This window comes from Hyperolius riggenbachi, chromosome 6, assembly GCF_040937935.1.
Source record: "Hyperolius riggenbachi isolate aHypRig1 chromosome 6, aHypRig1.pri, whole genome shotgun sequence".
Taxonomy (NCBI): Eukaryota; Metazoa; Chordata; class Amphibia; order Anura; family Hyperoliidae; genus Hyperolius; species Hyperolius riggenbachi.
Genome location: NC_090651.1, coordinates 282,644,934 through 282,705,881, shown reverse-complemented (window position 1 = coordinate 282,705,881; position 60,948 = coordinate 282,644,934). Strand labels below are relative to the sequence as shown.

At 43.6% G+C, this 60,948-nt stretch overlaps 1 protein-coding gene across 2 annotated transcripts; it reads right to left on the bottom strand.

Moving 5' to 3' along the window:
• Nucleotides 1-905: 905 nt before the first annotated feature.
• HOATZ (HOATZ cilia and flagella associated protein) lies at nucleotides 906-54,917 on the bottom strand. Of its 2 annotated transcripts, XM_068242844.1 has the most exons (6): nucleotides 54,692-54,912; nucleotides 47,923-47,961; nucleotides 44,674-44,744; nucleotides 23,648-23,707; nucleotides 12,633-12,685; nucleotides 906-998 (listed from the first exon to the last, which is right to left on the bottom strand). In XM_068242844.1, exons 1-6 carry the CDS (start codon nucleotides 54,867-54,869, stop codon nucleotides 938-940), a joined length of 462 nt encoding a protein of 153 aa, XP_068098945.1. In that variant the 5' UTR covers nucleotides 54,870-54,912; the 3' UTR covers nucleotides 906-937. The 2 variants fall into 2 exon arrangements, with proteins under 2 accessions (XP_068098945.1, XP_068098946.1); XM_068242845.1 differs by lacking the exon at nucleotides 23,648-23,707 and having other exon boundaries at nucleotides 54,692-54,917.
• Nucleotides 54,918-60,948: the final 6,031 nt, after the last annotated feature.

The following is a 60,948-nucleotide window of genomic DNA, read 5'->3' as shown; positions in this document are numbered from 1 at the left end:
GTGCCCGGCAACAGAAGTGCGATCTAGGACGCGAACAGCCAGGCCAGCGCAGCCGTACTACTCCGGGTCATAGCGACCCGGAAGTAGTACAAGTGAGGAGTTCGCCGACATCTCTACTGGCCAACCTATACTGGGGGCGACTCTATCTAGCTACCAATACTGGGGGCACCTATACCTAGCTACCTACCTATGCTGAGGGTGTTTTTTTGGGCGCTCACTGCAGCTATAACTTGAGGTGCAAATTGTTGGGTGTTGTGCGATCATTCCAATTCGGGGGGGGGGGGGGGGGGGTGCATCCTCTCAAGTTTGCCCCATGCAGCAAAAAGTCTAGAACCGGCCCTGATTCACATGTAAGAGTAATAACTTTACGTTTCGGTGGCAGCCACTTTGTCACGTCTTTTAATGAACCAATACACTATTAGAGATGCTTTTCTTCATTCACCAGTCTGTATAACAGCCCCATATATTGTTTTTGGACTTTGTGGAATTGTTTAATTACGCTTTTCTGTGAATGTAATTCCAAGACAGAAGCACTGAAGTCTGATATTGGAAATGTCCTACTGTCTTCCTGAAAGGTTGCACCAACCAAGTAGAAAATCAGTCAAGAGCATTGGGAGTGATTACAGCACCACAGATGTTGTGAACCCAGGAGCAGGTAAGTAGTACCTCCCAAAACATGAGCAACAAGAGCAGAAACCAGGAATTTCTGCTAGACTTCTTGGCTATCTCCAGGAGGTGGAAAGCCTCAGGATTGTATTATTTTTTATTGTGAAATGAAATTATCAAGTCACATACTTACTAAACGTTCAAAAATTCAAGAGGAAAAGTTTATGCTTACAGAACAAAGGCTAAAATATGCACAGTAACACTCTTAACATCTTAAATCAAAATGAAATGCCATCATGTGTCAGAGAAGTTTTATTTAGGCATACTCCAATTAGTCAAGGCGTCTCACAGTTTGTATATCCTCCAAATCATCTGTCACAGGAGTAGACAACCTAGGGAAAAATGAAAAACATTATATGTATAGGGAGTAATAGCAGCTTTGTTCCCACCAAGCACTTTTCCCACATCTTTTTGTAGAGTAGAACAAAATGCAAAGCAAGTTCTGGACTGGTATGTCTGTTGGTGGCTTCAATCAGGACAATGCAAAATGAGTTACTTAACCCTCCTGGCAGTATGAAAAATTCCGCCAGGAGGCAGCGCGGCAGTTTTTAAATTTTTTTTTTTAAATCATGTAGCGAGCCCAGGGCTCGCTACATGATAGCCGCTGCTCAGCGGCATCCCCCCGCCCTCTTCGATCGCCTTCGGCGATCTCCGATCAGGAAATCCCGTTCAAAGAACGGGATTTCCTGGAGGGCTTCCCCCGTCGCCATGGCGACGGAGCGGGATGACGATGACGACAGCGACGTCATTGGGAGTCCCGATCCACCCCTCGGCGCTGCCTGGCACTGATTGGCCAGGCAGCGCACGGGGTCTGGGGGGGCCGCGCGCCGCAACGGATAGTGGCGATCGGGCGCGGGGCTGCGGCGATCAGTGTGCTGGCGCAGCTAGCAAAGTGCTAGCTGCGTCCAGCAAAAAAAAAAATTAAGAAAATCGGCAGAGCAGGGCCGGAGAAAACCTCCTGCGCGGCTTACCCCGAACTAAGTTCGGGGTTACCGCCAGGAAGGTTAAAGAAACCTGAACTGAAAATTAAAAGTCAAAATAAGCATACACAAGTCTGCAGGTACGAGAATCGGCTCCTGTCACTGACATAATCAGAGCCAGCTACATCGGAGAAGTGCGCCCTCTAGGTATCTCTCCAGCGGCTGCTGGAGAGATACGCAAACAGAGCACTTCACTTACGCCTAGACTGGCTCCAACTGACGACAGTGCGGGGACCCGGTTCTTGTAGCTGCAGACATCAGAGGACAGCGGCGTAAGAGTGATCCAGGCGCATGGGGCTGGAGGAAGGCTGGAGGAAGCCCCAGGTATGTATAAATCTTTTCATTATCCTGTCTCTGGTTCACTTTAAGTGGAAGCCAAGGTAAAATACATTATGTGGGGGCATATCCTTAAAAACTGGCCTGTAAGCAATGCATTAGAGACTCCTGCCCTCATCAGAACATGCACTACACACTACAGTATTTTTGCTTAAAGGAAAACTTAAGTCAAATAAAAAAAATGACATTTACTCACCTGGGGCATCCCTCAGCACCCCGAAGCTGGATGGTGCCCTCGCAGCCCCGCTCCGATCGTCCTGTCCCCGCCGGCGGCTACTTCCGGTTCGGCGACAGCCGCCGACAGGCTGGGAACGCGGCTGATTTTCCGCGTTCCCAGCCGCTGCTATCACCCTCTATGCTGCTATAGCGTATATATAGACGCTATAGCAGCATAGAGGGTGATGGCAGCGGCTGGGAACGCGGAAAATCAGCCGCGTTCCCAGCCTGTCGGCGGCTGTCGCCGAACCGGAAGTAGCCGCCGGCGGGGACAGGACGATCGGAGCGGGGCTGCGAGGGCACCATCCAGCTTCGGGGTGCTGAGGGATGCCCCAGGTGAGTAAATGTCATTTTTTTTTTTGACTTAAGTTTTCCTTTAACGATCTTAATTCTGAATAGGAAAAAAAAATCATTTTTCATAAAATATACTAAAGTGCACAATAAATTTTAAAGTGGAAGATCAAAACTACACGCAATGAAACGGACTGAATCTCCCTATTGCTTAAATGCGGTTTGTATTCCTGCTGGGGCCACCCCTTCAAAATCTCTCTGAGAGACAGAGCAGGAAGCCTACTCAAAGAACAGAACATAGTTTCTTACAGTTTGTCACAGAAAGAGTTGTTTCCATTGCAATATTTTCCCCAACTCTTGTTCTAGTGTCAGTTGTAAAATTTAGAGATTTACTTTCTTTTGGGTTCCATTGCCCATGGTCACAAAATCAATTTAGGCTGGTTTCACAGTGGGACGTTACAGGCGCATGTTAGAGCAGCCTGTAACACAGCCCACCGCACAGTAATGAAAAATCAATGGGGCTGTTCACAGTGCGGACGTTGCGTTACATTGTAACGCTGCGTCACAAGACAACGTACTACATGCAGTACTTTGGACGCGGCTGAGCCGCGTTAGACTGCTTGCACATGCTCAGTAATGTTGGGGAGGAGCGGAGAGCGGCCAGGCACATGGCTAATTAATATGCACTGCACGTTATGACGTGCAGTGTTTACTTCCTGGAGCAGCCGCTCTGTGCGGCGATTGGCCGGCGGGACCACCTGATGCCGCATGCGCACAAGAGTGCGCATCACGGCATCACTGACGCCAGAGTGAGCTGCACAACGCAGCTCACTCTGACGTCCAGATCTAGCACCACCAGGCGTTCCGTTAGGGGGACGATATGCGACCTTAACGCCCCCTCTAACGCAACGTCCTGGTGTGAAATTAGCCTAAGTATTAAACAGGACCTAAACTCTTGCACAGGAGAGATGGAAAAGACAGAGTCCACCCTGTGTGTGTTTATAGAGAACAGCCCGTCTAATTCTCCTTTCGCAGCAAGTAATAAACTAGTGAAATTTGAATTAAAAGCTGTCTGCCAAGTTATGAGATAATATGTAAACACAGGATTTTACCCCTTTCTGTGCTCCCAGCAAACCAAGAAATAACCACACTGCAGCATCTCTGAGGAGCTCTATATGCTGTAACTAGGAAATGTTTTTCTTCAAAGGTTATTATACTGTTGTTTATATTTTAGAGCACAGAGGAAGTTCTGAGTTCAGGTCCGCGTTAATTATCACATACCTGCCATCACATGACTGTGAGGCAATTCCTAACACACACCTTTCTGGAGGTGGGGTAACGCATTCTCCGTCAATGTTGTAGTGGCTTGTAAGGCCTAATGGGTGGAGGAGTAGACTGCCACTCATCTGTCAGTGGGACCTCAAAGGCTGCAAAACGCAAGTAAATCTTAAATATATTCAAAATTGCAGGAACACTTTAATACTAGTTAAATTAGTTAATTGCGATTTTCTCCTGTCGACAGAGCTGCAGCCACTAGGACGCGGTCTATAGGAAGTAGCAGTGTTAGGGATACTTGCCCAAGGTCTCCTACTGAATAGGTGCTGGCTTACTGAACAGGAAAAGCTGAGATTTGAACCCAGGTCTTTTGTGTCAGCACACTACCTCCCCTAGGGCTTGATTCACTAAATGTAACGCGCTCGCATAGCGCGGATTAATTTTAGCGTGCACACGCTACTAATGGTCCTGTCAGTGTAGCACGCACTCTTAAGTTACGCGTGACCCTTCTAACTGCCACGCGATGTGCTTGGAGCGTGACTGTGATACCTTGGTAGGGCGCCCGATACTATGTTAATTAATGTAGTAGCGACCACGCTAGTGAAGTATTGCGGTCGTGTTACAAACATATTGCGCAGCAGTAAGAAGGATCTTGTATAATTTAAGAGCACATGCTGCACCGACAGGACCGCGCATAATGTGCAAGCGCTAAAGTTAACCTGTGCTGTGTGAGAGCATTACAATTAGTCAGTAGATTTCCGGGCACCAGATGATTCTGCAAGTCACCTTAATTGGCTCCCGACACCTTCAAACAATACATACAATGTATCTTGGCCTTACAGCCGTTTCGCAGGATAAACCTGCTTCTTCAGAGTATCTGCTGCCTCTGAAGAAGCAGGTTTATCCTGCGAAACGGCTGTAAGGCCAAGATATATTGTATGTATTGTTTGAAGGTGTCGGGAGCCAATTAAAGGTGACTTGCAGAATCATCTGGTGCCGGGAAATCTACTTGCTTTTTGTTTTGATATAATTATCTACCGGTGGCACATTTGGTTTTTGCTCCTGCAGCTCCTGACCTGTCCAGTCAGCATCTAGTGACGATTTATTTTTGCTTTTTCACTGAGCATTACAATTAGTGAATCAAGCCCTATGGGAGGTGGTGTGCTAGGCAGTCTGCTTCCTATGGAGGCACCCGAGCTCCAAGGGAGTGCAGGATGTAGTCTTGAGGTCCAGACAGAGGAGGAGATCCCAGCAGCTGTCCCATAAATGCTTGGTGGAGAAAAAAAATTATATATAGAGAGCTTTTTCTCTTTTAGGCTATGGTGGCATTATAATGCAGAAAGTCAATGCAAAATCTATGTGATGTTCACATTGCATCCCATGCGGTGCGATCTAACGGTGCGTGGCAAACCAATGCACTGCATGCAGTGCGTTTCTGCATAACGCATCGGTTGACAGTGAAACATACGTTTCATTGACTATATGCTTCACTGCATGATGCAATGCGTGCATAACATCCAGTGCGACTTTTCCATTGCCATCTAGCTTTTAAAGGGAGCACTATGCAACACCCACTGTGAACATAGCCCTAAAGCGGACTTGAACTCAGAACTTCCTCTCTGTTCCAAAAGATATGCAACAGCATAATAAACGTTGAAGAAAAAACATTTCTTTGTTACAGCTGATACAATTCCTGTAATAAATCTTCAGTGGGTCTACTTCCTGCTTTCATGGAAGCAGACATGGGGTTAACATCCTGTGTTTACAAATTAGCTTTTCTTCCATGGCAGAGGAGTTTTCTGAGCTGACACAGCTGAGATATCAAATTACAGTGGTGATTAGTCACAGATGAGGGGGAATTAGGCTAAACTCTCTAAATATATACATGGTGCATTTCTCTGTGTTTTCCTTCTGTCCTGTGCAATAATTCAGGTCCAAATGACTATTACTACTGCACATTCTTTTTTCCTAGATTCTATTTCAACCATCATATCATAGACTAGAGGTGTAAATAATATATCATGCCTCGTGGCCTGTAACCGTTGTTATTATTTGATGTTAACATTATCAGAAACACCTGCAGACGCAGCCCTGTTGGTAAACCCTTGTCTCAGAGCTGATTAAATTGCTGGAGAATCAATACAGATGTCTTGTACTGCTCATAACCACAGTCAGGGCTGCAGCAAGACACTGCAGCAAAAAATCTAAACCTCAGACACTTCAAAATGTTAATTAAATAACTGCACCAAAATGGATTAAAAGGAAGCTGCTTAGTGAGGTGCTAATTAAAAATTGTGAATGTAGCTTAATGAGGTAGAGTACTACAAAAATAATAATGTACATATGGACAGCAGAATCTCTGTGCGGTTCTATAAAAATAAACAGAGGCTTATTTATAAAGCTGCTGAAGGGTTCTTTGGCAGAAAAGTCCAATTAGAACAGTAGAAATACAGACACTTCTCAGATTCCTATTTTATAAAGTTACAATTATTTTTTATTTATAAAGCACCAACATCTTCCATAATGTGGTAGAGAGTACGAAGCAGACAATAATGGGGTGCATAGATGCATGCGTATGAAGCGAGGGAGGAGGTGCCACAGAAAATATAACATTGATAAAATCTGTTTATAATGGTAAGAATGGAGCTTACCTCTATCTATTAGTAGATACACTTAGATGATGCGTTTTGTGGGCCAAACCCGCTTCCTCAGGTCAATGCAGCATCAATAAGGCTAGCTGATATGGCTAGGAGTCTGTACAGTATATCATTATAGTATATGTTGCATAATCAGCAACGTGTGCAAGGTCTCTCCAATGCATTTTATTGATAAAGAATGATTATTGTACTTTACAGCAGGACAATTTCTGGGCTCCTTTTTCTTTACCCTCCCACCTATGGGGATGACAGTATTTATCCACTGTGTGGCCAGGAAGTTTACATGAACCCTCCTATTTTCCTGTGTGTGCCACTTAGGGAAGAGCCTGATAAGGTGTTACAGTATGGCCTGCACAAGCAGGCAGGACCCACAACATGAGTAAGATGCTGAGGTGGTGGTGGTTCAGCAGCTGCTCATACAACCTACTAGAACTTTCTATATTCTATATTCCCCGAAGTAGTGGACTCTTCAGTGGGATTACAGATGTTTACTTTTCCCTCTATGTGCCATCTCTTGCTTTCAGACACATACAGGGGAAGTCATTTCTTGACACTCTCTAATCACTTTCTTGCATCATTTGCACTTAGTGTACATTTAACTATTTTATTTATTTATTGCACAGAGCACTATTATTCATATACTGTAGATTGTACTCCATATACTATGTGACTATTATGAATTGATCTATAAGCAGATATTTATTTATAGTTCTTAACGCTATGTTATTACAGTGTATCATACATTGTCACTCATTAGCAATTGATAAGCAGTTTTTTTTTATTGTACCTTACCCATCTCCCCCATCATAAAGGTTTATATTCTCATTTTATATATTTTTTGATCTAATAAAAATGTTTTTCAACATTGTACTGAGTCATAGACTGTTTCTTTGTTCAAGTATGAGGTTTTCCATGTGCACGTGATGTCATTTATAGTGGGGTGATGCTCTGATTTTTCTTGCTGCATATTGTAACAAGGTAGTCAGTGTTATTCACTTTACCTTTCAGTGGTAGAGAGGAGAGTGTGGAAGTAATGGTGGAGAAAGAGAGCCTTTGCTGCCAGGGTGTGTGGGGACTGTTAGAAGTATCAACAGGATTATGACCTAAACTGCAATACAGTAAAACAACTACAGGATGTCACTATATGTAAAATGCAATGGTGATCTTTATGGGATTGTTTCTTTCCTGTACTTTATGTGTGTTCCTCTCTGTTCTAAGTAAACTGCATTTCCAGATGACGGTGTACGCAGGGCTGTGGAGTCGGAGTCGTGGAGTCGGGCAATTTTGGGTGCCTGGAGTCGGAGTCGGGAAAAAATGCACCGACTCCGACTCCTAATGAATTTGTAACTGTAATTAAAATAGAAAATATGATAAAATGTTCTATTTCTCAGATAATAGTCATTAAAAATAATGTATATATACAGTATATACAGTATATATACAGTAATAGCTCTGCTTAGTCCACAAAAATGAAATAAACCAATCAAAATTAGTTACTTGTGCTGCCTCAATAAAGCAGTCCCCGTATTTTTAAGGTCAGATATACATATACATATCATGGGCAGCACGGTGGCGTAGTGGTTAGCTCTCTCGCCTTGCAGCGCTGGGTCCCTGGTTCGAATCCCAGCTAGGGCACTATCTGCAAAGAGTTTGTATGTTCTCTCCGTGTCTGCGTGAGTTTCCTCCGGTCACTCCGGTTTCCTCCCACATTCCAAAAACATACGGATAAGTTAATTGGCTCCCCCTAAAATTGGCCCTAGACTACAGTACCTACACTACATAATATAAACATATGGCAATGGTAAGGATTAGATTGTGAGCTCCTTTGAGGGACAGTTAGTGACAAGATATATATATACATTGTACAGCGCTGCGTAATATGTCGGCGCTATATAAATACTAAATAATAATAATAATAAATATCTGATTGTGACTGTACAGTATATATGATGTGTACACAGGAATCTCTTATATATACTAAATAACATCTATGCTGTAAGAATAAAGCCTGATGTGTAGCTGTGTCACTAATAGAGATGGTCAATGAGATGGAAATAATTCTGCATTGATGCTGATTTATGCAAATGTATGCACTCCCTTTGCTGATGAAATCAAATAATTTGTTATGTTGTTAAAATTTGGTTTGGTGACTACAAATTAAAGGGTACCTGAGATGGATGAAAAGTAAAGTTTTATACACACCTGGGGCTTCCTCCATCCCCCTTTAGGCTAATCAGTCCCTCGCTGTCCTCCACCACCCGGATCTTCTGATATGAGTCCTGGTAATTCAGCCAGTCAGCGCTGTCCGGCCGCATGCCGCTCCCACAGCCAGGAACATTCTGCACCTGCGCAATAGTGCTGCACAGGTGTAGTATGCTCCTGGCGGCGGAGTGTGTGCATGCGCACTACGCCCGACTGGCTCAAGTACCTGGACTCATAGCAGAAGATCCAGGTGGTGGAGGAGGACAACGAGGGAATGATTATCCTGAAGGCGGCTGGAGGAAGCCCCAGGTATGTATAAAACTTTAATTTCATCTGTCTCAGGTTTACTTTGTTACACAGTAGTACCATACTCTACATATGCACTCTCCACAGAGCTGCAGGGAATCCACTGAGAATGCTGTGCACATTGAACACAGAGGTGTTGTCTGTTTACAATCTCCTCATTCCCCTGCAGAGTACCTGCACATCATTCTTACATGTACCCACACTTACATTGCCTAGGGCCTGATAGATGTTCTTTTTTCCGGTTTGTACCTTTTACAAGTACTCTTACCAAGAACTAGTTTTAGTCTAAAGGGAATAAATATAGTAGTCTACATATCCTTCTCACTTCAGTTGTCTTGTAAAATTCCTAAGCGTTGGCAGTTAAGAGACGAATTTCATGTTACATACTTTTAATCAACAAAATTGTAATATGCAAATTAGAGGAGTCGGAGTCGAGGAGTCGGAGTCGGTGGAATCCTAAACTGAGGAGTCGGAGTCGGTGGATTTTTGAACCGACTCCACAGCCCTGGGTGTACGATATATCACTGTATATTTTTCTGCAGTAAAGAGTTCTAACTTGTTATACTGTGTGCCTATCTGCGTGTACAGACCCCTCTGCTCCAACAGGACCCACATGGAATGAAAGTCATTGGCCAATCATTAGACTGCAGTCATAGGAGAGTGGAGTTTAAATCTGCCTTCTAACAGGGCAGTAAGGCAGCCATGATCAGATACCCAGTAAATCTTTGCATACAGTGGTGTAGCAACAGGGGAAGAAAAGGCTGCGACCGTACCGGGTCCTTAGCCCAGAGAGGCCCACTAGGGGGCCCTCTTTTATCCATCTTATTAGCTTTTCAATGGTGCTATGCTGGTAATGAACCCCTCTATACAGTATATGCATTGAATAGTGGTAATTCCTTACTCTGATTACATCTCTCGGACACTGCAACTGTCCTTGGTAGGATTTGAGGACCCACATCAATTGAGTGCTTGGGGCCCCATGTAAAATTTGCACTGGGGCCCCAAGCTCCTTAGCTACGCCACAGTTTGCATAGGCAAACATTTGGTCCATGCAGCCACTATGTCCAGAAGACACACCTGTATATATTAACTTCTGCCTATCTCTCAATGGAAAGGATGCAAGGAATGCATAGCAGCCGATACTCAAAATATATTCTGTTGCCCCTGTGCTGCCAAGCATGTGCATAAAATTACTAACTGTCAATGGCTAGAATGCAAGGAACAGGGATCAGTTAAATACCATATTCTAATGATTTACTGCATATCACTGATCTTATCCTTAGAACTTTTCGGAAGGAAGTACTCTAAAAATAATTATATCTAAATTTCATATGAATAATACAACTTACTGAATTCTCTGTATGGAAACACTTATTGTTATTGGGGCCCATATGGCTCTACCAGGCACAGAATAATTAAATAAGGCACATTGGTGTGGCTCCTCCGCCTACCCCACATGTTTATTTCACTAAAATGGTAGTGAATGATCATTTTTTAGATCAGATTATTCAGCTTGTTGAGATTATTTCCTTAAAGTGGTATGCATTTCTTTTTAGCTCCAAAAAGATAATTTACAGCATAAAACAAACTACCACAAAAAATGGTAGCACAGCAGCATTCAAACAGTTAAAAACAGCAATTTCTTCTTCAGTGGAAAACATATTTCCAAAGCGAAACCGAAAAAGTGATTACATTGTCTTGTTTATGTTTTCTTATTAGCCACAATTACTAAACATTCCTGGCAGTGCTTCCGGCACATGGTAAGCAGAAAGTGAAACAGGAGGCAAATGGTCACTAGATACTTTATGATATATATATAAATACAGAAGCTATGCAATAAAATGCAATAGCAGCTTTCAGAGCAGATAAACTGTACTTCGGGAACTTGTCATTTATAAATGAATAATAATAGTTGTGTACAAAAGCAAATATGATAATTGTATAAGTAATAAAAAGTAGGAGAATATATCTTAATTGAATATTATGTCACAGTTTAATCCTTCTTTAAAGCAAATGTGAAGCATTTTTTTTTACTTACCTATGGAGAGGGAAGGTTGTGGATCACATAAAGCCTTCCTTGTCCTCTCATAGTGTCCCTGTTCTAGCGCTGTCCCCCATTCAAAATTGCTGCCTCCAGGAGCCCTTGGAAGATATGAGAAGCACTCGTGTTCCTGATTGCTTCCAAAGATGGGCCAGCTCTATTCTGCAACTGCGCGCTAGTGGGTACACGCGGTTGCGTGATACGGAGCCGGTGGTCTTCAGAAGCGTTGGGGTACACGAGTGCTCCTGAAGACTCCTGAGGAACCCTGCAGATGAATTTGACCAGTTAGTTGAATACCTGCAATAACTGTGGCAGCACTGGAATGAGGGGACCGTGAGAGAAGGCTTTATAGGATCCAGAGTCTCCCCTCTCCATAGGCGAGTATCTGCCTTTTTTTCATTTCACTTCACATTTACTTTAAAGAACTGGATAATTGGCATGGTAGATTTACACACAATTGCAACTGGTTTTGAGATCGGGAATAGTTTAAATCCTTTAATGCTGTGGGTCATTTAAAAAAAAAATATTTTTTTCCAATGTGAGTGATCTGCTCAAAAATGTTTCTTCACTAAAAATTGCACCACTTTATTGTGAATAAAACAAAACAAGGAGCGTGGGGAGGTATGCTGTGAGTCTCAAGCAACAACTGTAATTGCCAGGTCTAAGGGGAGCAGGAAAAAAGGGCGCCAGCTGAGGGTGGACGCAAAGGGCGCCGCCATAGACTCTAATGCAATTATACTTAATACGGCAAAAAAAGCTGAAAAAAGGGAGCCCAATAAATATCGTTAACAACATTGGAACATTACAGTTTTTGAAGTATGTAATTGTTTTAGAAGCTTGCAACGTTATAATTTTTGTCATATTATTTTGTTTGTATGTACAGATTTTATGTTATCAAAGGTATTATCGTTTCTATGTGTAAAAGGGTGTTTTTGCAGAGGGAGTGGTTAGTGTTAGGCACCACCAGGGGGAGTCGTTAGTTTTAGGTAACACCAAGGGGGGTGGTTAGGGTTAGGCACCACCAGGGGAGTGGTTAGGGTTAGGCACCACCCAGGCGGCGGTTAGTTTTAGGTAACACCAAGGGGGGTGGTTAGGGTTAGGCACCACCAGGGGGGTGGTTAGGGTTAGGCACCACCCAGGCGGCGGTTAGTTTTTTTGTAACACCAAGGGGGTGGTTAGGGTTAGGCACCACCAGGGAGTTGGTTAGGCTTAGGCACCACCGGGGGGTTAGGGTTAGGCACCACCAGTGGGTGGTTAGGGTTAGCCACCACCAGGGGAGTGGTTAGTTTTAGGCACCACCAGGGGAGGGTTCGGTGTGAGAGTAGGGTTGGGTTAAGCTGTATTTTTGAATTACGTAACTATTTTTAACGCTAATATCTTTTCATTATTATCTCCTGTCTGTATTTAAAACTGTATTTATCGTTAACCAAATTTGACAACGATGTTTATCGTTATTAAAATTACATTATCCACCGGCGCCATTTTGTTATCCAGCCAGGCCCTTTAAGCAAGGGGAACTCTTTTGTGCATTCTGGATTTTGGCAGATCTTTTACAGGTACAAAAAAAAGTGTTTACTGCAACATAGTAGTCCGCTTACCTACACATAGTAGTCATTTTTTTATATGTTACATCATATCTCTTCTGCACATATGACACCTTACCTTAGTTCTTCAACCACAGCTACTGGTTTATATCCAAGAGATACAAGTTCTTTCTAAAATGAAAAAGCAGCATCTGTATTATAGCAACTGGTGTATGGGAAAACTCCAAAGTTAAACAAAAAAAGCAGCAAAGTAATACTGGGAAGACACGGCTCGATTTTGAGCCATTAAGATGGCTAGATAGATCATTTCCAACACGCCCGATCGTTTCGCCACATTCCAGATTGAAGTGAATGGAAAAAGAGAAGAAAAACTGCGTAATTGAGCGGCAAAATGATCGAGTGGGAGAATCGAGCAGAAAAATCGACCAGTGTATTCCCAGCATAAGGCGGGGAGGAGTGGGCAAAACATATGATCACAAATCAAAATTTAATCTAATGCTAGGCACACACCATACAATTTTGTGTTAGATGGTTTGATAGATACTTTCCGACATGTCCGATCTTATTTCCGATGATGATTACATGATTCCCCCTTCCCTGCTTCCTCCCTCCCACCCTTCCAATCGCCGCCGGCGATCATGCCCATCAGGAAATCCCGTTCTGCACGAGATTTCCTTCAGGGCTTCCCCCGTCACCATGGCGACGGACAGAATGACGTCATTGACGTCGTGACTTCAGAGGGAGTCCCGATCCACCCCTCAGCGCTGACTGGCACTGATTGGCCAGGCTATGCACGGGGTCTCGGGGGGGAACCCGATTACGCGGCGGGTAGCGGAGAAACACGCAGCTAGCAAAGTGCTAGCTGCGTTTTTGCAAAAAAAAATTATTCAAATCAGCCCACCAGGGCCTGAGCAGTGCCCTGCGGCATTACTGGACGAGCTGAGCTCGTCCGTAATGCCCAGGAGGTTAACTAAAAGGGATAAGATGTAGAGCACCCCCCTGAAGATAACCTCGGTATTAGTGATGAGCAAATATTTCTTCGAGCATGCAAAATTTCATTGAAGGACTGAGAAAATTAGTATAAGCCAATCAATGCCGTTAGCTGCTAGAAATTTAACCAATAACAAATAATTAATCAGCAGCTGCTGTGTTTAAAATGCTCATCACTCCTCAATAGTGTAGTCAAAGAAAATAGCAAGAGTGTATACTCTACAGGATCTTCTCAAAAAATTAGCATATTGTGATAAAGTTCATTATTTTCTGTAATATACTGATAAACATTAGACTTTCATATATTTTAGATTCATTACACACAACTGAAGTAGTTCAAAGCCTTTTATTGTTTTAATATTGATGATTTGGGCATACAGCTCATGAAAACCCAAAATTCCTATCTCAAAAAATTAGCATATCATGAAAAGGTTCTCTAAATGAGCTATTAACCTAATCATCTGAATCAACTAATTAACTCTAAACACCTGCAAAAAATTCCTGAGGCTTTTAAAAAACCCCAGCCTGGTTCATTACTCAAAACCGCAATCATGGGTAAGACTGCCGACCTGACTGCTGTCCAGAAGGCCATCATTGACACCCTCAAGCAAGAGGGTAAGACACAGAAAGAAATTTCTGAACGAATAGGCTGTTCCCAGAGTGCTGTATCAAAGCACCTCAGTGGGAAGTCTGTGGGAAGAAAAAAGTGTGTCAGAAAACACTGCACAACGAGAAGAGGTGACCGGACTCTGAGGAAGATTGTGGAGATGGACCGATTCCAGACCTTGGGGGACCTGTGGAAGCAGTGGACTGAGTCTGGAGTAGAAACATCCAGAGACACCGTGTACAGGCATGTACAGGAAATGGGCTACAGGTGCCGCATTCCCCAGATAAAGCCACTTTTGAACCAGAAACAGCTGCAGAAGCGCCTGACCTGTGCTTGACACTGGACTTCAGGCATTTTGGCATTGGTCTTCCTCCAGACTCTGGCACCTTGATTTCCGAATGACGTGCAAATGTTGCTTTCATCTGAAAACAGTATTTTGGACCACTGAGCATCAGTCCAGTGCTGCTTCTCTGTAGCCCAGGTTGGGCGCTTCTGCCGCTGTTTCTGGTTCAAAAGTGTCTTGACCTGGGAAATGTGGCACCTGTAGCCCATTTCCTGCACACACCTGTACACGGTGGCTCTGGGTGTTTCTACTCCACACTCAGTCCACTGCTTCCACAGGTCCCCCAAGGTCTGGAATCTGTCCTTCTCCACAATCTTCCTCAGGATCCGGTCACCTCTTCTCGTTGTGCAGCATTTTCTGCCACACTTTTTCCTTCCCACAGACTTTCCACTGAGGTGCCTTGATACAGCACTCTGGGAACAGACTATTCGTTCAGAAATTTCTTTCTGTGTCTTACCCTCTTGCTTGAGGGTGTCAATGATGGCCTCTGGACAGCAGTCAGGTCGGCAGTCTTACCCATGATTGCGGTTTTGAGTAATGAACCAGGCTGGGAGTTTTAAAAGCCTCAGGAATCTTTTGTAGGTGTTTAGAGTTAATTCGTTGATTCAGATGATTAGGTTAATAGCTCGTTTAGAGAACCTTTTCGTGATATGCTAATTTTTTGAGATAGGAATTTTAGGTTTTCATGAGCTGTATGCCAAAATCATCAATATTAAAACAATAAAAGGCTTTGAACTACTTCAGTTGTGTGTAATGAATCTAAAATATATGAAAGTCTAATGTTTATCAGTACATTACAGAAAATAATTAACTTTATCACAATATGCTAATTTTTTTAGAAGATCCTGTATATGGCAAAAAGTAGGCAACAGAAATCAGGGAAGATGGGTAAGAAAGAAAGCTATGTGTGCAGGTTACATTTTCCTCAGGTGAAACAATCATTCATGATGGGGTCAGCCTAAAATCTAAAGCGTGCAGGTGTTCCCTGATATCACTGGCCTCCCCTCTATGCATCCCATCGCACAGATCACGTTCACTTGACACTATGTTACATTACACGTATGCTTCAAACTACTGAAGTCTTGTCAACATGTAGTTGTCAGGCTGGTAAAATAATAATAAAAATGTACATAGTCTTAGTGCTGATAGTACTATAAACATTGGATACTAAACAGATAACACAGAAGCTAACCATGTCTGAAGATATAAAAACAAAAGTTTGCTTTCCTAAAACAGAAAGAATTTGCGATAATTCAGGTTGGAGTGAGCTTGAGATGTCTCCCAGTGCGTCACTGCTGAATATATGCAAATTAACCATTGTACCCTTAGAAGCTAAACACACCTCCAGAACCGCTGGAATGCAATGATGTGTCAGCTTGTTAATATGTACAGAGCCATAATAATCCAACATGCATACAGACTGTTTCGGATTGTTTGATCCGATATAAAACACTGTGTAGCTGAATAGTTATCCCGTGTTGTGTTGTGTTTTTATATTCTGGTGGACTGAAGTTATAACAACTCATTCCATGGCCTGCTCTTATTGCAGTAAAGTGATAGCAAATTGCTTTTAGACAGATATACAATGTTCCCAAATGTAAAAAAAAAAGTCCATTATGAGATGCAGTTTGTCGTTTCAAAGCAGACAAGAAAATGAGCAATCTGTCTTTAACCAAAAATTCCATTGGATTTATATTGTGCTTATAATGCTTACTGTAACCTTTTGTGCTCAGAAGAATTCTGACTCCTTCGTCATTCTTATGAAGGCAAATAAAAGCTAAAATACCAATAAATCATTACAAATAAAAAAAAAAGTGAAGTTACTTGCTGTTTGTCATTCAAACATGCATGGAAAATTATACAAAGCTGCCTAGAGAAAGACAGAAGATAAGAAACGGTTCACTCCTACGAGGATGAGTCCAGAAGCACCAGGGGCTTCCCCCACTTTTTTCTTTTCAATTAATATAATCTACATGCCCTCCTGTTAAACTTTACTTTATTACTTTAACACCTTGTCCCCCATGCATGCCGGGATAGCAGGGGCGTGGCTAGCCACAAAGATCAGTGGCAAGTGCCCCAGATCTATACTGGGGTGCCCCGGATGTCCCCAAGAGAAAGTCAGCTGTGGTGCCTCAATGGGGGGCATGCTGGGTGCTGTGGTGCATCAACTGGGGGTATGCTGAGTGCCGTGCTCCCTCTATGTGGGCATACTGGGTGTTGTGGTGCCACACTGGGCGCTGTGATGCCTTTATGGGGGCATGCAGGGAGCTGTGGTTCTTCTATGGGGGCATGCTGGGAGTTGTGGTGCCTCAATGGGTGGCCTGTGGAAGCATGGGAGGGGGTACATTAGAAGGTCAGGGAATGCTAAGCCCACCCAGCAGAAAGGCACACCAGCCAGCACAGAAGCCAGGTAACTCTGCCCAGACATGACACTGCCTATTTATGCAATATGCTGCACTTTTGTTTTTTGTATTAATGGAGAGGGGGCTTTGTCCAACATTTTGCTGGGCAGGCCTACTTAGACTGCTGTTAAGTTCATGTAAAATTGGCTCCACCCATGACCACATCCACATTTTTGGTGCATGGCCACAACCATTTTTCTGAAAGTGCCCTGGATCTCTTAGGATTCTAGCAACGCCATTGTGGTATAGCCAGAGTGGATGAGCCAGACAGGGTAGGTTATGGTAAACAATACCAGCGTGCTGGTCCATGACATGGGAGGACCTGGCAGGAAGGGCAGACATCACTCTCCTCTCTTGCAAAGCCCCTATCCAAGTAATGGACAAGGGACTCACCATCACCTCTGATGCCAGTGGCGTAGCTAATGAGCTGTGGGCCCCGATGCAAGTTTTACAATGGGGCCCCATAAGCACTCTATATATATGTTACGGCCAGAACCCGAAGTGTGGCCACTTCTAGTTCTGGCCAGCCACTTCGGGTTCTGGCCGGCCAATGTGCAAAGTGGCCGCAGCGCAGCGGCCAATGTTAGAAATGGAAAGTTTACATTTATTTTACAGCCGTCTCGCTGCGGCCAAATGTATTAAAAGTTGCTTAATTTAATTAAATATAGCCGGCGGCAATGTGATAGATGAAGCCGCCGGCTTTCGCACTGCCTCCTCCTCCTCTCCTCCTCCCCCCCGCCTCTCTCCTCTCCCTGCCTCCTATACGACATACGGAGCAGCCGGGCGGGGACACGCGTGTCCCCGAGAGTCGTTCGTCGCGGCAGGGGAATCCTGCCGTTCCTGCAGAGCGGGCGCTGGCAGAAGCAATGTCTGCAGCCTCCCCGCTCTGCTTCCCCTGCCGCGACGAACGACTCTCCCGGCGGCTCCGTATTGTATGGAAGGCGGGGACAAGGAGAGAGGCGGGGGGGGGGGGGGGAGGCAGTGCGAAAGCCGGCGGCTTCATCTATCACATCGCCGCCGGCTATATTTAATTAAATTTAAGCAACTTTTAATACATTTGGCCGCAGCGAGATGGCCGTAAAATAAGTGTAGCTTTGCATTTCTAACATTGGCCGCTGCGCTGCGGCCACTTCGCAAATTGGCCGGCCAGAACCCGAAGTGGCTGGCCAGAACTAGAAGTGGCCACACTTCGGGTTCTGGCCGTAACATAAATAACAATTGATACGGCGCACCAAAACCTGTCAATGGCAACTACAGTGTCAGAGGAGCAAGAAGGGGATGTAGAACAGTTTGTTAGTGATCACTACTATTTAAAGTATCTATAGAAGTGATTATTACCAGCACAGGACCAATAGAAAGCTAATAATATAGTTGAGGCAGGGCCCCTCTGGCCCAAGGGCCCCGATGCAGTGGCTACCTCTGCACCCCTATTGCTACGCCCCTGTATGGTTCCCAGGAGAAGGGGGTGATAACTACCAGCACACATGTGGGGATTGGTATTAGGGAAGACTTATGGTGGAATCTAGAAGCTTTAAAGAGACTCTGTAAAGAAAAACAATTCCCCGGGGGGGGGGGTACTCGCCTCGGTAGGGGGAAGCCTCTGGATCCTATTGAGACTTACCCCGCCCTCCTGTCTCCCGCGGCGGTCTCGCTGCAGCCCACTGAATGCACAGCCGATAATCTGTCAGGCTGAGCAAAATTTACCTTTCCCTGTTCCAGCGGGGGTGCTGTTGTGGCTCTCTGCTCGGAAATAAGTGAAAATAGCCGATCTCTGTTGGGTCCGCTCTACTGCACAGCTGCAGGAGACCTGCGCCTGCGCAGTAGAACGGACCCGACAGAGATACACCCTCTTCACATCTCAAGATGCAGGGGACACCCCTCCTTCAAAACCCTTTAACTTGGCAACGGAGCATTACAGTGACACGGGACCTGGTGTAATGGAAAGCCAGGACTTTCAACTTTTTGCCAAACTTGGAAGCAATCGGGTGGGGGGGGGGAAGGAGGATGCAGTCCACATCCCAGAAACTTAATGCAGAAAATAAGGTAAAAACTTTTATTCACCTCTGTTGCCTCATTTATCCTGTAAGCTCTAAGGGCTGGGACTCACTAAAGCGTTTTTTTAGTGTTTTGTTTTCAATCGCTAGCCATTTCCCTAAACACTCTGCCAAATGTAAATGGATGGGGCAAATTCCACTACAGCGATTGCGATTAGGCAAATCGCAATCGCAGGAAATGCAGCATTTTGGGAGCGTTTCCATTCTAATTAATTGTATAGGGACAAAGAAATTGTTTCCAAAATCGCTTGCAAAACACTATGACAAATCTCTAGCGATTGCGATAGCGCTTTGCGCTTTCTAGTGGATCCCAGTCCTAAGTGTAGAAAGAAAAAAAGAATTACTATGTCCGCATCTTGAAAAAAGGAATACATTTGTGCTGTGTTTACATTGTTCACATAGATCAGCAGCAAACCGATTCAGGCAAAAGCTTATACAGTAATTACAGCTGCAGCAACTCTGCAAAGGGATAATCTACAATGTATTATTAATACCCAGTTGAAAAAAAAGGGAATCAATAAGGATTAGGATGGCAGCCTGAAAATGGCAGTACAATAGGCTCATAAATCACTGGCAGGAGCTGAAGTAGCAGTGGCAGTTTAATGTTCAGTGATCATTGTCATACTGCGGTAGCTATATATGATGCACAACGCTGCATCTGCTCGTTTCACATCATCCAGGCACTGTAGAATGATTACAGAGAGCTCACTAAGCAATCAAATCACATTAATTAGACGCTCGCTATGTACTTGTGTGTGCTCGGCAAAAAGCAATGCAGATTTATCAGATTGCTTCTGAATGCAAAACAAACATCAAAGATCAGCAATTTAGTCAATGAAATCACCGAAAATGTGAAGGAATCTAATTATTATTACAGTTTTCTTTTTTTAAAAGAACTGGATTAAAACTTTTCATGCCTCATGTACAGTCAGGACAATTACCGCTATACAGTAATTATTTGATCCCCTGCTAAGCTGGTAAGTTTGCCCAGCTTTGCAGGTAATTGAGTGAAATAAGTATTTGATTCTCTACAAAATAGCCAGCGTTCTAGGTCCAACAGATTAGTTGAATACCCTTGTGGCACATACACTACAGTCAATAGAATACAGAATACTAGAATACTGGTAAGTGTATAAATAGCACCTATCCACAGAATCAATTTCTTCCATTGCACATCTCCAGCTTCATGGACAAGACTAAAGAATTGGCAAAGTACAAGGCACCTGGCATCAGGGACAAGATTTAGACCTGCACAATTCTGTAATTGGATATAAGACGATTAGCAAGAAGCATGTTAACAAGGTGACAACTGTTGGTATGATTCCTTCAGAATGAGAAGTAATATACAATTACCATCAGTCATTCTCTATATGATGCTCCATGCAAGATCTTGTATCTTGTCCCATGGGGAGAGTATGATCATGGGAAAGGTGAGGTGTCAGCCCAAAACTACATGGGAAGCTCTTGTTAATGATCTAAAAACACTTGGGACAACAGTCACCAAGTGCACCATTGGTAGCACACTACAGCATAATGGGTTTAAAGGTCCCTTTGCTCAGGAAGGCACATGTAAAGGCCTGTCTTAAAGTTTTAAAGTTTGCCACTGAAAATCTAACTGATGCAGAGAAGGCTTAAGTGCTGTGGCCAGATGAAACCAAATTTGTGCTCTTTGGCACCAACTTAAACCGCTGTGTTCGGGGGAAGAGAAATACCGAGTATGACCTAGAATGCCAACCTCACTATGAGGCGCAGAAGTGGAAACATTTTGCTTTGCGTTTTTTTTCCTGCTTAGGGTACAGGATGACTTCACACATTGAGGGGCCAATGGACAGGACCATATACTATAAAATCTTAAATAAGAACCTTCTTCCCTCGGCCAGAACACTGAAGATGGGTTGTGGATGGGTCTTTCAGCATGACAACAACCTAAAACATACTGCCAAGGCAACAAAGAAGTGGCTAAAGAAAACATTTATTATTATTATTATTTATTGTATTTATAAAGCGCCAACATATTACTCAGCGCTGAACATTAATTTAGGTTACAGACAATATTTAGGGGTGACATACAGCAATATGACAATACAGGAATACAAGAAAACCAGATCACACAGCACAGCATGAGTATAAGGTAATGCTTAGTAGTCAGTCACTGGATGGAGCATGGAGATTAGGCAAGTTAGGTTCACTCAAGTGCATAGCATGGGTGCACAGTAATGGAGGTGCATGATCAGGTAGGACACAAAAGGAAGAGGACCCTGCCCAAAGGCTTACAATCTAGAAGGAGAGGTAGAGACACGAAAGGTAGGGACCAGAGTTCAGTTGTGGGTTTAGAGCAATTGTGAGGGGTGGTAGGCCAGAGTGAAAAGGTGAGTTTTGAGGGCTTTCTTGAAGATGTTGAAGGAGGAGGAGGGGGCTGCCCTAATGGGTGGAGGTAAAGAGTTCCAAAGTGTTGGAGCAGCTCTTGAGAAGTCCTCGAGGCGTGCATGGGACTGTATGATGCAGGGGGCAGTCAGCCGAAGTTCATTGGAGGAGCGGAGAGAGTGGCTAGGTGTGTACCTCTGAGTAAGATCAGAAATGTAGGTTGGACAGGTTTTGTGGACAGATTTGTAGGTCAGACACAATATCTTGAATATGATTCTGGACTGGATAGGAAGCCAGTGGAGGGATTCACAGAGGGGAGCCGCCCTGGTGGAGCGATGGGAGGAGTGGATAATGAGTGGATAATTCTGGCTGCCACATTCATGATGGACTGCAGTGAGGCTATTCAGGTCATAGGGAAACCAGACAGAAGGGCATTGCAGTAGTCGAGGCGGGAAATTATGAGGGCATGGATGAGGTCAGGAAAGGGCGAATCTTACAGATGTTACGAAGGTGGAAGTTGCAGGACTTTGTGAGGTTTTGGATGTGGGGAGTGAAGGAGAGTGCGGAGTCCAGGGTGACACCGAGACAGCGGGCTTGAGAGGTAGGGCGAATGGTAGTGTGGTTAACAGCGACATGCACATCTGGGAGGTTCAGGGATGGCCAGGGTGGGAAGTTCATAAATTCCGTTTTGTCTAGATTTAGTTTCAGGAACCTAACGGACATCCAGGAGGAGTTGGCTGATAGGCAGGAGGAGACCTTGTCCATGGTAGTGGTCGATATGTCAGGGGTGTGGAGGTAGATTTGGGTGTCATCTGCATACAGATGATAGTAAAAACCCATGGAGGAGATAACCTTGCCAATGGAGGATGTGTATAAGGAGAACAGTAGGGGCCAAGGACCGAGCCTTGGGGGACTCCCACCGCGAGGTGGTTACAGTATATTGAGCTTTTCTCCTTGTGGACTCAAAGCACTTCTGAGCTGCAGCCACTTACGGTATGCTCCATGGGCAACCAGAATCATTAGGGAGCTTTGGCAAAACTCCTTACAATTTCAAATACTGGCATGAGCCAGGCTTTGAACCCAGGTCAAAGACCAGTACACTATCAAGCTAACTGGTTATCGGTGTGGCGTTGCCATCCCCAAGACCTCAACCCTAAGGAAAATCTGGGGGCGAGAGCTGTAGTTTGTAGTTGCAATGAGGCAGCCCAAAAAATCTAGAGGAGTTGGAGAGTTTCTGTAAAGAGGAGTGGGCCAAAGTCCCACCCGAGATGTGTAGAAACCTTTCCTTAATATTATTGAAATAATAGCATTACATTAGCATTATAAACAAATGTAGACTGGTTAATGCCATTGTTTCCCCCATAACCATGCATGGCTGCGAAAGTTCGACCCTAAGAAACGCAGATAGAAGACAGATCGACTCCTTCAAGTTGTTGTGCTGGCGACGGTTGCTTCGCACTCCAAGGACAGCAAGGATGACGAACAAAGAAGTATTGGAACATATAAGACCAGACATGTCACTGGAAGGCAAGATCACCAGACTCAGACACACATATTTCGGCCACGTGATGCGATCAAATTCCTTAGAGAAAGACCTAATCCTAGGTCTGATCAGTGGCAAAAGGCGACAAAGCCGCCAGAGACCGCTTTGCGTTAACACCATCAAAGCTGACACATGATTGAGCTTAAAGCGGAATAAAAGCCAGCATTTCTTCTTTGCTCTAAAAAATTAATTACAGCATATTATAAACAACCAGCATTTCTCTTTTACTAGAACAGCGTTCAAAGGGTTACACACAGGGCTGGAAAGTTCTGTGCTCTAAATGTGGATGCATCCGAAGTGTAGATTGTTATCTTGTGTTTACTTAAATGTATCGAGTAAGGAATGTGACTGTGCAGGAGCTGGTGGACACAGACAGAGACTCAAAGCATTTCTGAATTCAATACATAATGAATAAAACCAGTTATTAATAAAATGCAGTCAGCTCTCAAAGCAAAAAACTGTAAATATGATAACCGTATGGCATATAAAAAGTAGGAAAACATGTTTTTATTGAATATTATGTCAGGGTTTTATACCGCTTTAAGGCAACTGGCAGAAAAGGTACAAAATCGGACAGCATGGAGAGAGCTGACCCATAGAATCACCAAGAGTCAGATACGACTGAATGGATAACATCATCTTCATTGTAATATTATTTCTCCACAAGATAACACCTTTATTTACAAAAATGTTAACCTGTTAAACGCCAAATGATCTTTTGCATGCAAGACCTGTAAAATATAGCAGATTTTTTTTCCTTTCAAAAAAGCTTTTATGTATAAAATTCCTAATCTATTACATATTTATGTAAAACCAATCCCTACAATTACCTTAATACGATCTTCTCTTTGTTTTTTCAAGAGTGTTATAATTTCTTCTCTTCTTTTTGCCTTAGGGAAGACAAGAAAATAAACTTCAACATACAGTACTTGCTTATAGAAGTGGTAATGGAATTCTTCAAAAGCATGGTTAGATTGTTAGGATATTTGTAATCCTGGCCATGATCTGCCAACAAATACACAAAAAACATTAGATATTCCATTAGAAAGTCCCTCAATAACAGAATTTGGCCATTGCTTCTGAAGCTTGGGGGGCTGATAATCTGTTAATTACATATCATTCTACTTTATCCTAAGGGAAGGGTACATGGTAATTACTGCTGCTCACCTTGCCTCCCACTTTTGCCAGTGGGAGTGGCTATGCCTTCTTCCCTCTACCATAGACGATCATGGGAGGCAGCACAGACAGGGGCACTGTTAACTTACCATTTTTCCTTCACCTGCTAATAATGCCAACATTTGTAGCACTTTTCTTCTGTCAGACTTAAAGTGCTTGAGAGCTGCAGCCACTTGAGCATGCTCAGTAGGCAGTTGCAGTATTAGGGAGTCTTGCCTGAGAACTCCTTACTGAATAAGTACTGGGTTACTAAATAGGAAGAGCCGAGATTCAAAATCCTGGTCAGAGGCGGTGCCCTTAATCAGTACACAATCCAACCACTGTTAGTCTATAGAGGGAAAGTGTTGTGTGGGGAAGAGAATGAGGTCTCCTAGCCAATACGGGGTTGTAAGATATCAGGGTACAACAATCCTGTGAGGCCTCACTGATGAAACACCATCTTTAATTCAATAAAATAAGGTTAAGAATGTTGGTAAGATCTAAAAAATCTTACAAGAATGTGCTCCAAGTAATGTAGCCTAAGAAGGATGAATTGTTATGCACCCAGTCTATATATATTAGACCAACTGATAATCAATAAGAGTGTGTGCACAAGGTGGCCTCTAATGGGCACTCAGAGCATGGAAGGCAATGTTATCAACAGATACAATGTCCTTATGTGGTGGGGGTAAGCCTGGCAGTCCACCTGAATGGATGGTCGCATTACCATAGAATGTCAGGGACGCCTATAGCTGGGTGTGCAAGAATAATGGGAAAGTGGGCAGAGATATCAGTGATGTGGAGAGAGCAAATAGGAAACAACAGGGCATTATGGTCTATGGTAAGACTGGAGTTACATCTTAAGAGCTTGTACGCACATATGTGAAACGTTGTCATCTTGAACACCAGATAACTGCTTTACTAAAATAAGCTCAGAGATCAATACCAAGACAATAGAAAAAAAGCATTTCCAGGTTCAACACAAAATATATATATAAAAAAAACTAATAAAAAGGCACATAAAAACAAATATATCCACAGTAGTAGCAGTAGAGTATTGTACTGTGTTAGCCATCAGTAAAAGCAATACGTTTTCTTATCAGGATGATACCATTTATTGGCCAACTTAGAAGATTTACATTAGCCAGTAAATGGTATGATTCTGATTCAAAATTTCTTGATATGCATCCACATGAGTAAATACGTTGTATAGATGGAACCTTATGGTGTCAACATCAACTTGTTAAGGAAAATTTGTTTTGATTTAATTACTTTTTTTTATTTAATTCATTAATGTTTAATTTACTGAACGCAAACTGTCTTTTCCTCTGAAAATCTGTCTAGACCTTTAACCTCCTTGCCGGTTATCCCGAGCTCAGCTCGGGGTAACCTGCCCAGGAGGATTTCTCAGGCCCCGCTGGGCTGATTTGCACATTTTTTTTTTCCTACACGCAGCTAGCACTTTGCTAGCTGCGTGTGGTACGTGATCGCCGCCGCTACCCACCGATTCGCCGCTACCCGCCGCGCCGCCCCCCCCAGACCCCTGCGCAGCCTGGCCAATCAGTGCCAGGCAGCACTGAGGGGTGGATCGGGATTCCCTCTGACGTCCCGACGTCCATGACGTCATCCCGCCCGTCGCCGTGGCAACCGGGGAAGCCCTGCAGGAAATCCCCTTCTGAACGGGATTTCCTGCTTGCGATCGGAGTTGGTGGGGGACTCCGCCGCTCAGCGGCTATCATGTAGCGAGCCCTGGGCTCGCTACATGATTTGAAAAACATTTTTTTTCAAAAAAGTGCTGCGCTGCCCCCTTGCCGGCGGGAATTGGACCGGCAAGGAGGTTAACAGGATGCAGTTTGAGACCCTGTGAATTTGAATATCGCCTAACATTCATTAACCATATCAGGCAAGCAATCCCATGATGGCCAGAATGGGTTATAAGCTAAATAACACTTAAAAATACAGTTATTATTTTTCTAGTCTGATCATGAAGATAGACTTTCCTCAGTACTATGCGCCTAGCAGTCCACCCACAGCAACCTTTTCCTTATTTTCTACTAAACAGATGACTTGATTAACATGAGTGACAGGCCAGATCAATGAAGAAAGCAATACAACAGACTATGGCTTCCTGCAAGTAGCAGTGAATCATGGAGTGCTTTTCCTCTAACTGGGTGAAATCCCAAAAAGGAAATGACACTATTGGCAGAAGACAATATCTCAATATAAATGTGGGTCTGATTTACTGAGGTTCTCCTGGGCTGGAGATCATAAATAACCCTTCAAAAAACTCTACTGGATTTATTAAAATTGTTTGCTATTATTTGGCAAGTTTGCAACTCTTGTCTGAGTGACACTGGACTGCAGTGAGGGGTGCTGAGCGGTTACTGAAATAGCAGTTGTGTGCAAACATCTGTCCAGAGGCCTATTTTTTAACTAAACGCAGGACATCCCGTGTTTATTAACATAAATGAGCCTGCATTGCTGTGTAAAACTAATCTGTATCAAATGCCTGGGTGCATGGCACCGCCTCATATCCAGCAAGAACCCTGTAGCTGGTGGAACTGATTATCTGGCAGTACTGCTGTTACAAGCTGCCACTGTATGCAGGCATAGATTCTTTCCTAAAGGTGGCTATACACTTGTTAGATTAGCAGCAGATAGATCATCAGATAGGTCTCTGATCTATCTGATGTGTTTAGGAACATTTTTTACTAGGAACAGATTACCAATAGATTTCAGTATGAAATCTATTGAAAATTGATCTGATGGCATTTTTTGCCATCAGATTTCCATTAGGTCCAATGCAAAATGATAAGCAATCTCAACAGATCGACCTAGATTTTCCAGCATGTCAGATCGATTGAAATCGGCCGCAGATCGATTGGTCAATTGAATTGCGATCGATTGATCAATCGATTTTGATCGATCGACTGGTCGCTAATCGGCTCAGTGTATGGGCCCCTTTACACAGCACAGCTAAGGGACAAGCAAGGGGGGCCTCCGACTGTTTAAGTATCACACTGGCATGGATTACTGGTTATGGAGGGAACAAGCACTAGCACTGGAGATGGACCTTTACATTGGGCAGTACATTGCCACAACAACTATGTTGAGGGAGTTTAGAGTTAAACTGGATGTTGTGATCTGACGGCTTGCAAGGTGTAATATATATAATCATTGCATATATTGCATGTAATTCAGTTTGTGCTGCTCATCCCCTGGTATATATTATTTTCTCCTGTGAGCGTGCATAACCACGGCCACCTCTAGCACAGTCAAGCATATAAATGAGCGGAATGCACATGTTCAGAGAGTTCAGTCAGCAGCTAGTTGGAAGGTGAGGTGTTTTTGATTTCCTTTTCTCCCATTTAGTTGACTCTTGGGCTTTTGAAACAGTTCCCACTTCTAAGCTAATAAAAACTAGCATTGTTATAGCAGGACTCACCAGATTGGGGACACATTGGTGCAGTTGGTGAGCTTAAGCGCGTTAAAGCGTGACCAAGAGCCCCATCACTGTTTTCCTATTGTGTGCTGCAGCCCCTCTGTATAATATACACACACACGTAAAAAAGATCCGCTCAGGCAAAAAATACTTTATTACAACTTTCTATATGGGAAATTAAAAAGCAAAGGTAGACATGCTTCTATAACCTCCTTAAAACCTACAGTTTTTTATACAAGTAGCATCAATAAAATATTGTCAATATACAAATAGAATTGCAAGCAATACCTGTCACCAGTACCCAGTAATTATCATTTATAGAGGCCCACCTTATAATAAAGTTGCATTTAAAGTTGCACTTGGACAAAAGCCACCAAATCATAGATGGTCTCCAGGGAAACAGGCAATTTGTTGAAAGGCTGTAGGATGAAGTACCTAAAGACCTACCAGCTAATAATCAGGATAGAATCAGGACCAATCGCAACAAAACAGTCCACATAATAATGGGTGGATTTCTGGAGGATATTGGCTTACACTTTGCGGCACAGCCACGCTTACCAAGCAAAACACATGAGATGGTGCCATACTCTCTATGTACCTCATCGTCACCAATTAGCTGTCCCAAATCTTGTCCTAACTGCAAGCTTTGTGCTTTGATTCTTTTCTTCAATTCTCTGCTTTGATCTGTTGCTATTCATATGACCGGATGATGTGTACCTACCTGTCCAGCACTTTGAAGCTCCAAAGAACCATTGCAATGTGCACTGGACGACTTTAAGTGTACTTGAAACTACTTGGGGATATGAGTAGTTCCATAAATTACCGGAGGAGTTCCGAAAAGCTGTTCAACCAAGTAGGTCAAATAGCCACACCCTGAACAGCACTGGAATGATGGGCTGGATGGAGGGAGGGGAAGGCTCCATGCTATTCAAAGCCTTCCCTCTATTTAGATAAGTATCTAACTTAAAGTTTTACTCATTATTACTCAAGTGTAATTGAACTTAAGACCATTTTTGCAACTGAAATTTATGGGGGAGTTTCCATTACAACGTCAGATCCACATACAACTTTTGTTTGCACATCTCAGGCTGCTTTGAGAAGTTAAAGACCAGCTGAGCTTGTGTACACTGTTGAAACATTCCTCAGGCTAGGAGCACACTAGGCAGAATCACATACATCTGTGTTGTTCAATGTGCGTTTTTCAAAACACACAACTTGCTCCATATTTCTCAAAAACGCACATGATATATTTCAATGGAGATGCACGGGACTGCGTTTTTACATGTGTTTTTGATGTGTTTTTAATTAAATATGATACTGTATTTTACCCTGTTTTGAAAAACTATTGAAAAAAAATACAAAACAGAAATGCACCAAAAATGCAAATGCTTGCAAAAAAAGTACCCAAAAATGTAGAAACGCAAAATGCAGAAGACTTATGGGGATGCAGATTGTATTGTGAATGGTAACATGAAAGTTTATAGACTTTCATGTTACATGTGTTGCGTACACTATGTGCAGTGCTTAAAGGGAACCTAAACTGAAAAGCATATGGATTTTTCCTTTTAAAGTGAACCCGAGGTGAAAGTGATATGGAGGCTGCCATATTTATTTCCTTTTAAACAATACTAGTTCCCTGGCAGTCCTGCTGATCTATTTGACGGCAATAGTGAACTTAATTACACCAGAAACAAGCATGCAGCTAATCTTGTCAGTTCTGACAATACTGTCAGAAACCCCCAACCTGCTGCATGCTTGTTCAGGGTCTATGGTTGAAAGTATTAGAGGCAGAGGACCAGCAGGGCAGCCAGGCAACTGGTATTGCTTAAAAAGAAATAAATATGGCAGCTTCCATATTAGTCTCACCTTGGGTTCCCTTTACAACAATTCCAGTTGCCTGACTCTGCTGCTGATCCTCTGCCTCTAATACTTTTAGCCACAGCCCCTCAACAAGGAAACATCCATATCCCTCTCAGTTAAGGTTCCATTTAAAGTAAACCATAGACCAAATAATAGAAAGAATCGATAATTACCTGAGGCTTCCGCCAGCCCCATAAGCACATCTTAGTTCTACGCCGTCCTCCCGCTGTCTGCCGTTCAGCCTCAATCTGCCCCAGTAACTGGTTCAGTCATGTCAGTCGGGGTCTTCTGCGCATGAGCAGCAGACCCAGACTGGACCCAACTGAGCCAGTTACCGGGCTGATTGCGGCTGAACGGCAGACATCGGGAGGACGGCGTAGGACTCAGACGTGCTTATGGGGCTGTAGGAAGACCCAGGTAAGTATCGATTCTTTCTATTATTTGGTCTATGGTTTACTTTAATGACTAACAGCACCGCACATAAGTCTGAATGAGCCCTTAAGCTCAACACACACCATATAATCTTGGTTGTACAGATTTACCAAATCTATGTAGTATAAGGGCCAACAGATTGAAAATATCTTTAATGATTGATTGGATAAGCTCTTATACTACATGAAAGTGGTAAGATTGAACAACCAAGATTGTATGGTGTGTGTTGAGCCTTAGAGTGGGAAAGAGTCCGATTTCGACTAAGTTTTATTGCAGTCACTCATCTCCTGTCCTTGAGACTACCAGTTTTCATATTAAAACCAAAAAATCTCCATGAGGGTCCTAGGCACAGGAAGTGGGTAAATCTTTCCAATAGGGACAAAAACAGTAATAGAACCCCTGAAAACTTTCTAAACCCTTTTTACACTATTCAAAACAAATGCACAAATGTTTTCTGGAGCTAGAATTTAACTAGCAGTCTCTACTGTATGCTTCTTAAAGAGACTCTGAAGTCAGAATAAATCTCGCTTCAGAGCTCATATTCAGCAGGGGCATGTGTGCCCCTGCTAAAACGCCGCTATCCCGCGGCTAAACGGGGGTCCTTTCACCACCAAATCCCCCCTTGCAAAATCCATGACCAACTTGGTTGTGGATTTTGCTCCTCCTGGAGGCAGAGCTAACGGCCGCAGCCCTGCCTCCAGTCGCGTCTATCAGCGGCGCATCGCCGCCTCTCCCCCGCCCCTCTCAGAGAAGGAAGACTGAGAGGGGAGGGGGAGAGGCGGAGATACGCGTCTGATAGACGCACGTGAGGCAGGGCTGCGGCGGTTAGCCCTGCCTCAAACAGGAAGTAATCCCCCGCTGCACGGAGGGGATTTGGGGGGTCAGGGACCCTCGTTTAGCCGCGGGATAGTGGCGTTTTAGCAGGGGCAAACATGCCCCTGCTATCTATGAGGTCTGAAGCGAGATTTATTCTCTCTTCAGACTCTCTTTAAGGTGCTGTTTATATTAAAGAGAATCTGTACTGTGAAAATCTTAAATAAATAAATGTACCAGCCTGTTTGTTGGCTTCTCCTAGCCCCCTCTGCGACATTTTTGCTGATCCTGCTGCTTTCTTGGTGATAACATCACTGTTTTATTAATTGTTTTTGTAAACAATGAAGATGGCCGCCAAACAGGAAATACATAATCAGAGCAGGTGCCTGTTTGCAGAGGCTCCTCTCAAATGTGATTTGATTGCTGGAATGTTACACCACTTGTTGCCTTAGCTGCTTGTCTGAGCTCTGAACTGATCTTTCTGCACCCACAGCTGTTCACATGGTCACAGCTCCTGAGCCTGCAGATGCTGGCTGTGAGCAGAGACCTTGTCTGACTCATACACACAGCACACACTCAGAGCCTGCAGGGTTCGTGGAGAAGGTGTGTATAACTTCTCCCTGTCACAGCAGAGCAGTGCATTCCTCTCTGCCTCGACAAGGCTTGACAAAGGAAAGAAGATTAGATTTATTACAGAGACAGTGCAACTAGAAAAGGGTGCAGCAAGCCAGACCACATTAGAACGGGTGTAGGAACTTATAGGATAGAAGGCTGAAAATTTTGTTACAGAGTCTCTTTAAATAGAAAACTATCTGTTCCAGTAAACCAAGAAAACTGCAATTTGTTTACTATGGCAAAAACATTAAAACAGTTTGTGTAAAATATTAGGCACAATTAACCGGCAATCCATCCAAAACAGTTAAATTGAATCCTATCCATAAATTAATACAATTACGGTACTAAAGAAAAAACAAACAATAATGCATAAATGACAATAATGTCCATAAAAAGTATATTTCTTCTAAGGTTTTATAAATAATTTTGCATACCCATAAAAGTGTAGTCAGGAAACCTACAGAGTGGCCAGAAACACACCGGTAGCAGAAACAGCATCTCAGCGAATCCATTTTGGAGAGAAATGTTTAATGTTTCCTAATGGAAGCCAAGCACTACTCCAGCAATTAATTGGAAGCCCTTATCTGCTGACTTGCAGAATGCCCCAAAGCTGCACAACGCAGGCTCTGCAAGTGTCTACTATAAAGATTAGAAAGATCTGTGCGGCTGGCTCTTGTCCCGGGCATAGAATTAGCTTTTTTTAAATTAAATCATGAATTTTACTGGAATGACAGAAAATGTGCCAGTTTGGTTGAGTTGTGGTCACCGGGTTATGAACTGCTGGAAAGAAGCAGAATGCAGTGCACATAAAAAGACAGAATATGTTTAGTTGAAAATGACAGCTATGATCAGTGTCTTAATGTAGAATTGGTGCAATTTTTTTTTTTTTTTTTTAAACGTTAAAAAGCAAGGCTACGTTTGAGAAGCTTTTACTGTACATCCCCGCCATCTCGCTACTTCCAGGTCCTGCTGAGGTTCTTTCTTGTTCCTGAGAGCCATCACTGACTACTAGGCTGTGGGCATTTCCATCCTGACCCCCTACACCAGAGGTGCTCACACTTTTCCAGCTTGCGAGCTACTTCAAAAATTACAAATTGAAAATAATCTACCAGGTAATATCTATCTACAGATGCAAGCTGCATTTGCAGCACATGCACAACAACAGTCCATCAGTAATTACTACAAGCCGCAAGTCAATTAGATGCACATCATAGAGTAGTGTTGGGCGAACACCTGGATGTTCGGGTTCGGGAAAGTTCGCCGAACATGGCCGCAATGTTCGGCATGTTCGGGCCGAACCCCGAACTCCCCGAACATCCCGCTTTTGGGGGCCCTATGGGGTCGCAGGCATAAGGGGAGAGCATGCCCCGATCGCGGGGGGGGGGGGGTCGGAAATTCCCCCCACCCCCTCCGCTAGCGCTCCCCCCTCTGCCCGCTTCCCCATACAAAAGTTTCAGGAAGTACCGGTCCGGTGGTAGTGGGTGGCTGGCAGTGGGCGGCACTGTGAAGTGAGTGACTGAGGAGGAGGAGTCCGGAGAGTGACGCGTTGAGGGAGGCCGGGCAGCGGGCGGTTCAGCAGTAGTACGGTAGCGCTAGCGGAGGGGGTGGGGGGAATTTCTGCCCCCCCCCCCCCCGCGCGATCGGGGCATGCTCCCCCCTTATGCCTGCGACCCCATAGGGGGGCAGTATTCGGCCGAACAGGGGCCCTGTTCGGCCCCGTTCGGCGGCCAATTAGTAGTTCGGGGCGAACCTGAACTTAAAAGGCCGAACACCATCAGGTGTTCGGCCGAACTCGAACATCACCCGAACAGGGTGATGTTCTGCAGAACCCGAACAGTGGCGAACACTGTTCGCCCAACACTACTCCTCAGTAAGCCAAAAGGCTCGTACACATGTGCAACTATTCCGCCCAACTATTGTGCAAATTTTTTCTGTTGGATGATAGTTGGGCATGTGTCGGCATGGCAATTGACTAAAAGAATGACTGATAACAGGCGGTTTGCTCGATCTAACCAGCAGATCATCTCACATGACTATTGGGCTGATATCAGAGCAGTGCAATGCAGTTGGCCACGTGTGTACAAGTCATTTCAACAACTTGTACTTGTTTTGAATGTAGGCATATCATGCGCACCGTTGTTCCGCTTGGGCACGCAGTATGCAAATTAATTGGTCGTTCAGATGGATGGTGCTTGGAAAATACAAGTCGTGCATTTGCTTGGTCATGCGGTCAGTCATGTCATGGAGTTGGCTTGGCTTGAGTAAACTGGTATACAGTGTAGTTACAATGGGAGGGCTGTCACATGGTAGACAGTGGGCGGGGCAGAGCTTCACAATAGAGGTAGGCAATTTCATGGCAATAGAAGTTTGAAGAAAAAAATTTTAAAAAAATAATATAGATATATAGATTTTGAAGTGAACATGAATGGTAAATTATATGTTCCTTGTAGGTGGAATAAAACACAGACAGTTAAAGAAATATAGAGGGTGCCATTGCTGACATCCACTAAATAATATTACAGCCTTCTCAGGAAAAATATGTACAACGAGAGCCACCAGGATTTTTTGTAAAAGGCTAAAAGAAGCCCAAGGCTGAGTGCCTACTACACGCTTGCGTTTTTACCTGTAGAAATCGCATGTGGTTTTGACACAGAAGAGAAAAAATGTGCTATTTTTTAGCATGCAGGTAGCATAATGGTCAATTTCTCCCCAATTTCTATGTAAAATGCATGTTCAAGTTTCACATGTAGACCGATGCGTAATTCAGACACATAGGGCCATATTCTATTGCTGAACTCGCCAGCGCTAAGCACTGGCGAGTTCTTAACTTAGGCGATGGGTGCATCGCCTAATCTAATTAAACTTTAGACCCCCCCCCAGGCGGAAAAGAACTCGCTTGGGCGATTTAATCGCCCAGCGAGTTCTTACCACGGAATCCAATTACCCTTATCATGTCTCAGACATGAGTGTTAGCTTAGACCTGCAAAAAGCAGGTCTAAACTAGCTAACACACGTCGTCGCCGCAGCATCTGGGGGTCTCCTTTCATAAGGAGACCCCCAGAGCTCCCCGTCGGGTCGCCGCACAGTTTAGAAGCCCCCGCGCAGCTCTCCAAAGGCTCCCCTGTCATACGTACCGCCGCCGATCACCCGCCGCCTCTCGCCGCAAAATCCACCACGTAATTACAGTGTATCTAACACTGTAATTACTGTGCGCATAGAAGGAGCCCGGGCAAAGCATCTTTGAATCTGCAGCCGGGCTCCCCATTGGTCCGCTGTCTGAACCCATAAAATGGCTCAGACAGCGGACCAATGGGGAGCCCGGCTGCAGATTCAAAGATGCTTTGCCCGGGCTCCTTCTATGCGCACAGTAATTACAGTGTTAGATACACTGTAATGACGTGACGGATTTTGCGGCGAGAGGCGGCGGGTGATCGGCGGCGGTACGTATGACAGGGTAGCCTTTGGAGAGCTGAGTGGGGGCTTCTAAACTGTGCGGCGAGCCGACGGGGAGCTCTGGTGGTCTCCTTATTAAAGGAGACCCCCAGATGCTGCGGTGGAAGATGTCGGCGATGTCGGCGGGCGAGTGCGCATGTGTGGGGAGTGAGGCCGTGGTGCTGATGGACAGCACCACAGCGTAAACCTCACTACCCATCGCTCGGTAAAAGGGAGCTTTCGCCTGAGTAATGCTCCCTAACGATCGGCCATCGCGCGAAGGATATGGGCAATAAGATTTGCCGGTAATCCTCGCGCGATGGCAAGGTGATAAGTAGCTCGCATCTGCAAGCTACTTATCACCTTGAATAGGATATGGCCCATAATGCGAAAAAATGCATCAGACTGAACTTTTCATGCAGCACATCACGGGCAAACATTTGCATTACATGTAAACTAGCGCATACATTTTTGTTCTGAAAAAACAAGAAAAAAATGGCATGAATGGAAATTTAGTAGGCACAGCCCTGTAAATCATGGCTTTTTGTCCTTGTACCAGGCATGCTTAAATGACAACTGAAGAGAGAGGTATATGGAGGCTGCCATATTTATTTCCTTTTAAGCAATACCAGTTGCCTAGCTATCCTGCTGATCCTCTGCCTCTAATAATTTTAGCCATAGACCCTGAACAAGCATACAGCAGATCAGCTGTTTCTGACTTTATTGTCAGATCTGACAAGATTATCTGCATGCTTGTTTCAGGTGTGATTCAGTCACTACTACAGCCAAATAGAAAAGGAGCACTCCCAGGCAAATGGTATTGTTTAAAAGGAAATAAATATGGCAGTCTCCATTTACCTCTCATTTCAGTTGCCCTTTAAGCATTAGCTTAAAGCACACCAATAGCAAAGTACCACTATTTTCTGTACATGTGAATTCCTACATTAAAGGGTTAAATTAATTGGTTCCAGGTTTAATTTGGAGTACAGGTTCTGATCGACTTAGAAGAATTCATTACTTTACATTAATAATTGCATGCTAAAAGGATTGCTAAGTAAAAATAAAAAAAAAATCACGAGATGCACTTATAATCTAATTGAGATTATGATGGGAATAGGGCTGTCTATGTTGGTTAGCTTTACAGAAGGAAGGCAAGAATATTTAATTAACTCAATACTTTTAACCCATAACACTTACAATATGTGCATTAAATATGCACATAATCTCTGAAATGCATAAAGATCATTTCAAGTGGCAGTATGTTGGGAAGCCCCCTGTTTTTGAAGTGTTAAAGTGAATGTTTACCGGTAAAAAAAGAAAAAGTCAGATACTCACCTAAGGAGAGGGAAGGCTCGGTCCTAATGAGCCTTCCCTCTCCTCTCCCGGTGCCCGGTCCCGCGCAGGATCCCCCGTGGCAGTATTCGACCAGTTCGGTCAAATACTGCCACTTCCGCATGCCGAAGGGAGCTTTCGGAAGCCTTCGGGAGCACTCGGGCTCCCGATGATGCGGCCGCTCCATACTACGCATGCGCGAGCGCCCTCTATGACGCGCTTGCGCGTACGTAGTATGGAGCGGCCCGTCTTCGGAAGCCCGAGTGCTCCCAAAGACCTCCGAAGTCCCTGCGGCGGCGGACGCGAACAGGGGAGCCAGCGCAGCACCGAGGGCACCGGGAGAGGAGAGGGAAGGCTCCTTAGGACCGAGCCTTCCCTCTCCTTAGGTGAGTATCTGACTTTTTCTTTTTTCAAACGGTACCCATTGGCTTTAAAGTTGTGAGTTTAATCAGCCCATTTCCAACACTTGTGCTGTGATCTGAGCTGGATTACTTGATATAGCCAGGCAAACCGCATGGAGTTTGTTTTTCTGTGCAGAAAGAGCATGGAGTACAACATCACAGAGCAATGCAGTCACTGTTCTTATCACTTTCCCACAATGAAAATACAATTTTATACTTATATAGAACATTAAAGTGTACCCGAGACGACATGTGACATGATGGGTTAAATATGTGAATGTACAGTACAAAACATATTATTAACCAGGCTCTTTTACTTGTTTTATTTTGCTGCCTGAAACAGTTCATCTTTATGCATGAAAGTAACAGCTTCTGTCTTGGTAGTAGCTTGTCGAGAATACAGTAAACATCACTGACAACTAAATTACAGCCATACAAGTTTTCCTGGCAGAATAGTTCCTTTTTTTTTTTTAACTCTAGGACACTTCATAGGGGGCCACTGAGCAGAGACAACAAAATATGCAATCATCTTTGTAAATGTTCAAATATCAAATAAAACCATGGGATATCTAAAAAAGTCAATTTTAGGAGTAGGAGGATAAATACAATTGTTTATCTAATCAGATTATTTTCACCACAGGTTCACTTAAAAAAATAGCTTTTAATACTTAATACATATAAAAAGAGTACAAAAAATAATAAATAATAGGCCTTCAATGAGGCAATTATAGTTTGCAGGCTAAACAGGTGGCTGTATCAGTTTGTATCCACCTAGAGCATGTCTTCTGAGCCAGAATAAACTATTTGCTCTTACTACACTAACATCCCCCCACCACAACACAGCATGTTTCATCCACCTAAAAGATAGGGGCTTCGTCAGGGGATATTAAAGTGCATAGGTGTTTACAGTGCTATACAATAAACAGTGCAAATGTCAGAAAAATAACACAAACTGCATCATAGCCTCACGGCTAACGTTACAGGCCTTAGAAAGGTGCTGAGTAAGGAAAGTTGTGCGTCATCATGTAGAGCCCATTTCTCTGTCTGTCCTAAACACTGGCATGGATATGGCCTTTGAGGACTGGAGTTGGACAGCCCTGTTTTAAATGATGTGGATCATGTGGGAAGGACAGGACCCAGCACATCGCCATCTGGATTGACCACTGGTGCATTCTAAACCAGATTTCATGTTTCAATGACAGTATTTCCTTTACAAAAAATGGTTTTAGCAAAGGTAATTCATGTTTGTTATCTGGCATCTACTACCTCTACTGGGTAAGCCCCTGAGCTTTTCAGCAGTAATCAGCCTGAATAATGTGAGTGAAGTTTATAGAGCTTGCTGTCTGTTCTCTCTATTACACAAACTAATATGTTTATTGCCTTGTACTTAAACCAGGTGCTCTCATGAGGATGGTTACTTTAAGAACTCCTCTGGGAACTACAGTCGTTTTATATATCAGCGTCTCAATACCACTTTCCTGGAAATTACTAATCATACTTACACCTGCAAGGAATCTTGTAAATAAAATAATTAAAGTCCTTAATCTCACTGGAAGATTTAAAGAGACACTGAAGCGAAAAAAAAACTATGATATTATGATTTGTATGTGTAGTACAGCTAAGAAATAAAACATTAAGATCAGAAACATCAGTCTAATTGTTTCCAGTACAGGAAGAGTTAAGAAACTCCAGTTGTTATCTCTATACAAAAAAGCCATTATCTCTACGACTTTCAAAGTCATGGAGAGAGCTGTTATCTGACTTTTATTATCTCAACTGTTAGTTAACAATTTACTTTTCCTCTGGCAGAGGAGAGGTCATTAGTTCACAGACTGCTCTGAAAGAATCATTTTGAATGCAGAGTGTTGTGTAATCTGCACATATTATAGAATGATGCAATGTTAGAAAAAACACTATATACCGGAAAATAAAAATATGAGAATATTTTCTTTGCTGCTAATCTTCTAGTAATTATTTATAGTACACAACCAATTCATTATATCATATATTTTTTTTCGCTTCAGTGTCTCTTTAAGTAATCAATAACTGAACTGCAGTGTGAACTGTGCTGTGCCAGCAGGATCTACACACAGCCTACCAGATTAATGCAGCACAACATGTGTACACAGGGCTGGTTCTGAATAAAAACAAATGATGGGAAAACAAATATTAGCACAGATGACATATTGGGCTGTACTAAGACTGTCTCTCTTTAAAGTTACACTGAAGCGAAAATAAACTGATGAGATAATGAATTGTATGTGTAGTATAGCTAAGAAATAGAACATTAGTAGCAAAGAAAAGAGTCTGATATTTTTATTTTCAGTTATATAGCTTTACTAATAACATTGCATAATTCTGTCATATTTGAAGTTTAGAAGCCACACTCTGTATTTTAAGTTGTTAAACAGAGCAATGCTAATGGCCTTTTGAACTTTTCTGCAGTAAAACCTTATCTCAAGCTGACGAGTAATGACTATCCAAGTGATGTGGTTGGGGAGTGATCACTTGTGCATCACCAGTGCTGACATTACATCCTGCAATCACGGACTGTGGGAAGAGCAGGATTATCCACCAAGCAATCTAAGCAGGTCCTTGGGTCCTAGAGGGTGACAAGGGGCCCACCAGCCACCTTCTTTAATCTCTCTCTGCTTCAGTTTACCAAAAGGACCACAAGGGTGCCCCAAATCTACTTCCTTTGCCTAGAGCCCCAATACATCTTAATCCATCTCTAACCATGGGGCTTTTGTAGAGGAGGAGGAGTGACAGAGCAAGCAGAAGGCGGGCCACAACAAAAAAAGCAGTGGGCTGGGTGCAGCCTGTGGGCTGCTAGTTGGACAGCAGTTGTCTACATTTGAAAGAAGCTTGCAAAGGGATAAAACACACACACACACGATTATTTAACTATCTGCATGGTATATCTGTTTATTAAAAAAATGCACATTTGTAAATCTCTGAGACATTTCCCTTAGGGCAGGGAATTTATTTTAGTTTTTAAATGATTCAGGCGCTCTATGTTTACATTACATATACTTTTTGTATTCTACCTGTACTATGTATGAAGTGGTTTGAATATCTGATATAGAGGTTGATGCAGGAACTACCGGTAAATATAACACGCACACACAGCGCAGGTTAATATTACCGCGCATGCAGAGCACGGTCCTGTCAGTGTGGCATGCGCTCGTAACTGCTGTGCGATGCGTTCGTAGCACGAGCCGCTACTATGGTTATTACCGTTGTGGCGGCCGCGCTACAAAAGTACAGCAGTCGTGCTACGAGAGCATTGCACGGCAGTTACGAGCACACGCTACGCTGAAGGACTGTGAACAAACAGTGAAGAGGCGGCACACAACAGGCTTGCTGATTAAAGCATATATTGATAGCGGAGCAACACTACATGTTACGAACCATCATGTGGCATGATGTATGTGGGCATGACCACATGTACAGTACGTGTGTGCATACAGGAGCATAAACGCTTCATTGTCAAATTCTTGGAAGGAGATGATAGGTATGAGACCTGGGTAGCTAGGCATTTCCGTGAGGCCAGACATAGAGCAGCAGAGTTATGGTGGCTGGTACTGGACTCTATAGATCCTAAAATAAGCGGAGGCGATAAGGAAAAGTTATTGCTTCAAAAAGAAGCTAGCTGGATCAACCATTTGGATGTCATACACCCAAGAGGGATGAATGACTGGTATATTTATTGTTACGTTATTCATCTCTCTCTTTACAGGTTAGTGTTCATGGGTAGCCCTAGTGGAGTGCCCGGGGAGTACGGTCAGTCATATTAAGTAGATTTTGGGTAGCCCTGTGGGGAATGCCTTTGATATGACATTTTTATGTTTTTTATTTTTGTACTTGTATTTATAGTTGATATACTTAGGATTATATGATTAAATAAAGGTACCTATTAGTGTTTGCAATTGAGACAGCTAGGAGTGACCTATGTCTAAATAGTGTTTTCCACGCCCCCTATCTTAGGGGTGTGGCTCCTGCATTTTTATAAATGTAGGTGGTGATGTTGGGCTCATTATACACCTGATGAAGAACCGTGATGGTTCGTAACATGTAGTGTTGCTCCGCTATCAATATATGCTTTAATCAGCAAGCCTGTTGTGTGCCGCCACTTCACTGTTTGTTTGCCTGTTACTCAGGGGGTGACCTGAGTGAGGTGCAGCACCTACATCACAAGGAATAGTATTCCTGTGGTTATTCCAGTACCGTGACCTCTTCACTTTGACTGCAGACAGGACCGTGCTCTGCGTGCGCGGTAGTATTAACTCACGCTGTGTGCGCGATATATTTACCGCTGGTTCCTGCATCAAGCTCATAGTGTGGCTATGTTTCAACATGTCCTTTTTACTTGTATAGTAACTGTACATAATTTCTTGGTAGGCAATTTGTGACAGAAGCTTTTTGACTGGGTGTGGCTGGATTTACTTATTAAGCCTATAGATTGTATTTTGACTTCACGTCCACCATTTAGAAATGGAACAATCATTTCCCGGACTGATTGCATTTGGACAACATATTTTCCTATTGGCCTGGAAATCCAATTTGAAATCTGCTCATGACTTTAGTTCTTGCTGCTATATAAATCAGTACTCTTGTCTGTGAGATCCACCCTTTCAAAATACAGCCAATTTTCCAATACCCTTTTATTTCACTTAAATTAGGGATGTAAAACAGCATTCCGTGACATTATGAACGGCAAAGCCTGCACACTGCTGCTGTCACGGCGAATAACCAATCACGTGCCTTTAGCCATATTTTGACATGAAAAATACTGCAGGTAAATATGTACTGAAAAATACATGTAGAGCTTTTACCAAGTTACCGTTTAATTGTCACAATTAATGTATTTAATACAACCCTGACATCTGCCCATTAAACTTCTAAGTACATACTAGATTCCTCTGACAACAATCAATCCCAAAAGACAAATGGCGGCATCCTGACTTCGAAGCATAATGATTTTCTTTCCAAGAAGATGGACTACGAATAGGCTTTGTCAATTAATATTAATGTATAAGGACAATGCACACATAAATACAGTACTAAAGCAATGACATTAGTTGAAATGGAAGAAGATAAGCTGAGTTATCAATAGTGCACCGAAAATCAAGAGGGAAGCTTTTTTTTTTCCAGATTATAGAAGATGTTATTTAGTTCCATAAAGGAATCACTGTTGTATATATTTAAAATAATTAGAGAGGAACTGTAACCAAGAATTGAACTTCATGCCAATTAAGAAGTTTTAAATCATGCCAATTAGTAGCCAAAACTCCCTTTCCCATGAGAAATCTTTACCTTTTCTCGAATAGATCATCTGTATGGTCTGTATGGCTGATATTGTGGTGAAATCCCTCCCACAGTGTGATGTCAGGACCTAGGTTTGTTGTCTGTGAACCCTGTTCCCTGCCAAGCAACCAGTATCTCTCTCTGTGCATATGTATATTTATAAAAAAACAACCTTTAAGCCTATTGCATTGCTAGTGGGTGTGGTAACAGATAGTGGCAATTAGTGCTGTCTAGTTTTTTTCATGTCTGCCAGTAGTAATGCGAAGAAGGATATGCGTTGCCATTCGCAATAGCGTCCTGCACAGGCGCAGTGGCCGTCGGCGAAAACTAAACTAGTTGGCGGCAGGGGAACGATGGATCGCTGAGGACGGGTGCAGGCACAGGGTGGCTGCAAGGGGCTAGTAGAAGCCCCAGGTAAGTGAAACTCTTTATTTTTGACAGTTTAGGTTCACTTTAAAGCTGAAGTCTAGTCACAGATCTAAAAATATTATAACATTATTAATCCGAATAATCAGATGTTTGGTGTAAAATCAGATTTTTGCAGCTTAAAATCTCATAATCTTCTCATTTATATATATAGAGAGTTAAGTGAGTCAGTCTTCAGGCTCTCTGGGTTTGGCTGTTGCTGATCTCTGTATGACTGTTCATTCTGCAAGGGGGAAGGCACAGTCTGTATCATTCTGTTGTGCAGGAGGCAGTGCCTGTGCTACTTGTAGGTATTTTACAAGTGATTTTAACCTTATAGACAGATATCAAACATTCCTATTTATCTTCCCTTATATCTCTTTTCACCTCATTCTACAGCTCTCCTCATCCTTCATACCTGCTCTTCCTATCTCTTTGGAAGGTGTTTCACTGTCTCTGTTTTTGGTCCTCGCTGCTTAGAGGTAATATAGGACTTATTTCTATCTCTCATTTTTCTCACACATTCACTATCTTGTCATTTCCAAATAAAAAAAAAACATAGCTCACATCCAACCCATTTTCTTGCACAATACTACTAAAATGCTAGTGTATGCCAAAATAATACCACGCCTTACCTACAGAAAAACCCTGCTCTGTGGCCTAGCAACCAACAGTCTTTTATCTTTCCAGTCTATACTGGACTCCATCAAGCTTTTCATTGGCCAATGCATTGCCAATTAACCAAGTATTCACTTCAAACTTTTAACTATGACCTACAAAGCTCTCAACAATCTCCCTATTTAAAGAGGAACTGTAACGACAAAACGGCCCCTGGGGGGTACTCACCTCGGGTGGGGGAAGCCTCAGGATCCTAATGAGGCTTCCCACGCCGTCCTGCGTCCCTCGGGGGTCTCGCTGTAGCCCTCCGTACAGCCGTGACGCAATATTTACCTTCCTGGCTCCTGCGCAGGCGCTCTGATGCCTCTCGGCGCCGAAGTAGGCGGAAATACCCGATCGCCGTCGGGTCTGCTCTACTGCGCAGGCGCAAGTTTCCGGCGCCTGCGCAGTAGAGCGGACCCGACGGAGATCGGGTATTTCCGTCTATTTCCGTGCCGAAAGTCGCCACAGCGCCCCCGCTGGAGCCAGCAAAGGTAAATATTGAACTGACAGTCGGCACTGTCGCCGGCTGTTCGGAGGGCTGCGGCGAGACCCCCGTGGGACAGAGGACGGCGTGGGAAGCCTCATTAGGATCCGGAGGCTTCCCCCACCCGAGGTGAGTACCCCCCAGGGGAGGTTTTTGTTGTTACAGAGTCTCTTTAAAGCCAGGAAAAGGTTTTGCTGAAGTGACATGACAGCCCATCACTACTTGAAATTAACTAATCTGAAACTGCCAGAACAGACGTGAAACCAAATTCAAACAGACAAATCTCTCAGCACTCAGACAACTATATCTGAATAGGCATGATCCTATGAGTTCCTAGCCTTCCTAGGTACCCTATATGGTCGCCAGAGGTAAAATAGTTGCATATTAATATAGCTGTGTATAGCTAATATAGCTGTGCCTGTGTTATTGGGGGAGCGAAGGTTTCGAGTAAGGCAGTGGAGGGGGGGGTTTAGTGTTAGGCATCAGAAGAGGGTTTAGTGTTAGGCATCAGGGGGGGGGGGGGGTGTTAATGCTAGGCATTAGAGGGGGGGGGGTTTAGTGTTAGGCAGGGGAGGGGGGGTATCGTTAGGCACCCAGGGGTGGGGTTTAGTGTTAGACATAGGAGAGGGGTTTTAGTGATAAGCATTGGAGGGGGGGCGGATTAGTGTTAGGCATGCGGGTTAATGTTTGGCATCAGAGGGGGGGGAGGGGGGATTTTATGGTCAGGCCGCGGAAGGGATTTTTTAGGGTTAGGCATTGGATGGATGTGGGATAGGGTTAGGTTTAGGCATCAGAGGGGGTGGTGGTTAGGTTCAGGCATAGTTAAGAGGGAGGGTTCTGTGTGAGAATAAGGTTAAGTTATAGTAAAACATCGGTAAAAATAACGAACTGAACCATAGCAGAATACTGGTAATTTACTGATATTCTACTTCCAGCTATTCCTGGTACCAAATTCTCCAGTACCTGTTTCAGATGTTCGTCCTCTAGGAGCCCCCTCACCCCCATGTGCCACTGTGTGTATACCTCCAATACCCCCTATGGACTGTATTTCCCAGTCCCCCATACTGTCCCTCACACACCTATGGACTTTATATCCCAACCCCCTATATCCTTTCCTTATTCCCACAATCCCCCCTCCCCATGTTAATGTTTTGTTTTGCGTTGGCAATGCTAAATGTATTTGGTCCTGCCAATAAAGCTTTTTTGGATTTGGATTTTGGATTTGGTGTTCCCCTCATGCAGGTGGTAGGGAATGCCAGACTATCAGGCACTTGTACCCGTCCCTCTGAAGACAGGAGCAAGGCCCGGAGGTTGGAAAGACAAATCAGTCTCCTGTAAATTAATGTAATATTTACAGAAAATTATTTGTCATCTGATTGCGTTCAACCCAATAATTGTTTTGTTATTAGAGATCTAAGGGAGCAAAAGATTTCAGAGGAATTAAACTTCCTAATTACAGTTTATCAAAGAGTTCAGCAGCCTTTCATAAGAAATTATTATTTCAGACACAACACTTACTTTTTGCAGATAATGCTCCCTTTGTTCTATGTCTTGCAGTCGTTGTGCTTCTAATAAGACATACTCAGTCTCTGAAATAAAGTAAACTTATCAGACAGGAACATAACACATATCACCCTGTGAAAAGCAGAGATCTAAATAAACAAGCACATGGTATAGGAATATAATGCTAATCTTGGAATGAAAGCAGAACAGCAGGCTGTAAACAGGTTGCTGCATCTGTTACTCACCTCCCAGGTTCCATGCTGATATCATGTTGCCAGAAATCCGTCCCCCAGTATTCCCGCCCTACAGCCATATCTTCTTTATCTTCTTCCAGTAGTCAAAGTCTCATTCTGTTCGCTGCAGTGGGGTTTCTAATCTTGCAAGGTTGCCCATACCTCCCAACATTTTGAGATGAGAAAGAGGGACACTTAAGCCACACCCCTGCCACACCTCTAACCCCACCCCTGCCATACCCCTAGTCACGCATACCATAACGATTTCATAAGAAAAATATGTTGTTTTATAATTCAAACCACACTGGTCCTTTCTATCCTGATTCATTTTCCTTCATAGTAACATTTTAAACTTAGTAATATATCAATTTGAAGGATGGGAATAAAGTTTAGAGTCAAACACATTTTTAGTAGAAAAATATATATATTTGCATAGAAAGAGGGACAAAGCCCTGAAAGAGGGACAGAGGGACAGGGGTCCTAAAGAGGGACTGCCCCTCCAAAAGAGGGACAGTTGGGAGCTATGAGGTTGCCTCATCCCAGCATCTATTACTAGGAATGTTGAACAGCGTGCAACAAAAGGCATTGAGCAAAGCTGTTTCTTATGCAGCATCATCAAAAAATGAATTTCTGTTAACAATTCCCCTTTACAGAATAGCTGTACTCATAAACATTAGTATAGTTGTCATCAAAACTAAATTGAAACGCCTAAGTAGGATGCCCATATACACAAAGTAACCAAGTGCTCCTCCAGCCCACACTGACAGTTCTAAACAAGTGCCCCCAGCAGGGGCATAACTTACATATGCTGAGACCCTCTGCATCCAGCCACTGTTCATAATGCATATCTCATTCAAAGAGTGGAAAAAGCATGCCTATTAACTTGGTATAGAGTATGTATAGAGATTACTTCAGACGCGTGAGACTTAAAGAGGAACTCCAGGGAAAATAATTTAATAAAAAAGTGCTTCCTTTTTACAATAATTATGTATAAATGATTTAGTCAGTGTTTGCCTATTGTAAAACATTTCCTCTCCCTGATTTACATTGTGACATTTACCACATGGTGACATTTTTACTACTGGCAGGTGATGTCACTCGAATGGAGATGCTGCTTGCTTTTTTGGCAGTTGGAAACAGCTGTTATTTCCCACAATGTAATGAGGTTCACAGACAGGAAACTGTCAGGACCATGGTCCTGACATCACATTGTGGGAGGGGTTTCACCACAATATCAGCCATACAGAGCCCCCTGATGATCCGTTTGAGAAAAATAAAAGATTTCTCATGCGAAAGGGGGTATCAGCTACTGATTGGGATGAAGTTCAATTCTTGGTCACGGTTTCTCTTTAAGGTGCCCATACATCTAGCGATTTTGGCGGTCAATCGACCCAATAGACAGATCTCTCTCTGATCGAAAACAGATCTGTTGGCTACCATAAACCGCAGGCTAAATCCCGATTGATCTCAGCATCAAATCTTTCAGGAATCAGCCTCATTATGGCACCTCGTCGTTGTGATTGTCATTTGGGATTATTAATCGAGTGTGTCCGATAAAGATTTTCCAGCATGTCCAAATGATACATGTGACAAATTTTGGCCGGAAATTGGTTGCATTGTTGATCGGACATGCTTTTGCCATCACCGATTTTCATCTGATTCAATAATAATTATCGAATGGGAGGATAAATTTTTTTTCCACATTGCACATGAATTTTTAAATGGATTCCAATACCTCAATTGAAAATTGATCAAACTACCACCTTCCACTGCTCGATGTAGTGCAACGCTATGGCCCATCGATCGCTGCTCCTGCCCACGATCCTTTTAATCCATTCAAAATTGATTCAAATTTGATTGATCGGATCACTTAGAGCGGTCAATAGATTCCCAGCAGATTCCATCAGAGTAAACAAATCTGCTGAGAGTGAAATGTTAAAATTGATGCGTGTATTGGATACTTTTAGTCTCTAGGAGGGTGTAAACTGGAGTGGTGTTTTGTAATCGTTTGCCTACCTGTGTTGCAGACCAAGGAGACATTAAGCTAAAGCCTTTATTATAAGTAATAAATGTATAAATTGTGAGCATGTAATTTGTTTAGGTGTCTCTGTATGTGTGTTAGTGTCGGTTGTAAATAAGGTTAGCCCTAAATAGAGTTTTGCCCAAGGACTTCTTACTGTACAGGTACTCCACCCAGGATTCAAACCCTGGTCCCCTATGTGGCTTCTTAAACCTGTACACTGTCCAGCAACTGCTCCTTTGCAGTACATACAGAACGTACTGTACATGTAAAAAGGGCGCCAGAGATAGCCGCTAGTAGAATACTGGTAAAATTACTGATATTCTACTAGTTGATACCGATATAAGAATATTGGTAATCTTTATCGATATTTTACTATGGCCCAACCTAACCTTATCCTAACATGAATCCTCCCACTTAATGCATAACACCAACCAATCTCTCCTGGTGATGCATAACCAAGGACTCCCTCTGGTGCCGCCTAAACCTAAGAACCCCCAAGCATTGCCTAACCTTAAAGCCTGCCCTAGAGATGCCTGACCCTTACGGCCTCCTTCCCACTATACACAAGAATAGTAGAAGTGCATAGGCAGCACTTCTGTCGTTTCCATCATATGGACTGGGCAGCAGTGCGATGCGCTATCGCACTGCTACATGCATTTTTCTGAAATCGCAGTGCTTACCTATCAGCAGCGCAGCACGCAGCGGGCCAGATGGCATGCGATCGTGTTGCGTTCCGATCGCACGGTCATCTGTGCTAATTGATGTATGAACCATCCCAGCGATGCTTAATTTCCTGCCAACACTAAGGACCCCAGCGCCTAACCCTAATCCCTAAAGGGGGAATGCACTCATTCACAAATCCGTGTAAGGAGCTGGAATTCCCAACACTAATTTTGCAATTATCAAAAATCAATACACTAACATATATGGCTTTAATAAATGTGTTTTTTTTTAACCTGCTCTATTTCTGTGATCAAAATATACAATGCCACTGTATTGTCTACTTACTGAGATCTTCCAGTTGTTGTTGCTTTGTACAGTTCTTTCCTAGCAACAAAAATCAAAAGTAACAGACCATGAATTAACCAGGAACTGTAGTGAAAATAATACAATGAAAAAAAAATTGCTTTCTTTTAAAATATTAATTTATAGATTATTTACTCTGTGTTTGCCCATTGTAAAATGTTCCCTCTCCCTAATTTACATTTTGAAATTTATCACAGGTGGTGACATCTTTAGTTCTGCCAGGCGATCTGTACTTAATATTCGTTACTGAGAGTTCTATGCACAGAGAGAGACATTGCTTGCTTGGCAGTTGGAAAAAAACAGAAGGAAGGGAGCACCGGACAAAAAAGGCAAATGCAGCGTGCCTAAGTCACACCCAGTGCCTCCTGGGGAGTGCAGTCCAGCAAAACACAAGATGACTGGCCAGTTTTGAGCAGATTGATAAAGGGTCTTTACCCGAAACAGCAGTCTGTCACTGCTGCCGTTTTTGATGGAATAAAGAGCTATAATTACACTACAGCAGTGCCAGTCCTTTTGAGTTTTGCTTGGCAGTTGGAAACAGCCGTTATTTCCCACAATCCAATGAGGTTCACTGACAGCAAATTGTCAAGACCATGGTTATGACATCACACTATGGGAGGAGTTTTACAACAACATCAGCATTACAGATATCCCCAGTGATCTATTTGAGAAAAGGTAAACATTTCTTGTAGGAAAGGGGGTATTGGCTAAGGATAGGGATGAAGTTCGAACCTTGGTTAAAGTTCCTCTTTAATATTGCTCTTCAGTAGGTAGAAAGACACAGCACAAAAAATACACTATTTCCATTGCATGAATCCAACCGCCCTGCAACCTCCTGGCAATTACTTTGTGGCGGGCAGCATGTTATCTTCTGAAACACAGTACTGTAGCTCACCACAATAATTCCACTCTTCGTCTAAAATAATTCACTGTATGGGACAACGAGTAAAAGCAAATGTGTATTGATTTCTTTAATTATGTATTCCTGACAAGGCTGTTTCGGCTGAAGTGTCATTTTAGTGAACTCAAGCCTTTTTTAATGCAGCGATTAGAGAATTAATGGTCGAGTGAGGTCCGCAATGCTTTACTTACTATATAGAGCAGCAGGGTGGGGAGGAGGATTTTTGCATACATTGCAGCTCACTGTTATAGACCTAAACTGCAAAGGGAATCAATACGATTTAATTTAAAAGTCCATAGTGCCCATATCTTCATTTGCACACGTTAGTTTCCATTTACGCAAAATCAATTCCTTTAGAAAACCTGTATGTTTATTCTGACATGTGAACCCCGCTATCCCAGCAGGCTTATTTGAATTGATTAAACGCTACTATATGTTGGCAGTGACCATAAAAGATTAGGGTGCAAGCATTAAAGTGGCACTGAATCGGAAAAAAAACACGTATGATATAATGAAATGTATGTGTAGTACAGATAATTAATAGACCATTAGTAGCAAAGAAAAAAAGTCTCATTTCTATTTTCAATTATATAGCTTTTTTTTATAACATTGCATCATTCTCTAATATTTATAGTTTACAAACTACACTATGCAGAGACAGATTTAGCATATGGCACTGTAGGCGTGTGCCTACAGGCGCCTGATGATGGAAAGGTGGCTTACTCCCTTTCCCTAGTGGCTCCTTCCCTCCTTCCCTACGCAGAGTCCTGAGCGGAGTGTAAATGAGAGGTTACTCACAGGGCTTGATTCACAAAGCGGTGCTGTTTAGCACGGGTGTGCTAAACAGTTAGCACGTGAAGTGCCGTTCGCGGACTTTTGCGTGCGTAAAGTGCCGCGATTTGCGCGATCGTGGACTTTTGCGCACGCAATTTGCCGTGATAGCGCTCACAAAAGTCCGCGATCGCGCGAATCACGGCACTTTGCGCGCGCAAAAGTCCGCGAACGGCACTTCACATGCTAACTTCAATAGACAAAAGCAAAAGGAAATCCCGCTGCACCAGTGTGTTATGGTGAAAAATAAGTCAATCTTTATTCCATAATCCAGCAGTTCAGCATACAGATAAAAGCTCACGCGTATCGGAGCAAGAATGGCTCCTTAATCATAGCTTACAAATGTATATTTCACACAGCATGTTAAGGGCTGTCTATACCTTGTGTCTGATGTTCTTGTGTATTACACACTGATATCAGCCCAGCAACACGAAAGTGTGCCCAGACCCTTAATTAGTGTAGTGCCAACTTAAAGTGGATCCGAGGTGAACTTTTACACATTGCATAATTGTGTTCCTTTCTTATTGTTTATAGGGCATTCCTCAAGCCAAATACGTTTTTGTTTTTGTTTTAATACTCTAATTCCCTATAAACTAAAAAAGCCACACCCACAGATTTTCAGAGAGCCTTGGCAGTAGCAAGGGCTCATGGGAGCTCAGTCTAGGCAGGAGGAGGGAGAGGTGTTACTAGCCATTGATTTCAGAGGCAGAGGGGAGGAGGGAGGAGAAGAGGGGATTAGGCTGATGGCTCAAGATACAGATAAGCCTGCCTCTGTGTAATGTTTACAAACAACATGCTGCTGTCATTGTATCACAGGAATAAATTATCATATTGTATTAAAACTGTTTGCAGCTATATTTGCTGTGTAAACCATCTAAACTTTAGATAAGATATATAGACAAGTTACTTGTTAGTTAGTTTTTCATCTCGGATCCGCTTTAAAGTGAACCTGAACTGAAGTTAAAAATGTATTTCTGAACATACCCCGGGCTTCCTCCAGAAACCCCCCTTCCCCTGTAGTCCGCGAGGTCCCTCCATGTCCTCTGGGTCCCCTCGGTTCTACCGCTGGTGACTCTGTTACCTGTGTGACCCATCCGGTATGAGCAGCCCCTTTATGCGTCCTTTGCCAGGAGAATTCTGTGGTTCATTCTATTGGGAGCACAATCAGAACGGACATGCGGACGGGCCGGCCATGTGCATTTGTGCAGAACCTCCGCTGGGTTGTGCAGGTAACGGAGCTGGCAGTGGGAGAGCGGAGGGGACCCAGAGGGTCCTCATGGACAACGGAGGGAAAGGGGGGGGGGGGTCTGGAGGAAGCTGCAGGTAAGTTCAGAAATGCATTTTTAATTTCAGATCAGGTTCATTTTAATTCTGCAATTACAATTCTTCAAAGTCATTGAACTGTATGTTTCAGGATGATCTCAAAATAAAGACTGCCTATGTATTCTCTTGGAAAAGGCGACCTGAAAAAAGGCTGTTGCACATCGAAACAGGAAAAATGGGCATAGGAGCCACCTCGAAAAAAAGGGCCCCACCATAAGCTCCTATTATAAAATCCGCAATTTGCGGGAATGAAGGGAGATTTAGGCACACAGAGGCACCTGATAAAATGGTGCCGAAGTCCTGTATCCCCATATAAAGCTGCAATTCACATAGCAGGAACAGTGGCGTAGCTTAGGAGTTGTGGGCCCCGATGCAAGTTTTACATTGGGGCCCCCCAAACATTCTATACATAGCAATTGATACGGCGCACCAAAACCTGCCAATGGCAACTACAGAGTCAGAGGTGCAAGAAGGGGATGGGGAACAGCTTGTTAATGATTACTACTATTCAAAGTATCTATAGCAGTGATTATCAAGAGCACAAGACCAATAGAGAGCTAATACAGAAGTTCAGGGAGGGCCCTACAGGGTCCTTCTGGCCCAAGTGACCGATGCGGTCACAACCTCTGCAACCCCTATTGCTACGCCCCTGAGCAGGAAGCCTCTACACCCCCAATTTTATCTAGTGCCACCGTGCGCCCAAATCGCGGCTTTGCTTTTCGGTTGGTTGGGATAAGGGTAGCCAATGGGGATAAGTGTGTGTGTGTGTGGGGGGGGACGCTGGTCGGAGTTAAAGAGGAACTCCAGTGAAAATAATGTAATAAAAAAGTGCTACATTTTTACAATAATTATGTATAAATGATTTAGTCAGTGTTTGCCCATTGTAAAATCTTTTAAATCCCTGATTTACATTCTGACATTTATCACATGGTGACATTTTTACTGCTGGCAGGTGATGTAGCTGCTGCTTGCTGTTTTGGCAGTTGGAAAGAGCTGTAAACGGCTATTTCCCACAATGCAACAAGGTTCACAGACAGGAAACTGCCAGGAGTACCATGGTCTTTAGAGTTTTTTTGTGGGAGGGGTTTCACAACAATATTAGCCATACAGAGCACCCTGATGATCCGTTTGAGAAAAGGAACAGATTTCTCATGTAAAAGGGGGTATCGGCTACTGATTGGGATGAAGTTCAATTCTTGGTCACGGTTTCTCTTTAAGTGCTAAGAGCCACCATTGTAGGGTTATGAGTGGGGCAGGTTAAGGGTTAGGCACAGAGGGTTAAGGGTTGGGAATTAGTAGAGGGAGGGTTCTGTGTGAGAGTAGGGTTAGGTTAAGTCATAGTAAAGTATCGGTAAAGATAACTGATATTTTACTATTGGAAATAAGTAGTTGTTCATATGTAATTTTTCTAATATTATACTAGTGGCAATCCCCTGTGCCCTTTATTCTAGGCGCCTTTATTCTATGAATGTGTTGCAAATTGCCTATAATGACCTCCATGCACATAGTGGCTTTCTCTTGCTTTCAGTTTGAGTTCCAGGTTCCATTTTAGAGTAGGACACGGTCTGCGATCACATTTTATGTTCTCTACATGCTTGCATGTAAACATTATTGGCTATACTACTAAGGAATGGGCGTCATATGCAACAGCAGAAATGGACAACAGAAGATGAGATGAGTACACAAGGAGGGTTAGAAGAAGAGTATAGGTAGCCTAGCTTTAGTTCTTACAGTTAGATTAAGGTTAGGCATCAGAAAGGGGTGAAGGGTTAAGACTAGGCATCAGGAAAGGGATGATATGGTAAGATGATTGATGGTAGATTTGTGTCAAAATGCCCAATGAAAGCAGCATCACCAACCTGAAATGCCAGAGTACATGCCGATTATCAGATGCTGATGCCGGAATCAAACATAAATGAACCAAGGCAGGTGTGGAGAAAAGTAATAGTTCATCTGGCAATAACGTAACAACAGAAGTTGAGGACCCAGTAGGGGGTGTTCTTCTGGAGTACTGTTTTGGAGAAGGGCGTTTAGATAGAAAGATATCTAGTACTATTCATTAGATGAAGCGAGCATGTGGCCAAAAGGCGTGGGCAAAGGTCCTGGTGTGCAATTTTAAAGTTTATTGTTTACAAATTAGCAGATGCAGGGAGGGGAGCTAGTCTTTGAAGTAGACTCGATCCTCCCAACTAGACTAGTTTTTTTTCATCACAGGCTACAATTGTTGGTCCATCATTAGCCTTGCATTCAAAGTTCCACTGAACAGGGCTATTGAGTAAAGCCTATGGTGGGCTAGACTACCTATTTAGGAGTGTCCTGGCTCTGCTTGTTGTCATCAGGGTCCCCCCGTTTCCTGTTCTTCCTGCGCCACCTGGAAGTTTCTCTGGGCAATGCTGGGCTATTGTGATTTGCGCAGGCGTAAGTTTCAAGCTGCGCATGCACAGTGCTACAAAGGACTCATGAACAAGTGCTTGTCTTTTCTGTGCTTCCAAGTTAGGAACTTGCACCTTCACAGTTCTGATTCACATGAAGTCGCTAGGGGGAGCTTCATGGTTTTCACATTCGACTGGAGAATTCAGTAAAAGAATACTAGTGCCGCTTTGTGTAGGTATATTGTATTGTATAAAGGGTGGGGGGTTGGGGTGAGCGAAGTTTCAGTTAAAACAAGCAGAGGTGAAGGGAAAGGGGGGCGCAGTTCCCATTACAAGAGTCAGGACACCTGTACTGGGGCTGCGGAATTCCGATTACAATAATCAGAGCCAGGGCACCTGTACAAAAATAATATTGCAAACAATGGGCTTAATTTAACTTAATTAATTAAAGGGGTACTTTACACGGTGCTAGTCTAGTTTAGGGGAACCAGCGGGAAATTTCATAGGGAGCAGTTATCCAACCACAGCACCCTCTACAGCACAAAGCATTGTGACTGGCCAAATAATGTGGGTGTAGTTTACTACAACTCACTGGAAACCTAGAAGTGAGGGAGGATGCCGGCCACCCAATCAACGCCTGCGCTCGACACGAAGGAGTATACGTGTGGGGCAGTGGCCCGCCGACTCCCAGGTGGCAAAACCGCCACTAAGCTGCGGCAGGGGAACGGAGGATCGTTGTGGATCGGCATGGGCACAGCATGACTGCAGGGGGCTGGTAGAAGCCCCAGGTACATACCGCCCAACTTTATGAGATGAGAAAGAGGGACACTTAAGCCACGCCCCTGCCACACCCCTGATCATGCCCCCATCACACCCCTAGTCACACATACCATAAAGATTTCATAAGAGAAATATGTTGTTTTTTTTATTCAAACCACACTGGTCCTTTCTATCCTGGTTAATTTTCCTTCATAGTAACATTTTAAAAGTATTAATATATCAATTTAAAGGATGGGAATAAAGTTTATAGTGAATCAAATTCATTTTAGTAGAGAAATATATATATTTACATAGACAGAGGGACAAAGTCCTGAAAGAGGGACAAATGAGGAGGAAAGAGGGACAGTGCTCCCAAAGAGGGATTCTTTTTCTTTTTTTTTGGCTTTAGACACCCTTTAAATTAGGACCATTGTTGGCTAGATTAGATTACCCAAATGCCAACCAAAATCAATGAACTCTTTGCCCAGAGGACATCCATATACACTGTATGCAATGTACAGGATGTACACAGGCCCCGCCCACTTCCTGGCTGTCAGCCACTCACGTGATGCGGGATCCCCGGCTGGCCGCAGCCGCTGCCTCATGTCTCCGGACACCAGCCTGGACTCCAGCGGCGGCTGCAGGCTTAGCGAGCTCCAGAATATCTTGCTGCACGTCACGTCCCGCTCCGAGGAGCCCGCAAACACCAGGCAGCCTTCCTCCAGCGTCTCCGCACTCTCCATGCCCGCTGTCTGCACGGGACACCGGAAGTTTACGTTACTATGACAACCAGAGTTTGGCATTCTGGCGTGTCCAAACTTGGACAGACACATATGGATCATAATCATAGAACCCCGGGGTCCTTATGAGCCTGTACCTTATGAAGCTGTCTGTACAGAGTCCCCATGAACCATGGCTAACCAGATGTACTATGATTATATTGGACAGTAATAATTCATGGATCATCCATTATACAGTGTTTTGGTCTCTTTTTTCAAAGCGCATGGAGCTGATACGGGCTGATCAGTGTCACAGCGCCCTCTTCTGATCTATCACTTTACTTTCCTAGATAGTAGATAGTACAAGCGCAAGACTGCCTAGTGTTGGATTCCCCGAAATATTTATTGATGGGTGGCAAACTGAATATTTACACAGAAAGAGATGTGATCTTAAAGAAGAACTATATAGGAAATGACATAATGAAGAAAAAAGTTTGTTTACAATATTAATTTATAGATAATTAAGTCAGTGTTTGCCCTGTGTAAAATCTTTCTTCTACCTGATTTACATTCTGAAATATTGCTTGCTTGGCAGTAGGAAAAAGCTGTTATTTCCCACATTATGACACACAGGGAAAGCTAGACAAGAGCTTTCTAAGCGCTAGCGATTTTGAAAAGCTCTTGCTAATGCAATGCTATTGGAGATTTTTACAAAATCACATCACTCCAGTGAGAACACACCGATAGCATTACATTAGCAAGAGCTTTTAAAATCCCAGTGCTTAGAAAAGCTCTTGTAGTGTGAACAAGCCCTTACAAAGTAAACTGTCATGACCATGGTCATGACATCACCCTGTGGGAGGGGTTTCGCCACAATATTAGCCAAATGCAGGGCAGTTTGTAGGCTAAATTGTACCCAGGGTGAGGGTGTAAAAATCCCTGTGGCTAACAGAACGGAGGGTCATGGATCAAAAATTGATGCCCAATATAAACTGATCTGTTTCACGGATCAATTTTTACACTAAGGGCTCGTTTCCATTATAGCGAATCACATGCAGGCACCGCATGCGGATTCGCATAGGCAATACAAGTGGGTGGGATTGTTTCCACTTGTGCGTCGTGCGGGTGCGTTTTGGCGTGCGGGGGAAATCTGCACGGCAGAGCCGTCAGATTTCGCGTGCGGCAGGAATGCGGGTGAATCGCCCGCAATGCTTTTAATAGGGAAATCGCATGCGGCTTTGTCATGCGGATTTCCCCGCGATTTCGCATGTAATGCTATGGAGCTTTACACAGGCAGTGACATGGTTAAATTCGCCTGGCTCCTTGCCATGCGAAATCGCGGGGAAATCCGCATGCGGAAACGCATCCGCATGCGATTTCGTCTGCGGTGGAATCCAGGCGATTCCGCACCGCAACAGTGGAAACGAGCCCTAATACGTTTTTGAACCGGCTCTAAAGCAATCTCTTGTAATTTCTTCAGGTCACAACTTCCCAGTGAGCTGTGTACAGAAATCGTCTTGCCTCTTTGCTAAATGGCGTGTTCTGTCCTGTGGAAAGGAGAGGGGTATGTGGTAGGTGTCCTGATACAGCTTAGTGAATTTCTAGAAAAGCAGCAGTAGACCTTGTGGTATACCTGATAAGAGGGTGAGCTCAGGTAGAAGCACAACAGTTGCCTTGTGACCCTTGCTTCCATGAAGGGAGGAGTTGTGGGGGGAGGGGACAGAGCAGGGCTCGAAAAAGCAACCCAGGCAAGTGCCTTTAGTTTAATGTGTGTCGAGGGGCCCACAGGCCAGATTCTCTGGGACATTTCATACCTCAGCTTACCAAAAGGATCATAAAGTACGGCCAAAGTTACTTCCATGCCTAGGGCCTCATTTACCCTTAATCCTTTTATTGGAAGGGGGTAGGTACAACAGGGCATGCCTGCTTTCCTGTCCCTATCCCCAATATACAGAGTAGCATATAGAGCTGCATGTTGCCCGTTTCCAGCTCTGGGTCACATTCACTTTGATACTTTCACAATACAGCCCAATGTGCAGCTGCACAGTTCCATTGGGCTCCTAGGTGTCCAGTCACATGACATGGAGGACTAACCAGGACAAGAGACTTATGTTTCCGCTATAAGTAATAGCTACATAGTATAGTAAGTGTGGGGGAATTGATCAAATGGGCTGATTGTTGGCCGAAGTGTCAGGGCCGTTATACATATGCTAGGTTCTCAGCAGAGGCAGTCGATATCTGCCACCTTGGCTGAGTTATATCTAGCATGTGTACGAGGCTTTAGGCAGCCTTCACACTGCGTGTGATGTGTAAGGTGCGTGCTATAATGTGTATGTACTGCAATGCACACTGTGAACAGGCCCACACAATTGTAAGGGCACTGAGTTCACATGTATTATTGTGCATTGCAATACACATAGGGGTTGACACACTAAATCACAATAAAATTGCTGTGTGCAGATAGTGCATGGCAATTCTATTGGTGTTTACACAACCAACGAAATACACGTAGGCAGCCCTGAGCCGTCCATGAGAAGGGGTGAGGTTGGTTCCTCAGGTGGTGGAAGTGGGGGGCAGTGGGTGGGTGGGGGCTGGTCGCCGAGCTGGAGGGGGTAGCAGTCAGGAAGGGGAGCAGCAGGCACAGAGGTGGGAAGGGGGGTCACCTGGGTCCCCCCGTCCGCTCTCCAGCTATAAGCGCAGTGTATGTCAGGCAGCAGGCGGGAAGTGATTACTCACTTCTTCCTGTTCCAGCTCTGCATCCCATCGCTCGTCACTTCCTGTAATGCCACCCACTGTACTTGCGCAAGTGGCCACTGCCCCCCTTCCTGGCTGTTACCCTCTGCAGGCTACCTATACTGGGGGCAATTACACTACCCATCCTCACAAGTTTGCCTCAGGTGGCAAAAAGTCTAGAACCAGCCCTGCCTTATGTATATAATGTGCAAGCTACTGTACAAGTCTGTAACATGCTTTATTTGTAGAAGAGCATGTAGACAAGTCAGCTATGATATGTGCCCAATGTACGTTACATTGACAGCGTAAACACTGGTAAACCTCACCTGAAGTGAATTTTGTCACTTCAGGTTTGCTTTCAGCTGCTTGTTTTTGTATTCTTTGCTATGGGAGCCCTCCTGCTGGTCTCCCCCCTGCACTCTGTCATAGCACAGTACAGACTGCTCTGGAGAACCAAAAGCTTATGTCTATAGCAATTTATGTGCAGACTATGGCCCATATGCTATTCACTTTTTCTCCATAGTTTTCTCCTAGGAGGTCAATTTTCATCTTCTATTTAAAGTAACTTTCCAGTACTTTTACAACTGAAAAAATACTGAAAAGTAGGTGAAAAAGTACTGACAAAATTATTTTGAGCATTTTCTTGCTTGCTGGAGGCTTAAAAGGCATTTTATTGGCAAGTTTAAAAATATCACCTAGTAGAAAAAGTTAATTGCATATGGGCCTATGAGTACTATCTCAAGTTTCTACAAAACCCAAAGAAGATCTGAATTTAAAGAGACTCTGTAACAAAAATGTCATCCTTTTTTCTACCATCCTACAAGTTCCTAAACCTATTCTAATGTGCTCTGGCTTACTGCAGCACTTTCTACTATTACTGTCTCTGTAATAAATCAATGTATCTTTCCCCTGTCGGACTTGTCGCCCTGTGTCTGGAAGGCTGCCAACTCTTCTGTGCTGATCTGTTATGCACACCCCTCTCCAGGCCCCTCTATGCACACTCCAGTGTGTGTGTTATTTACATAAGCCAGCAGCATCTCTGCTATCTGATATCAGTGAAAGAGAGCTGGATAAAAATCCTCCTCTGGCTGTGAAAGGAGCTGGCTGACACATACTGAGGAATTACAGACAGGGTCAAAGCTGTCTGCAGGAAGAAACAGCCTGTCACTAGTATTCAGTGGATAAGAGCTGCAGGGGGACAGAAGGTAAACACACGAGTGATCTCTTGAGATTCAAAAGGAAGGCTGTATATAACCTGCTTGTGTATGGATGTATTTTCTATGTGTGGACATACTGTACATCAACCTACTTCCTGTTTTGGTGGCCATTTTGTTTGTTTATAAACAGACTATTAAAAACTGTTTTTGACTACTTTTAATGCGGCGGGGAGCGGCGAAATTGTGACAGAGGGTAATAGGAGATGTCCCCTAACGCATTGGTATGTTTACTTTTGTGCGATTTTAACAATACAGATTCTCTTTAACAGTAAAGACTTTATTCAGGGTAAACAATCCTTCTGTGGAAACCCTGTGAAAGTTTGTGTACCCTGGCATTACCAATGACCAGCCCTATGAAGAGGGGAAGCGAGAAACACTCTGCAGTACCCACGGTCAAAACAACTGTGTTTTGACAACTGTGTTTTGACAACTGACATCTGTGGTACAAAAAAACAAGGATACCTTTACCAACATCATCTATTTTAGTTTACGGTTGTATCCAGGGGCGTAACTAGGAATCACTGGGCCCCTCTGCAAAACTTTGGATGGAGCCCCCTCCTTGCCAGGACAGAGCACTTGGGAAAGGGTAGAGAGGTGGGGGGCTGGGCGCTGTACAGGAGAGTCTGCTGCACACTGAATAGGGACTGTCAACAAATCTTTGTCTGAAACACATTGTATGATTCCTTATCAGTGGCTGAGCAAATGCAGTCATTAGAACAATTGTGCAGAGAGCAGAAAGTTTTTTCTCTCCTTGCCCTTAGTTGGCAGTCTCTCAGGAAGGGCCCCCCTGCAGCTGCATCTCTTGCAGGGTCTATTGTTACGCCCTGGTTGTATCTATGTCTCAAAGCTGTATTTATCATAGTTTTCGTTTTCAAAACATTTTATTAGAAGGTATAACAAATTACAGAGTTATGCAGTAATCAGTAGGGAATCAGAAAGCCTTCATTTTTTTTTATTCCAGTAAGATCTTGAGTCATAAGCTGAAAAAAACAGTATTTTCGGTTCACCTATCTTAGATTTATGGTGAACAGAGAATAAAAAAAACAGCAAATTAGGATTTAACTTAGTATAAGAAAGGAAAAAGAAAGGTAGAAAGAGAAAATAAAAAAGGAACAAATTGACCTGAATAAGACCAATCAACCAGAATCTAGAACAAGTATAAATCGTCTATAACGTTTCTAGCTTCCATGCTTATATCAATACTTTAATAGTTTGATCTTATCTACATATCACCCTTTCATATCAAGTCAAGAGAATTTATTATCTCTATTATCCCATAGTTCCCAACAAAGGTGGGATGGTGGCAGCAATTTAGGACCTACTGGGCCGAGAAGCTAGTGTGTGTACAGGTGTCCCCTAAGGCTTCATAGAAAGAGCGATGCCCGAGCCCATTGTTCCCCTCCTCCCCCTTCTTACAGAAACCAGCTTATTTTCCCACCGTCCTTCCTTCCTTCCTTATAGAAACAGATGTGCCCATTGGCTGTAGCTGTGGGACGCGTCTGTACATCGCTCATACACCTCAATATTGCCCGGAGGATTGAGCTTGACTCTTACAGGTGTCTGCATCTTTGGGCAGTGAAGATGCACTTCTGATGTCATTCAACAGCTTCTACACCAATAAAATCATGTAGGTGGAGGAGGAAGGGCCAAAATCAACAAAATACAACTTTTATCAGGGCTTAAAGAGGACCATTGTTGAAAAATACAGATCTGCAATGTAAGTCTCTATTAGGCCCCCTGCACGCGATTCCGATTTTTAATCATCTTTTACATGCGATTAGTTTTTCCGATTTTTAATCGTTACTGCATGCTGCGTTTTTTTGTTGATAGCATTCAGGGAAAATCGTAATCGCAAATCAGATTTGCAGTGTGCAGGGAGCCTAACTGCCGTAGGGTGGGTTAATCACTCACCTTTAATTCATTAATGTTGGAAACTCTGCCGCCCCTTCGCTACCCCCTCCTCTGCATAACTGCTGTGGCTGTTTTTCGAATGTCTTCCGAATGTCTTCCGAAGCTCTGTGGCAATGCTTACCTGCTAACTGTGACCATCCCTTGCCTCACTGGCTGTTGAGCTGGGAACAGGCAGCGGCAATGCAGGTGGGGTAGACACACATCTTTGGAAGACTTTGGGGGAAAATGGCCATGGCTGTCTT

Bases quoted from the DNA above. Each gene is read 5' to 3' on its own strand.
- HOATZ (XM_068242844.1), bottom strand. From the start codon at position 54,869: ATGGAGAGTGCGGAGACGCTGGAGGAAGGCTGCCTGGTGTTTGCGGGC. The intron at 47,962-54,691 runs GTGAGTGGCTGA...TTTTGTTGCTAG, and splicing joins AGCCGGGGATCCCGCATCAC to GAAAGAACTGTACAAAGCAA. The intron at 23,708-44,673 runs GTAAGTGTTGTG...GTCTTCCCTAAG, and splicing joins GGGAGCATTATCTGCAAAAA to GCAAAAAGAAGAGAAGAAAT.